Source organism: Urocitellus parryii, unplaced genomic scaffold (assembly GCF_045843805.1).
Source record: "Urocitellus parryii isolate mUroPar1 unplaced genomic scaffold, mUroPar1.hap1 Scaffold_43, whole genome shotgun sequence".
Lineage (NCBI taxonomy): Eukaryota > Metazoa > Chordata > Mammalia > Rodentia > Sciuridae > Urocitellus > Urocitellus parryii.
This window is the reverse complement of record NW_027553833.1, coordinates 585,740-656,405: the sequence shown is the minus strand read 5'-3', so window position 1 is coordinate 656,405 and position 70,666 is coordinate 585,740. Positions and strand designations below refer to the sequence as shown.

At 53.8% G+C, this 70,666-nt stretch overlaps 1 pseudogene; it reads right to left on the bottom strand.

Moving 5' to 3' along the window:
* Positions 1-12,358: 12,358 nt before the first annotated feature.
* LOC144252457 (paired box protein Pax-8-like) lies at positions 12,359-54,640 on the bottom strand (annotated as a pseudogene).
* Positions 54,641-70,666: the final 16,026 nt, after the last annotated feature.

Below are 70,666 nucleotides of genomic sequence, written 5' to 3'. Positions count from 1 at the left end.
GGCTCCTAGCCGTCAGTATAGACAGATTCTCTCTTACTGGAGAAGCTTGATAGAAAAGCCACAGTCCTGCCTTTCCCCCAGGATTCTGGCTCAGTCTCCTGCTCAGGGGAGTGGGTACATGCCTTCAAAGCTACTTAGGTCACTGAGGCATAGTAGCAGTTAACAGCCCCCCTAGAGCCCAGTGTCACTTTTACTAAGGTGGAAACGTGGCATCAGGTGGCCCTGACTTGTCCAGGCCTGGTATTCTCAGGCTGAGGGAGCTGGGTGGCTTTTTGACCTCATTGAATATGTGTCTTCATTTCTGACACCGGAATAAAAGGTGGAAGTCAGTCTGCACGTATGGTGCTTTGCTCTGATGCTTTTTTGCTTGTGTAGAACCTGCACCTTCCCTTTCACCTGGGCAAGGGAAGCCTTCAGGACGGGGTGACTGGCTGCTGGCCTCACCGGGTCCATTGGACCAGGTCTGGGAGGAGAGGGGCAGGCAGGGTGGGGATGCAGTTGTAACATACGGCCACTGGGGGGTGGGCTTGCATCTTCCTAGCTCCAGGCTGCTCAGGGGCCCAGCCACAGCTGTGGTCAGCAGGGGCAGGAAGTTAGTCTGTGGCCCCTGGGCCATCTTCATAACCAGAACCTTCCACTCCCCGAGCTCACAGGGGCCAATAGGTGGGCTCTCCCAAGCAAAGGGTTGGGATGGGGATGGCTTTCTGCAGCAGGAGAGAGGAAGTTTCTGCAGCCTGGGGCCCTCCAGGGAGGCTCCTGGTTACCCAGGAGAGTGAAAGCGGAGTGACCCCCAGTCCCAGTCCCAGGAGTGGAGCACACCCAGGCCACGCAAGTCCCCGTCCAACCCTGGCTCCACACTACCCTCCTCCTTTCCCTTTCTACTGTGGGGGTCCTCCCTTTGCAGAAGAGCCTCATCCGAGGTTCGCGGTGATGAGCCCAGGCTGGTCAGGGGGTTGAACTGGGCTCCAGTTCTTCCTGTCCCCTCTATGGAATCTCAGCCTCTGGGGCCTGGGACTGCTGTGACCAGGCTAACACCCCTGATCCTGCTCCTGGCGGCTTGATGGCTGCTCAGCTCGTGGGCTGCAGAAGCTGTGGTTCACCAGCACCAAAGAAGAGTCAAGATGGCTGTGGCCCGAGGCCTGGGCCACTCCTCGGGGCTCAGAGTCCCCAGCAGAAGGAAAGAGGGGGCTGTGCAGGGACTCAAGGGGCGGGTTGGAGGGTCAGGGTGAGAAGCTAAGGGAAGCAGGGTCAGCAGGGGCACTAGTCCAACAGGCAAGGATGTCCAGTGTGGCCAAGGAAGGCGGGGGGAGCTGCTCAGGGGCCCAGATGAGTGACGGCTTGTGGCTTAGGAGCTTTGCTTTAAGATGAAATCAAGCAAAGCCATGGGTGGGGTCTGATGGGGTCAGGACTATGTGAAACTCTCAAGCAAATCTAAAAGTGTTTCAAGTTTTTCAAAAATTAAAAAGGTAAAAGTGGAGACAACGGTCTGGGGTCAAGGACAATCTGGCTGCACCTCAGCTGGCCGTTCCTTGTCCTCGCCCTCCCACCTTACCCGAGTGCATGTTCACAAAAATGTCAGGGTTTCCTGCATGGGCACTCTCTCCCTACCACTGCCAAGACTTCGGTTTTTTTGGGTTCCTGTGTACACCCCTGCCTGGTCGCCTCCTCTTCCCTTCTCCCCAGGAGGAAGACCTCTTCCTGTCTGCATGCCGTGCCTGGCCACCCCATGAGGCAGCACTGGCCCCTGCCCTGCCTGTGTGACCCCTTGTCCTCAGGGCTCCACGGGGCTCCTTGGCCTGCTGTGCTGTCTGCCACTCCTCATCTCGCCCCAGAAACACCAAGTGTCACCAACACAAGGAAAAACACCAAGAATCTGAGTCAGAGTCGGCTGCTTCCTGCTCTTCTCATTTGTGATGACCTAATGCCCCAGGTGCTGATCCTCGCCAGCCATCCTCTCTCACTGGTTCCTGTTCCCAGTGACTGTCACTCACATCTACAGACCAGCTTCCACCCCACCCCTCTCTGCCATGCCACCCCAGGGAACACTGATGACCTTCAAATTCGATGTCTTCTGAGCCTTCCTCCCTCCTCACCTCCTAGTAACCCTCATCCCTATCAGCCACAAGGCCTGCCCAACCCTGCCTGAGGCCTGGATGACCTGGCTTGGGTGATGGAGCCCTGGAGTTGGCTGCCTGGGGCTGCGTCCTGCTGAGCGTGATCTGTGTGACTGTGGGCCAGTTTCCTGGCCTCTGGTTTGCTTTTCTATAAAATGGGGACAATGCCACCATCTACCTCACTGGAGCCTGGAGGGACTGAGTGAGGTCACGCATGTAAACACCTGGGAACAATGCCTGGCCCAGGAGGAGAGCCTGGCAGGTTAGCTATTACCACCCTGCCCGGCCAGACTCCCCTGGGCACCCACCCGTCCTTCTCTGGGCTCCAGCCTAGTCCTGCCCTAGGACACACCACTCTGTTCTAAGCTGAGCCTCTGCCCTGGGCTTTCCCCCAGGAGGTTGCCAGGAGTGGCTCTTGCTCAGAAAGTCGGACGTCCATCAGCTCCTATGACTGGACCATGCATATGCCCCGGGGAGGTTGAATCCAGGATGCACATAGAACCAGCACCCTATTTCTCTCTCCTTCTTCAGGGGCTGCATCTCTCAGGCCTTGAGGGCAGAAGCAACCCTCATTGGTAGCAAGATGGTCTCAGTGGCTCCCAACATCCCTCCTCTTGGTGCAAATCTAGCAGATAGAAATGACCTACACCCTGGACATTTCAACTTCAAGTCCAGAAATAGAGCCTCCTTGAGGTGCTGCCTGCTGTGCACAATGAGCCAGTGCTAAAACCAAGGTCCCCTGGGGGGGGATGGTGGAACAGGGACTGGCACCAGCCATGGAGAAGTTCTGATGGCCAGAGGACAGGTTGGGAGGAATGGATGATGGAGAGGAAACCCAACTGCTATCCACTTGCCACTTCCTCCAGGAAGCCTACCTTGACCTCCTCCTCCAGGTATTCCCCTCCCCTCTCTCCTCTCTCTATTTTGTTCTCTGCTTCCAGAAGAGCCTAACCTTCAGGACCTGGGGATTGGTGTCCCTGGCTTCCTCCAGGCTGCTTTAGGGCCTGGCATCAGAGTTGGAGGATGCATATCTCCCATCTTCACCCTCTCCGGGCCTCTAGGACCCCTGCTCTCTCTTCCTTCTGGGCTTCTCTGCATGTTCTTTTTCTGCCTTTCCCACCATCCTTTTCTTCCTCCATCCCCTACACCTAGTGTTTCCACACAAGAGGTCTTGCCCGGCCACTTTAGGCTTCTGGGACAACTCATGGAGGAGTGGTGTCCAAGTCAGAGCCCTCAGCCCTGATCTCTGTCCTGGAGTTTGGACCTCGAGCTCTGTGTGCAAGTCTTGGGTCTCGGTGAATCCTTCCAGCAGGTGTGAGTAGGCACAGGTGTAGCTCATTACCCCTAGGACTGGACTTGGTGTCTTCTCCCCAGACCCTTTCTCTGCTTGTTAGGTAGGAGTTCAGGGACACCAAGATGGCGGGGACAGGGCCTAAGAAAGAAGCCACTGGGGGACAAGACGAAGAGACAAGGAGTCCTGTCCCTGTTTACAATAATTCCCATTACCATGACAACTTCTGCCCCCAAGGAGATCACCAGGACAGCTCCCCGCCACTGGAGCACTTATCACCATGACAACTTCCACCCCAGGTTCAAATTTTAAAATGACCAATGTGGGTAAAGTGGACAGTATTCTAATTAGGTTTTCTAAAATAACCAATGGAGAGAAAATTGGAAAATATTTTAATCAGGTATTGTAAGATGACCAGTGGGAGACGATGGGGTAAGGTCTTCAATCCGGTCCACATAGGAGGAGCATGCCTCGTGGTTTAAGATATAAGACCCTAATTTCCAGAGACTGGGTTCTTGAGCCTCCTTCTTGCTTACCCCCTCTGGCCTACCCTATAGAGTGCCACCTTCACCTTCAGTACGTCTGTACTTTATCTGTTCCTTCTGTGTGTCTTGCTCAGTGCTTTGTTCAGTACAACAAGGACCTGGACTTCATCTGGCATCCCAACAGTGACATCCTGACTCTTCCGTCCCTTCGTCTGGTTCTGTGATGGCTCAACCTTTACTTTGAAAGACAACTCACCAGGACCCACAGGGAGATCGGACCCAGATGGGCTTTTGCCTCTCCTTTGCTATCGGCATAGAGACTGTGGCTTCTGCTTTCTTTGTCTCTGTGACAGAGTTGGTAAGGGGCACATGGACAGGGAAGGGAAGACTCCCTCATTGAGGGTCTGCAGAATAGTCTTGCCATGTCTCCCACCTCCCATATGCAGGGACTGGCCTCACCCTGAGCCAGACCAGATTTGTCACCTTGACCTCAGCTACTAGTATTTCCTCTGAGATTCTAGTCATGGCCAGGTGCCAAATCTGTGGTCCAAAACCCACTGGAAAGCCAGGCACAGTGGTACACATCTGTAATCCCAGCAACTCAGGAGGCTGAAACTTAGGATTGTGAGTTCAAGGCCAGCCTCAGCAACTTAGTGAGATCTTGTCTCAAACAAGCCAACCCACTGGACCAAGGAGTCCCCGTGTGGAAGGCAGGGTTGGAGGATACAAAGTCCTTCTTTGCTCAGGACATTCTGGATTTTAATGCTCTCACTTGGACAAACCTGGAGAGTGACCACAGGGATCTCCCTGCTGAACACTGCACAGGATGGTCCTGGTGAATAGCCAGTTTGGGGATTTGAGGGATCAGGTGCACCTAGTCCCCTACACCAGGGTCAAGGTGGATTTTTTCACTTAGAACTGAGCACTAACAAAAGTTATGCTCCTGAGGCCTGTAACAAGTCTTCTGCACCAGAGCCTGTCTGTGGCCATGGTGGCCTTTCCCTTCAACTGCTGAGATATCAAGGCCACTCTTCAGCTTGACTTAGCTGGCGCTTGCGACCCTCCAACCAGCCCTGTTTCCTGTGGCCCTAAAACCTTCTTTTAAAATCGAATCTTACGGATTTATTGGATGCATTTCCCCTGAGCTGTGTGAACTCCCTGGAGCAAGGTGGGGAGTACATTACTATTTAAAATAAAATCAACAAAATGTCCGTGTGTCTGTGTCTTGGGTTGGACATTCCTTAAGGGCAGGGACCATGGCTGTTTATATAGCACCTGGCACAGTGTCAAACTGAGGCCTAAAGAATGAATTCTGATGAAGAGGGGAAGAAGCCAGGGGACCCTCCACATAGTCCTCCACACCCTCTCTTTCCAGGGTTTCTTTTTCAGACTGGCCATCTCCCGGATCAGAACCCAGGGCTGTGCTGCTGGCCCTGCTGGCCCGCTCTCACCGTAGAACCCCTGTCCTCACCGGCAGTCCAATGCTCTCACAGGGCTGCCCTTCCTGTCCCAGGCACAGCCACACCCTCACCTGGTCAGAGCTTCACCCCTGCCTGGTGACCCTCACCCACCCAGGCCTGGGAGCTGACCAGAGCTGGGCAGCTGTGCATGGAGCCAAGAAGAGCCACTGGCGGACATCGAGGGGCTGTCCCCACTAGTGCCTTGGCCCTGCGGGGGCCTCCAGCCAGGCAGGGACCTGGCAGAGGGAGGGAGAGGATAAGCCACTTCAAAACTCCAGATGCAGCAGTTAAAAAGAGGACAGAGGCAATGATCCTTCAAATTGCCACATCTGTATAATCTGCCTTTTATTTTCTGCTTCATGAAGTTTTATTTCCTATTATTTATTTACCTCCCCACCCTCCCCTCCCCCACCCCCGCTCCTCCTTAGCAGGCAACATGCTCAGATGGGCCCTGAGCCTTGGCCGGGGTCTGGGCACCCCCCACACCCCTCCCCAGGCTGGCTGCTCGAGATGGCACCTGCTCCCCTTCTCTGGCTCCCTCTCTCCCTCCCTGGGGGCATTCGGAGCAGCAAACCCCTGCCATCTTTGTATCCCAGCCCCTAAATCCCCCTCCCTCCACTTTCCAAGTAGAACCCTGAGGAAATGCACCTGGGGAGGGGACCATGAGGTGAGGGCTGTCCCCAGGGCCTGTGTCACTGCCACCATCCCCAGGGTCCTAGAACTCAGGGCCCGGTGCTTTCCAGGGCATGCCCACCTCCGCCCTTGCCCTTCTCTCTCCCTCTTCCCTTTGGTCTGTGAACTTCTGGTCAGGGACTGGGTGAGCCTCACCCTGGGTGGAGCAGGGTCTTTCAGAAGAGAAGCAGGGGCACCAGCCCCACATGCAGCCAGGGGCACCTTAGGTGTGTGTTTGGGCTCTGAGCACCCCTGCCCCTTCCCTACCCAGGAGTAGGAGAAGGAAGCAGCTCCCCAAGGTGCAGGCCACGGTGCCCGGCTTCCTGCCCAGCGAGCCACCGGCCAAGGCTGGAAGGTGTACGTGGGATGGGCCAGGAGGTGTCTGGGAGGGCACTGACATTTTGGGGTCTTCCTTGGGACACAAACACACAGGACAGGGTGGCAGCCCTTTCTAGGAAGAGGTGGGACGGTCAGGCCTGAGGCCTACCTGCGGCCGTGCTCCTCACTCACGGCCGCTGTGGCAGAGGTGGGGATGCCAGGGCAAGGCCTGGCAGGGCGTGCGGAGTGTGCATGTGCTCAGAGGCCTAGAGGTCTGGCCCTCACTTTCCCACACTGCCCATGGCTCTGGACAGGTCTGGGTCCTAAGTGCTGAGGTGTTCTTTTTGGGGTGGGGGGTCCTGAGGCCTTCATCTTGTTTTCCCCCAGGGGCCCACCGGAAGTAGGTGGCCTGGCCAGGGTCGGTGGCCCAAGGAAGCCATGTGAAGGCATGCGTCTGCCAGCTCACGTGAGGATGCAGCTCAGTCCTCAGCCCCCGGCTCTGCCCCTCTCTGGAATCTCTGAGAAGCCTGGCCACGGATTTCCAACCTGAGTCAGAGCCCAGTGTCCATCTGAGTGGGTGAGGTGGCTTCTGGCCACACGCCAAACAGAAACTGGATTCCAAATATGGAACTGTGGAGTTTGCCTGATGGAAAATTACCTGGGGAATTGGGGAGAAAGAGGGTTTCATACCTGGAGTGGTCAGAGGAGACCCTCAGGGCTTTTCACTGACCCCATTAAAGGGATGTCATTTTGGGACAAGCCATGCATTTTATAGCTGAGGAAACTGAGAAGGACCCTCCTGGGTCACCAGCAGGAGGGACAGAAGGTGGTCACACCCTGCACTCCAGGCCCGGGCTCCTTCAGTCACAGCACTTGCTGTGACTAAAGGCCCTGGGGAGACGAAGGGATGACGGGGCCTTATCATGGTGACATAACCCACAGGCTCCAGGGCCACCCACGGTCCAGTCCCTGGGATGACAGGCAGACACTGTCCCCTTCCTCTCTCTCCGCCTTTCTCCTTCTGTGGGAAATGAGCTTCCATTTTGACCAAGCTCGTCTACTTCATGGAGATTTTCTTTCCTGCTGTGTGAGCCTTTGGGATGTTCTCAGCCCCCAGGGGACATAGGTCCCCATGGAGCTGTGCAGGGGTGAAAAGGCGGGTGGAGATGAAGATGCCCTGGTGTGGGAAGACAGCCCAGTGGCCTATGCTTCTGGCAGGACCTGGCACTGACAGTTGGGTAGTTGGGTTTGTCACCAGCGCCTCGCCTCCCCCAGGAGCAAGTGACACCACAGACAGAGAGAGAAGGCTGGGTCTGTAAATTCAAGGACTATTCCTGGAGTTTGGGCAGCAGGTGGGTGTCAGTGTGTATGCACAGGTGGTTGTGCACACCTGTGTGAGCTCTGACTCCTGAAAGTGGGGGGAGGGTGCCCTGGCTGGAGGGGTGGGTGCCCTGGTTAGAGGTGGGTGCCCTGGCTGTGGGGGAGGGGTTCTCTGGGTGGGGGCGGGAAGGGTGCCTTGGCTGGAGGGGTGGGTGCCCTGGTTGGGGGAGGGTTCTCTGGGTGGGGGCAGGGAGGATGCCTTGGTTGAGGGGAGGGTGCCCTGGTTGGAGGGGAGGATTCTCTGGGTGGGGGTGGGGAGGGCACCCTGGCTGGGGAGAAGGCAGGAGGAGGGACTCGGGTGGGAGACGACCACCGGGGGAGGAGGGGAAGTGGGGGCCTGGGGGGGAAGGAGGCGTGAGGAGGGGGCGGTGCTGGCTTCATGCTGTTACTAGTTTGATTTAAGTGGGGGCCTGGGGGGGAAGGAGGCGTGAGGAGGGGGCGGTGCTGGCTTCATGCTGTTACTAGTTTGATTTATCCCTAATGAGTTCTCAGCACATGGCTGCTCCCGGCTCACTCCAGGGGCCAGCGAGGCCTCCCGCGGGCCTCAGCCGCCCGACTCTGCAGCAACAGCCGCCACTCGCTCAGAAAAGAGCCAATTTCCACACTGCACAGTCCGCTTCACTCAGGGGAAATCACATTTCCCTGGGAGAGCTGCAGGCTGCGCTTCGCCCCCAGCCTGGCCCGCTGCCACCCTCCCGCGCTGCACCCTCACCCAGACCTCAGGGCAGCCTCCCACAGCCTGGGCTGCTCTCTAGTGGGGCAGGGGGCTGTCCAGGGGAAAGGCTGCCCTGAAGGGAGGGGAGACCTGCCCAGCTGCCTCCTGGGCCTCCCCAGGGAGGCCCTGCACCCGGCAGAGCTGGAGTGAACAGCGAGGCACGGGGGCGAGGCTGATGATGTGGTGTGTGCGCACATGCGCGAGGCGGGAACCCTGGACACAGGGGTCTGCTGTCCACAAAGTTCTGACCCTGAAGGGGCAAAGGAAGAGAAGACAGCACGGAAAAGACAGGAGGCCAAAGAAAGGGAAAGGGGAGAGGAAGGTTTCCTGCCATTCCCCAACCTCCACGCTCTTCCCAAACATTTGATTCCTCCTTCAGGCATGGGAGGCCTGGAGTCATAAAGTTCTGTCACACGGGAGGGAAGCAGTAATGGCTTCCAACTCAGCAATAGAGGGATGGGAGAGGAGCTCGGACTGAAGTCGAGAGCCAGAGCAGGCGGTCTGTGGGACAAGGGGTCGTCTCTCTGGAACCCCTTCTCTGATGTCAGAATGCTTTCCAGGGGGCCATCAGCCCCCCACAGGTGGGAGTGCTTTCAGGCCCTAGAGATGGGGGCCTGTTCACATCCAGGTCCCTGAGACCTCAAACAGGATGCAGATCAGGCCCTTGGCAGGGGTTGGGCTATGGTCTTAGCTCCTCTGCTGACTGGCTGACCGGGACAAAGTCACCTCTGTCTCCCCGAGAGCAAAAAAAATGAGGCCAGTGATCAGAATCAAAGACACTAGCACATGTGACTCAGCTTCATGTGCAGGAAGAACGGAGGCCTCCAGGGAGGTCTACTGTCACTACTGAGGCTGGGAGAGGGTGGGCCTGCTCAGCAGTAAGGAAGGAGGGACCCAGGAGGGAGCCACAGTGACCAATGCTGCCCCTGCCCCTGACTCACAACGATGCTGAGACACGAACCCACCAATGGTGGACAGGAGGTCCCCATGGCCCTTCCTGCACCCAGCCCCCAAGGACCTGCCTTGAACACCTTAGCAAGGGCCTGGACCTCTGGTCTGGTGTCCTCCCTCAGGGCGTGTGGTCTGTGGCTGTCACTGCTCTTGCCTGGCACAGGGTGGGAACAACCCATGGCAAGGATTTTGGAAGACTGAGGGAAAGTGGGATGGGAAAGCCTTAGGTCTTGCCTGGAGGCTGGCCTTGGAAGTGGGGACTCCCAGAGTGTCCCTTCTGCCCAACCCAAGGGCTTCAGGCAGGGGTCAAAGGGCTACAGCAGCTCTGTCCTCCAGCAAGCCTGCCCTTCATATGGACTTTGTGCCAGCTCCTGGGCTCACCTGTCCAGGCTAGGAGGCAGGGAGGCCCAGAGGGGAGGAGGGAGGAATGCCAGACCAGGGGGGGCAGCCTGGGAAAGTGGGCACTGGAAGGGACTGTTCTAGGCGCCTGGGATGGGGGACAAGATGCCTTGGGAAGGTCTCAGGCCCAAGCTCTTCCCAGCTCTCCTGCCAATGCCCTCTCACATGCCCCATGGAAACCAGGGCCCCTGACTATAGTGAACCAGGCTCCTGAATGTGCAGGGTGAGTGTGGCCTTCCAGCCCAGCAGCCTCCTACATCCCCCTGGCCCCCTTCCCAAGTCCTTTCTCATGTGCCACCAGACTTCTCCCCATGCCACTCCCAGTGCCAAGGTATCTCAGGTCGCCTCTCACATGACTATATTTTCTGAAGGGGCCCGTGGTTTGACTGGGGTGGAATATCTGGGTAGACCCTGGCCAGGACCTGTGCCCTTGGGTCACACAGCACAGCCACAAACACCCGCTCTGAGCCAGGCCTCCTGGTGTAACCAGCTCAATTCAGAGAAAGGTCACTGCTGCAGAAGAACTGCTCCAGGCCCTCCACTCTGGGACCTGAAGAGGGTCTGCAGGGACACACGGTAGGTCTCCAGGGCTGGTGCCCAAGGATCGATGGGTAGGCTCCTGGGGACATGACACATCTCAGAGTGACTTGGGTTGGGGGCTGTCTTAGGGCCCTCGGGCACCCAGTGGTTCAGGGTCATGAAGAGCTCAGATATCATGGGCTTCCAGGGCCTCCGGCCACTCTCCGCCTGCTGCTGAGAACCCAGCCTCCTTTCAGATTGCCTCTAAAGACCTGTGGACAGGTGTTCTTCAAGGGAGGGGTCCCCTTCTCATGGCCTATTCTCATGGCATCCCTGGCCTCTACTTGAGGGTCCCCGGGGAGGTGACAGCGCTGCCCCCACCTCTGTCCTCACTGCTGCGGAACCCCTGGGTGGGGCGAGGAGTCCCCCTCCCATCCTCTCCAGCCCAGCTCCCTTCTGCCCAGGCATCGACATTAACCCAAGCACCCTGGCTGCAGCCTGGCCCCGCGTTCCAGCTGGGTCCCACACTGACAAGAGAGCCATGCAGATCCCAGACAGCCCCCAGAGGGCTTTTAGGACAGCCCTTCCTTGGATCTCCCTCCTTTCTCCCAAGTTTCCCAGAGGGGGTTGTCCTCGGGCCCTGCAGCCTCCCTTACCCACTCCTGACCCCGCTACCCTGTCCCTTACCTCTGCCCAGCCAAATCTTTAGACCGGAACCCAAAGAAACCAGACCCTCCATGAGAGTCCTATAACCTCCCTTGGGTGCAAAAGGCTCTGGCACCCGACAGGGGGCCTGTGGTATTGGGTGAAATGTTGGACACAGGGGAAGAGGGCTTGACTGAATCCACACTTTCCACCTGGGGAACTTCACTCTGCCCCAGGCCTGGGGCCCTCACATGCAGTCCCAGCTGCGTGTGCATGACGCCCTGGCCTGGCACAGGGAGCCCAGTCTTCCCCTCCTCCCCCAGCACCACAGAGCCCATGAGAGCTGGTCATGGCTCCCACTCTGTAGCTGTCCCCAGGTCCTTCCTCATTTGCCCCACAGACCCTCAGGCTTCCTCTGGATACCAACAGCAAAGGTCTGTGGGAAGCGCAGGATGGCCCTGCCCCACGCAGGAGCTTGTTTTGGCCTCGTATTTACTCGGAGTGGAAGAACTCAAAGCTTGGGAAAACCGATTTCCCCAGCCGTGGACATCTAGCAGAACAGTGAATCGTCATATTTTAGCTCGAGGGTAAAAGTGTTTTTATAAGGTCAAATATAATATCGATCTTCACCGTAAGTAATTTTCTGTGAATTTTCCTATCTTCCTAAATAAATTCTGTCTTCTAGGAGGAAAAAAAAAGAGCACAGGGAGATGCTAAGTCAGGGCCATGGGGCATCTGATGGCCCCTTCCAACCCCCGCCCCAGAGCACGTGCTGAGGTTCTTGGAGGAAGCACAACCCCACCCCGGAGCCAACCCCAAAGCCTGAGACGAAGAGTAATGGTTTATTGAGTCATGTGGCAATGGTGGGTTTCTTTAAAAAAGAAAGAAGCATCAAGGAGAGAAGCCCAAGGTGCCGGGAGACAATTCAGAGGCCAAGTCTGGGGTGGAAAGAGGGAAGCAGGACCCACCAGAGCTTCATATACAGTATTTACAGTTGGGCCTCGGGGGCTGCCTCGGGTGTCTTCTGGCTGCGGTAGGAAGGCTGCAGTAGCTCAGGTGACTTGGCAAGAGCAGTTGGAAGGGGAAGTGTCCTCCGGTTGGCTTTTCCCACCATTCGGCCTTGTTCTGCCCTGGGCAGGGCCGCACCTTCCCTCCCAGGGCCTAGGCCCTGGGGAATGCGTGTCTTCAGCTGCTTCTGGATGGCTGATGGTGGCTGCCAAAGAGAGGAGCCACCGGAGGAGAGGCTGGAACTTGCATAGCAGCAGGTGGAGTGGGGGTCAGCTGGCCACGCAGTGGGGTGACAGACTAGCAGCCCTCAGCCCGTGCCCGGGAGACAGAGCAGGAAGAGCCAGCAGTGGTGGAGGCCGAGTCCTCCTGCTGCCTGGTCGCTCCCACTGTCCCCATGGCAATTACAGATGGTCAAAGGCTGTGGCAGAAGTGGGCAGCACGCTCGGCCTCGAGGTGGAACTGTAATAATAGGGGGAACCTGGACCATCGAAATAAACAACAACACTGCTGGTCAGAGGGGAGTTGGCGGCTCGGCCTCCCGGCCTCTGCTGACCTTTAAGACAGCAGCAGTTAATCATTCACCCCGACCTACCTGATCATCAAAGATTAACTCCTCTCCAGCCCTGTCTCCTCCTTCTCCAACCTCACCTCGGAGTTGCTGGCCAGAATGAGAGCCTGTCTTGCCCCCTCCCTTCTCTTGACCTTCAACACCTGGGGGCAGGGAGAGGGCAAGAGAGAGCCGTGACCCATGGGAGCACAAGAACCAAGCACCAGACTTGCCCGACAACAGCAGGTCGCAGAATCTGATGCCCAGACTGAGATTCCCACCGGGCCAAGGAGGCCTGGGTTCCAGGCCTGCAGCAGGCTCCAAGCCCCTGCTGGACAGCAGCTTGGGGAGGCTCAGCAGGAGGTTGTCCTGACCCCTGACCCCCTGCATGTCTCCTTGCCCTTGTCCTTCCTGGCTGAGGTGAACCAAGAGGTGGCTTGGAATTGTAGACATCTGCAGAGCCTAGGGCAGAATGCTCAGAGGTTACAGCAGCAGAGGTTCCCAGGAGGTCTGCCAGGGCTCCTCTCCAGTTCAGGTCTGCTCTGATACCCTCAAGGCCACCACTCAGGGAAGCCCTAGTGGGAGCCCTCCAGTTCCCCACTGTGGGCTTGCTTTCTCCCTAGCCCAGGTCCCATGGCTAGACAAGGGTGGACAGTGGCCCTGAAGCCTGCTGAAGCCATTATCTCTCTCTGGACCTCAATTCTGCATGCTGTCCAGTTCTCAAACCAAATAGGCCAAACCTGGAGGAACAAGGCTCCCTGCTAAGGGCTTTGGTACAGAGTCAGGATTATCTGGGACCCACTTAGGTGGATGATGAGGGTCAGGACAGTGTTCTGAAATCAGCTCTCAGGAAGAAGCACAGCAGCGTGGCCTGCAGTGGCCGGATCAGCGTGGCCAGGGGGACAAGACGGTGACCCTGCAGCAGCAGGCCTCTCTTAGACTCTCCTGAATCCGTCCTTCTCCTCCCCTCAAGTCCTGGGCTCTGAATCTTATGCAAAACCATGATTTAGGGCCTTAGGGAGTGGGAGGGAGATCAAAGTCAAGAATTACCTGGCTTCTGCCTTCTCCCGGCAAAGACTGCCCTCCTGCTATGTCCTGTTCCAGGGGACACAGGTCTCCAGGCCTTGTCTAACCTGAGGCCGCCCAGTGCTCAGTCTCCTTGCTGGCCTGGTCCCTCCCACCCGCCCTGCCCAGCAGGGGGCCTGCCAGGCTGGACTTACTCAGCAAGCTGGTGTTGGGGAAGTGCCAGGCCTCACTGTAGGAGGAGTAGGGGGTGTGGCCATAGGTGTTGCCCGAGTATTCACTTCCTGTGGAGGCACAGGTGAGAGGTCTGTGAGGAGGATGGTGGCTCCAAGGTGGAGCTGGGGCTGGGGGAGAGGAGCCTGTGGGGCTGGCAGTGGGTGAGTGGCAGGGGGAGGGGCAGGGCCAAGAGGCCTCTCCAGCATCCCACCGGGAACTGCACAGTCTGGGGTCATTTGGGGCTGTGCCCTGTTCTCCAGGCACCAGAGGGGCTGCCCTAACACACGGAAACACCCTAGCCCTTGAAGGAGCCCCAGGAGACAGACACTATCTATCACTAACCCTATTTTACAGACAAAGAAACGAGGCTGTGGACCCACAGAAGCTCACGCAGCTGCAGGGCCTAGTGGAGGGTGAACACTGTACTGGGCTCGAGGGCCCAGCTTCTACCCCTGCTTCTACTGCTGCCTGGACCTTCTGTACAGGGGCTCTAGAGGGTCCATGGCAGGGGGCCGGAAGAGGAGCCAGCCGTGAAGATCTGAGAACTGGCTATCCTCCCAGGTGGAGGTCTGGGGAGGGTGTATCCCTCTGTAGCATCCAGGGCTGAAGGCGAAGGCCGGAGAAGAGGGAGGAGCCTGGAGGGCATCCAGTTCTTGGGGATGCTGTGTTCTGGAACTTACTCTGAGAATTTGTCACCATTGTAAGCAAACCCCAGGGCATGAATTTATTTACACAGAGTAGACCAGATCATCTCCTTCCGTGAGTAGATCATGGCTTCCCCACAGGACTTATTTCCCAGAGGAATTACTTAAGAAATCTCTGACATAGCAGCAACAATTCTGCTTTCACAATCATCCCATGGGGCACTCGGCCACACAGCCAATTTAAAGACCAGGACACTGAAGCACAGCCGGATTAAGTCATTTGCCTCAAATTACACTGCTGATAAATGGCAAGGCAGGACTTGACCTTAGAACTCTTGACCCTAAATTCCAGAAAGTTTCTTTATCACTTATGAGACAATGTCATTTACAAAGATAGGTTCCCGCCAACCCTGAGATCCAGTGAATGACTCACAGCCTTTTGGAAACTCATCTGCGATTATGAGCTAAGTGCTTTCTGTGGTTCCGCATCTTCTTCCCAGGCTGTTTGAAGTCAAATCCCTGTCTCTTACTTCCTGGCTCTATAAACTTGGAGAAGTCACTTGGCCTCTCTGAGCCTCGTTTCCCTCATTTGTCCAATGGAGCAAATTATTGCCCCCCTACTCATGGGGCTAAACATGGTAATACATAATACATAATTGTGCTTGGAATATAAGAAGCACTCAATAATTGTTAGCTTTTTAATTAGTCTCCCATGAAACAGGTGCTAAATAAAGTTCCACTCAAATCTGTCATACAACCAGCCTTAGAGCTAGGTTGGGGCCAGTGGGGGCTGCTTCCTGGCAGAGAAGTAGGCATAGTGCAGGAGGAGCGGAGGTGGGCACCCGCCCTTGAACTACCCTGTTGACTGCCCCTCTCTTCCATCTCCCTGGCCTCACAGCATGGCCCCAACCTGGCTTTCACCCCACCCTTCTCAAAGCTGAGCGCTGCAGGCTCCAAAGGACGTGGAAGAGACGGAAACCTTATATTTGCCCCTCACAGTGCCACTCATTCATGCATCCGCTCACCTGCACAGGGACTCAGTTACTGAACACACTGGGCACCTGGGCCTCAGCCCCAGGGCAGCCCAGGTGGAGGTGGGGGCTCGGGGAGGAACACTTCTGGGTGTGTCCTATTCCCACCACCAGATATGTCCACCTGCTGGACCAGGGAAGACCGAATGTCCTGTCCTCCTCCCTCGGCATGTGCAGTCCTCCTGCACAGTCCCCTTCTTTCTACTTTAGTGGTCTCTTCCTTTCCCATTCATCATGCCCTATAGCCTATGATCATGGCTCTGCTATTTTCTACCTGCAAAAAATTTGCCAGGGTGGCAGCATGCACCTATAACCCCAGTGATTTGGGAGGCTGAGGCAGGAGGATCAAAAGTTCTAGCCTATCCTTAGCAACTTAGCAAGGCCCTAAGCAACTTAGCAAGTCTCTGTCTCAAATAAAAAGGACTGGGGATGTGGCTCAGTGGTAAAAAGCCCCTGGGCTAAATCCCCAGTACCAAAAACAAACAAAAAACACAACTTCTTCCTACCCCAGAGCCCTTTCTAGCCATCTGCCCGTTTCTCTGCCCCATGGCCTCTGCTTATGCCCTTCTAATCATGCCGATGCGGAGGCCTGCAAGTCCCACAGCCAATGGCTACTTCTGTCTCCAGGCACCTGCCCCTCCAGCTCACCACTCCCTCTGTGCCTTTGGGTTCCATGAGGCCCAAGTCCTGGTCTGCTTCTGGCTTGTCTCTGCTCCCCACTCTCTTTGCTGGCTCGTTCTCTGGTAGAACTCTACAGTATTTTGGAGAAACCTTCTGTGAATTTCCATTCCTATTCTTTCAAGAGAATTCATCTAATTCCTTGGTTCGAAACAAGAGGGTTGTACAGACTGATATTCAGAGGGTACTGAGGATCCTTTTCTGACCTCAGACGTGTGTCATGTGCCTGCTGGCATGTTAAACTGGGCATTTCACACGGTGTCTCAATCCTAATATGGCCTCACAGGACTCTGGAGTCCCACCTTTCACCCACTTCCTATCTTCCTCCCCTCGTTGCCCACATATATGCTTCCCACCATCACCAATGGGGCTTGCCATGGCCAAACTCGGAGGGACCCCCGATTCCTGTCTTCTGATCCCTGTATCATGCCTATGGCCAGTTCCCCAGCAGCTTGGGTCGGCTCTACCACCAAAACATACCACCGGCATCTCCTTTCTCCTCCTTTGCTATCCAAGCCACCGGCATCTCTTGCGAGCACTACTGCAACTCCACCCTGACTGGCCTCTGAGCATCCTCTCTTCATGTCTACAGTCTGTTTTCCCAGAAGGTTTGAGTTGTCCTTTAAAACCTGATCTTGCTGCTGTGACACCTCCTTGTCCTGGAGTGCGCCCAGCTGCTCAGCATCTGGGTGGCCTTCCCTCTGTGTGCTGTCAGGCTAAACCAGTTCCTTCCTACCGTACGGCCTCTGCACAGGATGTTCTTTTGGGGCCAGGGATGGTCAGCCCCAGTTTATCACGTGGCTGACCACTTTGAACACCTTCTCAGAGAGGCCTTCCCTGATCACTCATCTAAAGCAGTGATCTCCTCTCCCTGTGGCTCTGTTACATCATCCCGTGTTCTGGTTTCCGCACACTTAAAACCATCTGGAATTATGCTCGTTCATTCATTGACTTGTTCATCACTCATTTCTCTCCATTATTAGGTCGTGAGCTCCATGAATAGAGGAACACGTCCTGTGGGCTCCTGCATCCCCAGCATCCCCTCCAAGAGAATCTCCATGATATCTGTTAAGTGGAAAAGTGGTGAACAGATGGAGAGACCCAGGGACGGATGGTGTGTGCATGATGAGAATACCCAAGATGAGGAGATGACAGGTGGGAAGACGGAGGCAGGGAGAATGGATGCGTGGACAGATGAAGGTAAAGATGGTGTGGAAAAGGACAGATGGATGGACAACAACATGGATGGGAGGACAGGTGTGAGGGACAGATGGAAAGATGGCTAGATGAAAGAATGGCTATGTGGAAAAATGGACAGATAGACTGGTGGAAGAATAGATGGACGGATGGAAAGGTGGACAGTTGAACAGATGGAGGGATGGATAGGTAGATGAATGAGTGGACAGATGGAAAAATGGATGGAAAGATAAATGGGTGGATAAAAGGCTGAATACAAGAGAACATGGACAGATGGATAGATGGAAGATGGGGGATGGATAAATAGATGGAAAGACATGTGGATGGAAATTAGGATAAAAAGTGGAAGGATGGATAGCTGGATGGGGAGATGGAGAAATAGAGGGATTAAAGAAAGCGTGGATGGACAGATAGAAAAACATATGGATCAAGAGAGGGCTTAAAAATGCAAGGTTGCCTGGACAGACAGGTAGGCAGGATGAAAGGAAGGAAGGTGGGTGAATGGATGGATGGAAAGTTGGCTAGTTTGCTGGATGGACCATCTATCTGGAGGTGTTGGTTCTGCTCTAGAACTGATGTGAGGGTCCTTGAGTTAGTGGGGCTGGAACCAAAAAATAAAAATAAATGAGAGAGGAGAGGACAGGAAAAGACAGAGATACACAGAGAGGGAGAGACAGAAAAGACACAATGGAAAGTGAATGGACCAAGGAATCTGCATCCTGACCCTTCTCCTGTGCTACTTCCTAGAGCTTACGTTTGATTCTGGGGTGGCTGGAGGCAGCGTGTCGAAGCGGAAGGAGCCCTAGATTTGAATCAGAAGATTTGTGAGCAACTCAGCTGCTGAGTATTGTGAAGACCCAGAGCACACTGTTTGCTTTTCTAAGTCTTCTTGTCTATAAAACAGAGGTAACGTCAGCCTCCCAGTCTATGGTGAAGACTCCATGGGAAACAAAGTCCTACATATGAATGTCTGGGCACACACAAGTGCACAGTCAATGACCACTTCCTCCTCTCCACAGGGATTAAGAATGTCATTGACATGCCTTACTTCATGTGCTTATTATGACCTTACATTCATGCAGAAGGTGCCTGATGAGTTTATTGACATTAATTGAAGGAATCCCCCTTCAATTATGACTGGGAGATCACAAGAGCAGTGGTAAGAGAGATGGATGCGTATTTTTTTCTACAAAAATAAAATTCTTTTAAGAGTTAATCCACACAAGGGCATATCTAGGAGCCAGCTGATTTACTTAAATAGTGTCACATTTTCTTAAAATTAATTTGCCCTTCATGTGCAAGACAAGGTCCCTTCCTCTCGAAATCCACTTGTAGTCAGGGTGGTCATGTGTGTGTGTGTGTGTGTGTGTGTGTGTGTGTGTGTGTGTGTGTGTTTCTCCACAGCCTGGCTCTGGATGAGGCCTTACTGGAAATGACCTGGAGCCTTTGATGAGAGGCTCAAGCCGTCCAGCTACCTCCCGGGTCAGACTCTGGGCCCCAGGAACCCCTTGCCCTGGGCCTGCCCTCAAGGAATGATTCATAATTAAGAGGAAAACCTCGTTCTCTTGTGTCTTCCTCCTCCTCGGAGGGGAAGGTGGAGGGGTGGCAGGGGGATGGGGGAGCAGACTGGAGCCTGGGATTTTGATTTAGAGGCCCCATTATCCACACTCTTAAAAAAATAACTGAATCTTTTCCTTTTTTATCTTGACCAATCTCATTTCACGCTCCAGAAGAGGAAGGGAGGGAGGGAGGGAGTCCGGGGCCAGGAGGGAGAGAGGAGTCAGTATTCTGTATTTTCAACGCTGCATTAAGCACATCGCCACGGTAACCAGGCGGCAACAAGTGCCAGCTCAGCAGGTTCCCAGGGAGCACTGGGTCTGCTTCCCTCCTCCTTCTCCTGCCCCTCCTCTGCCCAGGAGAGCCCAGCCCACCTGCCTTGCACAGGGTGCCCAGAGCAGGTGGTCAGCAGAGGGAAGTGGACGTGCCAAGTCTCTGGGTGCAGAGCCAGGGAAGCAGACCCAGGGCTGGCATGGGGTTCACACATGCCCTGAGTTCAGAGTCCCCTCCATGAGCTAAAGTCCCCCGGACCTCTCTGGGCAGTGGAAGTATCTCCGTTCTAGCCCATTCACCCCAGGGTCTGCCTCATAGGCTCCTAGATGACAGAGACTTTCTCAAAGAAATCCCCATTGTCCTCATTTGTTCAGACCTTGACACTACAAGTCACCACTGGATGACAACTGGCAGATAAAGAACCCCAAATGCCTGGCACGCAGATTCCAAGCCAGTTCAACCAAGGATGGAAACCCCTAGCTCATCTCAGGCTCCTTAGACCTAGAACCTGGGAACCAGGATCCTGCTCATGCAGAATGAGTGAGTGGGAGATGAGAAGGCTGTATTTCAATCCCATCACCATCACCATCATCAATGTTCGGATCTCATGAAGGGATGAGATTGCAATTCATCAAATTAAATCACTCCGTGACAAGGGTGCTCCGAGGTCGGGCTCAGTTTTGGCTTAGGGCCTTTGGTCCCCGAAGCACACTCCATTATTATCCATCGAAGTGATGGAAGAGGTCAGGGAGCTTGGACTTGAACATGGGTCTGTCTGAGCCCCGCCCTTTCCATCATGGTGGGGACATGGGCTATTTGGGAAGGAGGCGGCCAAGCTGGGGGCTAGAGAAGGAGCCAGGAGGGCACAGGGGCATCTTCTCCAGGTGTGCACAAGGTGCCCCTTGGGTCCATCACCCTTCAGTGCCCTTTGGCAAGCCTATGTATGGGATACGGTCTGTCTCCTGCCCCTCCTTTGCAATGTCCCTGCACCTCCCCCATGTGGCCCCTCCCCTTACCTGCCACCATGCCTGCGATGGCAGAAGAGGCATAGCTGCCCTGTCCACTGGTGGGGATGTGGGGCGGGTATCCGGGCAGTGTGGGCCCCACCATCTCTCTCCCTGGAAAAACACAGCAGAGTCATCAGTCGGTCAGTGGGGCTCCTGGGCTCGACGTCTGTTCTCCTTGAGTTCAGCAAGGCCCTGATGCCATTCCTGCCTTTGCCCTCCTCCTCTGAGCCCAAGCCCTTGCCTCTGTCAGGACAGAGGCTCTCCAGGCAGCAAGGACTTGAACAGCACTGTTCTGTTCCCTGTTCTCCAATGGCTTCATCGCCATGAGTGTTATTCATATCATGATCCTGGAGGCCAGGGGATAGTCTGCGAGTCTTCCTGATCCCTGTGCCCAGCACAGCCGTCGGCACACCCCGCCTAAGTGTGTGCACAGAGACCAGAGTCTCAGCATCTTCTCCAGCTTCCGCTCAGAGGGTTAAGAGCAGACATTACCCATCAACCACCACCCTTTCCACTGAACCAGAGAGTGGGGTTCTTCTCCTTGACTTGGCCTTCCAGGGGAATATAATCTATCAGAGATGCAAGGGACACAAAACCCACTGCCTAACCCTAACCTAAGAGGAGACATGGCTGAGGGATGATTAGCTTTTACAGGTGACCACCAGCTGCACATCGGTCACCTGCATTTCTGAAAAAAATGAAAACTTTCTCAGCGACACGGATGTTACTGGGACATCTGTGTTATCTGTTACACAGAGAACTTGTGGGACATAACCATGCTGTGGTGACACCAGGGGAACTCTGTGAAGACCCTTCTCCCTGGCTCTGTGTCTCCTCTGAATCAGGAAGTGAAAGCTTTCCATTTAGGAGACGCAGATGACCTGGTGATGTTCTCCCCACCGACCCCCTGCCTGACAGCCAGGGTCCCTCACCTGTTCCCCTCTGCTACCACCCCTAGGTGCTGCACTCCAGGTCAGCATCTGGCTCACCCCCAGGTTCTGTGACAGAGATGGCATAGCCCGGTTTGCCCAGGGGGAACCAGGTGCTGACCGTATCCAAGCACATTTATTACTAATGTCCATTTCACTTTCAAACTGCTGCTGTTGCGTGATGAATTATTTGGCCCTCCGTGGTCTCTGTGGTGTCTACAGGGTCCCAGTGTCAGCAATATGGTTTTTTAGGCTTGTTAATTATTCACTGTGAGTTTGTCCTGTGCACTGGAGACATTTAGCAGCACCCTGGCTTCTGTCTACTAGAGTCCAGTAGCAGTTCCCACCTGTGTGACAACCCAGTGTCTCCTGACACTGCCGTGTGTCACTAGCGGGGAGGAACCGGGGCAAAGACACTCCAGGTTGAGACCTCTGTGTTAGGTTATGACCCAGATGCCTTCTGCCTCCCTCATGGAGGCCAAGTTTTCCTCCCAGGCTCCATGGGCTCCCTGTGAGCCCTGCCCACCACCTTCCCAGGGCCACCTCCTCAGGGCCACTACTTGCCCAGGTTTCCTCCCCTGGGTGCCCTGAGGCCTTCACACAGCAGCCCCTTGGACAGGTGCCTGGTAATGAGGGATGGGAGGTCTGTCCATGGAGCCCAGTAAATTCTCAACTCCTCAGTGACCTCATCTCCCTGACTTCTCACTCCGGAGATTCCCCAAGGACATCTCAACATTCCAACAATACTGAGTAAGTGCTGTGTGCCAGGAAACCTCTAAGCACCTGGGGACACAGCAGACAGCAAGAGTGACCATGTATCAAGGACAGGCAGTAAGTCAAGATGGGGAAGAGGCTGGCATGGGCATTTGGAGCCAGGCCCAAGGAGCCAACGGACAAGACCCTGTGCCCTCAGCCTGGGGATCAGAGGACTGGGGGGGTCCTCATCTCACTTCTGTATCCAATCTTCTGCGTGCCCTTGCCAGGCACGTATGTGCCCTAATCCTATTGATCTACAAGTAAAATGGGATCGAATAAACCTCACGTGCCTTATTACCATTCCCCTGAAGTTGTCAACATACGCCATACCCAGGTTTCCATGCTACAGATGGACTCGGATCAGTGCAGGGAGCACACCTTAGAAATGGCCACATCAGTAGACCTTGCAGAATAAACCCTCTTTGCAATGAGCTGTCAGCTATTTGAAGCTATGGGAGGGTCCTACCTGAACGCCACCCCTCACCTGTTGACTTTCACTGCAGGGTCTGGCCATGTCTGATGCTGGACCAAACAGGGTGGGACCCATTGGGATCCTTGAGGTGGGCTCTATTCACCTTGACCCAGGGTCATCAGGGGAACATGGGAGGGTTGGAGCAGAGTAAGGAGAAGGGAACAGTGGCATATTTAGAAGGAGAAGAGAAACGGGCAGAAGCATACCATGGGGACACCTGAGCTTCCTGGGAAGGACAGTGCCATCTGACCGACCCTCAGACTCAGACCAGTGGGCCCAGGGAGCAGAGGCCAGCCAGGCAGTGGGGACCACGAAGGGAGAGTGGGAAGGTGGAGGGGTGGTGGCATGGGGGAGAGGTGGAAGAGGGTGGTGGTGGCCGACCAGGCCTGACACTTTCTTCCCTCCTCCTTCCCCACAGAGGGGGATGGGGAGTCCTCTAGATCCAGACTGTGGATGGGGGAAAAATCCCTCCAAACCACGTCTTCCTGCCTGTCACATGGGCCTAACTTGGGAGAGCTGATGACTGGGTTCACCTTCTCCTGGATTGGTGGGCAGGGGCGTCCCAGCACAGTGAGCTAAGAAGGACACGGAGGCAGCCTGTGTCTGCCATGACTGGGGACAGGGTGGTGGGGACCAGTCTGGGCTCACAGGACACCTCTCTGCTAGTGCTCTTCTGTCCCTGGCGGCCTCAGGTCCCTGCTCCCCCCTTCCAGACCTCATCCTGGGGCTTTCCCTCCGCTGACCCTGGGCTCTGGAGCTGTGCAGTGCAGTGGGCAGACTCCGGGGCACACATTCCATTAGGCCACAAGTACCCCTCCCCCAGCACGAGTCCCCACACTGCCCCTGCAAATGGAATTCCTTGTCCTCCATCCCCTATGTTCTGATATTTTAATGTTCCTCTCCCTGGAGTCACCTCATTTCCTTTCTGGATCACCTGCCAGAGCAGAACTGGACACATTCCTCCCATGATACCTGGCCCTCCTGGAAAATGCTCTCCCGTGGCCCTCACCCAATTGTGCAGCCCTAGCCTATCCCAGCAACCCAGAACCCTCTTGGCCCCAACTCCTTAAAAAATTGGGGATGTGCAGGCTGGGAGTTAGCTCATGGTAGAGTACATGCCTAGCATGTGTAAGGGCCTGGGTTCCATCCCTAGCACTGGAAAATAATAATATTTCTCCCAGAAAGCCAACAACCTTGCTTCCTTCTTAGAAACCAAACAGCAGATGCCATGAGCTTAAAATATGTTCCAGAACAGCCTAACTCTCTCTCTCTTTTTTAAGACTCTTCATCCTTAATTTGTGTAATTCCATCTCCTCTGCATACAACATATTTCCAATGTGGCCTTATTTTTAAGAAGTTGACATAGGCCCAGGCCCAAGTTGACTGGCTGGGAGGTGGGATTCTCTAAGACATCTCTAGCACCCCAGGATCATTGGTATGTATTCTAGAGAGTGGCAGAGCTGGGCGGGAAGACCTTAGCTGGAGGAATGCAGAGGGTAGAGGTGACTTCAGACTATTTCATTTGCCCCCTTTGATGTCTGCCCTCTGTGTGACCCCTTTTCAATTCCTTATCTTGTTCTGATAGCATGGAGAATTATGGCAACCCAGAAATCTCTTTGGCAGGACTAAATATAATTTTGCACAAAAGGACGGAGGAGGGTAATGAGCTCTTTGATGATAAAACCTAAATCAAGCTTTCTGATCAGCTGAGCTGCAGTCAGCCTTGGAGCAGCAGGGCAAGATTGGCCTTGATGTTACTGGCAGGGCCGGGCTGCGGGATCCGCACTGGGATGTGGACTGGGCTGTCCAAAGAGGACTGGCAGGCATCTCAGGGGCAGTCTATTCCCTAATGCTTCCTCCTTCTTGAAGCTGAGACTCAGAAGGGAAGTCACCCTGGACATCACACTAACAGAGCTACCAGCTTTGGAATGCTGCTCAGTGGAAGCAGGTAAAGGGGTTGCAGGAAATGGCAGGAGGTCCTCGGGACACACAGTAGAGGGGAGCCAGGAAGGTCCATGCAGGTCACAGCTGAGCTGATTATGGAATGGAAACTTCCAGACGGTCCCTCCTCTCCCTGTCTGCAGAATTTCCTAGGAGAGCTCGGTCTGCTTCCTTTCCTTTCTTTCAAATTTCACCTCTTCTAGGTCTGCAGCCCCCCAGACCCTTGAGCTCATGCCCCTCTGGTCCTCCTCTGTCCTATCCTGTCCTCTGAGACCTCCCACCAGGGCTCAGCCTTGTTAGGAATATAGGTCCAACTTTGACCATAGGCCTCAGCTAGACAGTGTGAAGAGCTCCAGGCCAATACCCCGAGGTCAGCACGGTTGCCAGCCATTGCCTGCCTGCCCTTCAACTGCAGGACTGGCTTGGCTCCTTGAACAGCAGCCCTGACTTGCTTCCTGCTCCCAGCCACCTGCCTGGACCCAGTCCCTCCAAGCCTGGACACCCCTTGCCCTTCTTGGGGCCCTTGCCTCTGTGCTGAATCTCCAGCTCTGGGGCCAGCCACTGGTCTCCATGAGTGCTCACACCTGAAGTGCAACAGCATCTGGGCCTGGCTTTGAGGTCACCTGCCAGGACATGACAGTGCTGTATATCTGGCTGCCTGCTGCCTCAGGGACCACCTGCTGTCTATTGCCAGCTGCTTGGTCCTGTGGGTTGGATCAGCTCCCTGTCCCACAGCTGGCTTGAGTGGGCTTGTCCACTAAATGAAAAGCCAAAGATCCAATAAAATGTTGGTTGACTGCACTTGCAGCCTTCCTTAAAAGGGTCCTGGGGAGGCCGGGCATGGTGGTGCACACCAGTAATCCCTGGGAGGCTGAGGCAGGAGGATAGCGAGTTTAAAACCAGCCTCAGCAAAAGTGAGGTGTAAGCAACTCAGTGAGACCCTGTCTCTAAATAAAATATAAATAGGGCTGGGGACATGGCTCAGTGGTCAAGGGCCCCTGAGTTCAATCTCGGGTACCAAAATAATAATAATAATAATAATTTTTAAAAGGGAGGTCTTGGGGAGGGGAGAGAGTGTGGAGGGGGCCTTAGGATCAGGGAGTTGGCCCTGGGCTGTTGTGTGGGCTCTGATGTACCAGCATCCAGCCTCCATCTGCCCTTCCCTCTTTCTCACTAGCCCTGCCATGCCTTTCTGCAGCTCACACAGGAAAGAACTGTTCCCCATCGTCTCTCCCAGTCCCACCTACTTCTCCACTGACCTACCTCCTGCCATTCCACAGGCACCTGAGTTTGCCCAGGGACTGGTCCGTCCACCCCACAGCACATTCGAGCCTCCTCTACTCCTCCTTTCCTTCCACTGTCTGTCTGACACCATTTCACTCAGACCACAGCTTTTCTTCTTTAGTCCTCTGGTCAAGACGAATGACCCATCTCTGCTGAATTCATCCTCTTGACATTGCAAACTCTGGAGTCAACATTTTTTCCCTCACATCAGCCCTTAAACATTGCCTCTCTGCCCACTCTCTGAATGTCCATCTCCACCAACAGGACCTCCTGGCTTACAGGTGGGGATGCACTGGGAAGGGAAAAAATTCTAGGTGCTAGGGAGTAAACACAGGGTGGGTTACGAGAAAGGATCCGTGCACTTGACTCAGAGATCTCTCTGGGCTGGTAGAGGTGCTGGCCCTCTGGGACAGTGGCTTCACATCCAAAGGCTCTCTAGGGGCAAAGCCTACTCAAACAGCACAGCCCTTCACTGAGCTAGCTGGGATACCTGGTGCCCATAAAGAACTTCATTTCAAGACAACCTGTGAGGTCCAGCATATGTGAAAGCACGGTGCAGATGGCCGGTCTGACTCTGGGTTGTCTCTGTACCAGGTGTCCTTGCCCTCTTGCCCTGGTCTCTGCTCTAGCCTCTCAGGGTAGTCAGGATGGGAGCAAGGGCAAGGAGGCATTCTCTCTGTCCCTAAATGCCTGCACACCTTGGAGACAGCTCCAACACAAGGGAGACGGGTCTCTGCTGAGCTAATAGTTGCCTGGTTGGCCTCCTGCCTGGCTGGTCCACATCTGAAGTAGTTCGTTTCTGTGGATGCCCTTCAGACTTCACTGGGAGTCTCTGTCTCTGCCCAAGACAAACCTGGACTTTTACACACAGCACAGGCCCTGGCTGGCTGGGTGGATGCCCTTCTGTCAGGGATATAGAGAACCTGAGGACTGGCCCTGGGATGCAGGTCCAGCCTCGGATGCAGGATACATGCTCCCACCTGTGGATGGGCAAGCTTCTCCTTTTCCGTGCAGGGCAAGGTTTTCTCCAGGTGGCTTGAACCTGCTTCTAGCTCTCAGTGTTTTAAAGCAGGTGAGGTTCCTAACAGGAGGCCCGTCAGGGCCCCCCCTTACTCGGTTGAACGATGCAGGAGCATTCTCTGCTGGCCCTGCCTTGTGCAAATGGGGAGAGCTACATCACAGAGGCCCAGATGGAACTGGCCCCCATTCCTTTTGAGGACTTTGATCCAGAAAGGATCAAAGGTCACTGTCTTTGCTCTATGCGGTTTTCTTCTTCCCCCATTTTTTTTAACTTTAAGACCAAGACCAAATGTCCCCAGTTTCAGCATCTGGCTCCTTGCCTTTGGGTCCCTGTTCTTCCACGGGGTCCTGGGGGGCCTGCACCACTCCCTGGCAACCCCAGAGCGCCTGACCCTTCGTAGCCTGTCCAGACCGCACCGGAACCGCGCCTGGGCGCCGCCACCTCCGCCAAGTCGCGGGACACAAAGCCGCGGTGCTGGCCCAGGTGGGGCAGGGGACCTGGGCCAGCCCGAGGCCCTCCCTCCCCCCGCGTACCTGCACGGGGACCTCCCTGTCGTACCTGAGAGGAGGGCCTGGCCCGTGAACTGCCCATACACGGAGGCAGCATGGGGAAAGGCATTGAAGGGCGGGACCGAGGCGCCCGCGGGGCCCTGGGCGCGGACTTGCTGCAGATCCAAAAAGGCGGAGCTAGATAAAGAGGAAGGGGTGGAGCTAGAACTGGACAGCTCGGGGCTTTCCTGCTTTATGGCGAAGTGTGAATGAGGATCTGCCGGAGGGAGGGAGACAACAAGGAGAGAGGGGTGTGAGATGGCGGGGCGGGCACATGCACAACAGCCATGGATGCGGCCTGCGGCGGGTGGGCGGGCGGCAGGTGGCCGTGGGCCCGCAGGTGCCGCCTGTGCCCGCAGGAGGGCGCCAGGAGACCCAGGAGGTGGGCTGAGGCATGCCCCCTTGTCCCCCTGGAGGCCCAGCCTGCAGCCCACCTCTCCTCTCCCGGCTGGGGCCACAGACGCTCCTCCTGACACCAGCCACATCTGCCTTCCCCTGCCCTCCAGCCGCCCTCGCAGCTGGGCCCGGGTGGCCCAGGCACCTTGGCATCCTACCTGCCACCACGGGGTAGCTCTGGTGAGTCGACAGGTTGCGCCCCAGGGGCGTGTTGGAAGGGGTCAAGGTGGCCTTCCCATCCTCCAGGGTGCTGTTGAGCAAGGGCAGCGGGTAGAGGCCCTGCAGGGGAAAGAGGAATCAGTAGGGCACAGGGAGGCCCTGGCTAAGTTTTCCAGAGCCTGCAGCCTGTCTCTGCACATGAGGGCCCTAATCTCCCCCAGGAAAGGCCCCTTTCCTCCTTGGCTCCTGGTGTCCCTTGTTCCAGGTGGCCTGTTGAAGGAATTCCTATTCTGCAACTCAAAGCCTGCTGTTCTCCAAGTCCCACAGTGTGAGTGCCTCTTCCAGGCCCCAGAGTTCAAGGTTGGCTGGTGGAAGGAGAGTCCAGGTACAGGATGGCTGGTGTCCTTTAAGGAACTGTGTCCTGGCTGGACACTGGTCTCTCCTTGTCCCCTCACATGGTTTGAGCATGGTCAATGCCAGTGGCTGGAACAGGCAGTTCACAGTCCTGCACACCACTATTTATGTATTCACCTTCAAATAGAAAATGCAGGCACAGTGGGTCCCAGTGGCATACAGGAGGCTGAGGCAAGAGGGTGGCTTGAGTTCAAAGCCCGCCTCAGCAAAAGCAAGGCACTAAGCAACTCAGTGAGACCCTGTCTCCAAATAAAATACAAAATGGGGTAGCTCAGTGGTTGAGTGCCCCTGAGTTCAATCCCCAGCAACAGCAACAACAACAAAAAAAAAAGAAAAGAAAAGAAAAGAAAATGAGGCACAGAGAGGTTCAGAAACTCCACACCCTCCCCTGTGGGCTGGAGACGGGATCAGATTCCAGTGCCCTGCTGTGTCACCTGCTGCCCTAAACTGGATGACATCCTGACCACTTCTTACACTAATATTGGGGTTTTGCCTGTCAATCTCATGGAGTCCCCCCCTCCCCAGTCCCTTGACATGAGTGCATGTGACCATGTCTGTTTGGTACATGTAGAGGCTGGACCACGAGGGTAAATGTCCCTGTTTTGTCCTAAACCTAGGACATCAGAGTCTGACTCTGGTCCACAGGACAGGTGCATTCTCTCTCCAAAGCCAAGCCAAAAGCAGCATGCAGATTCTGCTTGAAAGATGCTTGCTGTTCATTTTGGTTGCAAATCTTTATCAGGTGCTCTTGGTTATTTCCACTGAGCAGGGCTTTCCATAAAGCTGCAGCACTTTCTGGTTGCATGCTGGGCACCTTTGGAAGCTGCAGGCAATTCTGGAGGGCACCAGGGCACCATTAGCATGTAGCAGCAATTACTGACTAAGTGGTGCTCTGGTTCCATGCCTTCCGAGGGCTCTAACTCCCAGGCAGGGCGGAGTTGCTCAGAGCCTGGCCTGGCTTAATGAAATTGAATAAAATCCCTAAATTCTAGACAGTGTAAGAAAAATTTGAAAGGCCTTTGGTTGAGTTGATTTGATATCAAAATATTTACTCAAGATATTTCTAGTCTCCAAAAACCAGGCTATTCAATGAAAGAAGAAAAAAGAAACAACTAGAGTCTAACGTTTTTGAATAGCTTAAACATCTCAGAGATGACTGGATTGTTTTCTGGGGTTGAACCTAGATTTGGGGCACAGCTGCACAATGCTTCAGAACTCAGGCAAGCCAAGGCGTTTAGTCTACTTGACTTCCTGCATCCTTGCTCTCACCTGTGTGAGCAGGTGGGAATCAGACCTAGTCCTGAACTCCCCTATTTCAATAGACCTAGGATCTACTTGACTGATGTGAAGAGTGAATGAGATATTATCTACAAACTTATATGCAACATTCATCCCAGAATGCTTGCTGACAACAGATGCTCAATGAGCAGTTATGATAGATATTATTTGGGGGTTTGGGGAAGAGTCAGAAGCTGCCAAATTCTTGGTCTCTGGCATCATAATATCCACGCTCTGTTGGTCCGCTTCTTGGTGGGCTTGTGAACTAGCAGAAGGAGAGCTCTACGGGTTTCTGATGATGCTCCCTAGTAAAACAGCAACCAGGACAGAGGCCACCAGAAGTTCCCGTTAAACTTTTCCCCCCGATTGTTTTTCCAGACAAGAAGCTGGTGTCTTTGCCCCATGCTAAGGTCAAGTGTGAGAATCAGTGCTTTGCTCTTGGATCCCCCAGCCAGAGGGCCTCTCTGTGCTCATGTGTGAGAACACAGTGTTACTCTGGAAGCACAGTCAGTACCAAAGGCTGGGGAGGCAGGGGCTCAGACCTAAGAAGCCCTGGGCACAGGCTGGGTTCTCCGTGCCTCTCACCACCCAGCCAGGTGCCTGAGAGAAGGAGTGATTCACAGTCTGCACCTGGATTTCCTCCTCTGTAGGCTGCCTGGTGGTGGCAGTTTGAAGGTTTTCAGATGCTTTTGCTTGGTCTTCATTCAAACCAGGATGTATATGGAAGCATCTTTTCCAAGCAGGTAAAGTGGCACCATCTGAATAAACCCGGGGCTGATAGGCCTGAGCCTGGCAGCCATCTATTTCCTCAAGCCTTTGCCTGCTCTCTGGGTCTGGGCTATCTCCACACACAGGACTGGGTGGTCCCTGAGGTCCCCTCTAGCTCTGAGAGCCTCTCATTCCTGGATCTCCCGAATATGTATGCCAGCAGGGTCCAGGGGCTGTCTGTAGCCAGGCAGAGTCCTTTGGGTGTGAGGTTGGAGCCAGGAAATGGCTCTGGGGACCCAGCAGGTGCCCAGGTGTTATCAGGGGGTTTCTTTGCTCTCTGGGGCAGCTGGAGCTGCACTCTGGTTTCTGCAGGCTTGCTCCCACAGAGAGGCCATCCGATAGGCCACTATGGATGCCCTGTCCCCTCCTGGAGCTGTGCCGACCCTTGGATGAGCACCCAGGCCCTCTCCCAGGTCTGCCGATGGCCAGCTCTCTCTGCACCCCTCATCGTTGTCACAGCCAAGGCTGATAAAATCGCTGACGCAGATCGACTGCCCAGCTGTGGGGCTGGCTGGGGGCCAGCAGTCCAGCCAGCCACTGGCGACTGTTCAGTTGATCATTGGCGGCACCCCCTACTGTCCTACTTAGATCTTAAAGGTGTACATACACACACATAGTCTCGCCTCCGTTCTGGATCAGCGTGGGCCCCCCAGAGATGCTCCTCAGCGGGCTGACTTGGGGGCCAGACTCAATGCTCCCCAGACAATATGAACCCAGGGCTCAGTGGTTGCCAGCGAGGCAGAGGCTCTGCTGGCCTCGGGAAGGGACCTCTCACATCTCGCTCAGCTTTTCCCAGAGGCCAACCTGTCCTGGGTGCTGGGAAGAAAGACTCCCAGCAGCTGGTGACCTACTGTCCCGATTTCCCCAGGTGCCTCTGTGCCCTCTTGGGACAGCCTTGAGTGGCTATTCCAAGAGGCACACAGAGTTCGGTGCTGGGGACGAGAGCCACGGCTGACAGCCACGGCCGAGAGCCTGTGCCACCCTCCAGACACCACTGTGCCTCGCTGCGCCCACTAGGTCCTTTCCATGCACCTGAGAAGTCCCCAGGAGCCACGTGTGGGTCGCAGGACCAGAGACAGGGGACGGAGCACGTCTGAGGGGCAGGGGTGGATTTGCAGAGCGGCGTTGAGCTGAGTCATAGCGGCCAAGTGGTATTTTTCCAGGAGGAGAAGTAGGAGGAAAGGCATTCTCCGAGGAGGGCACATGGTGTGCCAGGGCAGAGGGGTGTGGACGAGGGTGGCATGCTTGGGGACATGAGTAATGCAGGCTCATGGGGTGTGCAAGGGGAGGTGGGGCCAGAAGGGTGCTCAGGTCATAGTGGGAAGGCCACTTGACAGTGACAACGTCCGGCCCTGATAGCACAGAGATGGCACCCCTGGCTATGCCACCCACCCTTAAAGGGACAGGCTCCAAGGTGAGGGCAGGCAAGAGGCCAGGAGTGGAGCTGCCGGAGCACCCAGGGAAATCGAGGCTAGAGGCTGCGTGGAGCAGGTGCCCCAGCCCCCAGCCCCAGAGCTCTGCGGACTCAGCCTGGCTCACCTGCTCGCCTTTGGTGTGGCCGGGGGAGGCATAGGCCTCGGGGTAGTGCTGCCGCTCGAACGGGCACTCTAGCGGCTCCAGGTGGTGCTGGCTGAAGGCGTCCGTGTGCAGGTGCTTCCGGGGCCCGCTGCTGCTGCTCTGGGAGTCAATGCTGAGCCGGCAGCTATCCTGGTCACCTGCGTGGCCAGGCAGGGAGAAGGCTTTCAGGGGACCCATCCACCCATCCCGGGGGCCAAGAGCCGGGCTCCAGGTCTGGGCCTGCGACCCTGCAAGGGTCAGACCCCAAGTGTCCCCGCCCATCCCCCAGGACTCACTGTCATCCATTTTCCTCTTGCTGTCGCTGCCAGGCTGGGCGATTCCCAGGAGCCCGTTGATGGAGTAGGTGGAGCCCAGGGAGTCTGACTACGGGGACTCAGGGGGCGTGCCGGTGGAGCTGGGGACTGCAGTGGGCGAGAGGGAGAGTGTCAAGCTGAGGGAGTGTCCCCAGCCCCTGCAGCCATCCTGGAGGGACCAGCTGGCCACGTGGTGACCCGAGCCCTGAGCCCTGGTGGCAGCTGGAGTCACCCATGCCTGTCCTTTCCACCTCTCTGTGTCCACGGGACCTTCCATGGGGACCAAGACAGGCTTGTCAACTCGACAGCTCCGTCCACGCAGGGGCTGGGGCAGGTGGGTGGCGTGGGTGCTGGGATGCATCTGGGGGCTCCTGGGGGACGCGGTGGGGATCTGTGTGCCAGGGGTTTTGTGAGCTTCCAAGCCCCCAGAACTCACTCAGTGTGTGTCCTGGACTCAGGGACTTGGTGGCCACGCAGCTGTCCATGGGGAGGTTAAACGGTTGCTGCACTTTGGTCCGGATGATTCTGCGAGGAAGAACAAAACGTCACTAGAGAAAGAGGAGGAAACAGGCCCCAGCGCTGCCCAGGTGGGTGGCCTTTCTGACACTCCACTGGTCACCTCAGAGGGGTTTCCGCCTCAGCTAGTCCACATCCATTATGGTGAGGATGCGAGGTGTCCCTAAAGCTCAGGTGTGAGACAATGCCAGAAGGTTCAGAAGAGAAATGGCTGGGGTGACAGCTTCAGCCCAGCCAGTGAACTGACCCCTGCTGGGGTGAGCTGATGGCAGCTGAGGTGGTAGGTGTGGCTGGGCAGGTGGGCATGGGGCTGGCCCTGGGTTACATACTTGTATCTGGCGAGTGGAGTCTCTCTCTGCTTCCTGATCCCCATGTGAGCCTCTTCCCTCCACCACACTCTCCTGCTATGATGTTTAGCCTCACTCCAGCCTGAGGAATGGAGCCTGCTGTCTATGGACTGAGACCTCTGAAACCGTGGGCCCTCAATAATTCTTCCTCCTCTATAGAGGTGATGCTCGGGTCATTTAGTCACAGCAATGAGAAAGCTAACTAGAACAACATCCAAATCCCCGATCTCTGTCTTCACACCGGCCCTGCCTGTGTCCTCATGTCATGTTGGAAACATCGGTCACTCAAGGTCAAGTGCAGAAGGGGCATCTGCCTGCCCCTCCCAATCAAGCTCGTCCCCAAGTTCTGTGGATTTGACCTTGATAACCTCTCCAGCCTTGATCCTTCCTTGATAACCTCAGCGCATGCCAACAGTGTTCTTTCCCACCACGGGCACTCATGGCCCACCCCATCCACTCTTGACCCTTTCCAATCGACTCACCCTATTGGGGCAAGGTGAGATTTTTGAAATGCAAGTCAGCATCCTGCTTAAAATCTGACAAGGGCTCCGAAGTCAAAAGCAAAGAGTATATAACTTGGCACCAACCCCTCAGCATGCCTCAGGTTCCCTTCCCTCTGTCTATTGGCTCTCCTTTAGCTTTTTGTATAAGACTGTGTTAGCCACAGGGCATTTGAATGTCTCAGACATTTCCTTTGCTCCTTTTTGACTAGTCAGCTCTTCTTCCTTGCCTCTTACTCAGGGGAAGCCTTTCATAACCCCATAAAGTCACCCTGTGCTGGTCCACATGCCCCCATGTTCCTGTCCTTAGCAGGACTTGGAACTGCATTTTTATAGTGTCTGTGTGGGTACTGGGTTTGCATCTATGCTCCCATTAGACTGTAAGCTGTACAGGGGAGGAATTTTGTGTCCCCGGGGCTGCAGGTGACTGGTAACTGAGTGAGTGATGAATAATGGATGAAGAGTAAGCGCTTGATGGGCTGTAGCTATCTGCAGGGCTGAACAGATGACCAGGTGCTTGAATGGGGCCAGGAGAGTGGTCAGGAGATGACCAGTTCAGGAACATTCTTTGGTCCAATGAAAGAGGATGTGGTATCTGAGGAAGGAAGGTGCAGATGGGGGTCCCTGTGGAGTGGGGCAGGGGGAGGTTGCCTCCAGTGTGGAGAGAGGAGGTGGGGGAACAACTGTGGGAACGGAGAGGTCCTGCCAACTCTGCAGCCCAAGGCCCGAGTCCCTCTGGGTTGGGCCCCTGCTTGGTTCCTTCATGATCCCAAAGCCAGGCCCCCACCCAAGGCCAGAGGCTGCAGTCTCTCACCTGTTGATGGAGCTGACACTGGGCACGGTGTCATTGTCACAGATGCCCTCGGCCAGGAGCCGGTCCCTGATCTCCCAGGCAAACATGGTGGGGTTCTGCCGCTTGTAATCCCCGATCTTCTCCACCACCTTGGGGGTGGCCACCTTGGGCTTGGAGCCCCATATCACTCCAGGCCGGATGCTTCCAGTCTCGTAGTACCTACTCCAATAGAGAACCCCAAAGAATTACCCAATAAGCAGGGGGTCTTTGGGGGGGGATGTCTCCAGAGCCTCCCCGCCTCTGTCTGTCTGAAGCTTCTGGGGAGGGCCATGGGAGTGAGGTGCCCAAGGCTGCCTCCGGCACCTGGCGTGCCCAGAACTGTCCACATCCCTTTCTTGAGGAGGCTCATGCTGCCTCCAAACCAGAGCCCTCTGCTGGACGCCCCGGCTCCTCTCCTTGCCTTACCTCTGTCCAGGCTCTGCCTGCCCCCATCAGGGCCAGGGTCATGAGGTATCCCCTGTAAGGAGGGGCATCTTGGCTGGGCCCAGTGGGAACCGTGGGGCACAGTGGCGGTTTCTCTGGGCTGAAGGCTGACTGATCTTCTCCTTGACCATCCTGCTTCCACTGCCGGTGTGAGGCTGGTCCTCTGGACTCTGGAGGCCAGCCTTGGGGATCCCTGGCCAGGCTCAGTCCCTCAAGCTGAGCCTGCTGGCATCCAGCCTCTGCCCCGCTCTCTGCTGTGGCAGATGGGTGGCCTGGGTCAGGACATCCTCCCCTCCCTGCTGTAGACACCCTCTTCTGCCATCGGGGCCAAACTCTTCCAAATTCTGTTGGTCACTAGTGACCAGAGCTCCCCTCCTGTCTGGGACTCCACAGCCATCTCGGAAATCCCCTCTCCTGGACCCCAACCTGACAGCCCAGGGCAGGGAGTCGGGGTTTGCAGGGTTCACTTACAGCCAGGCCCTTTGCCTCCTGGCACCCGGGGTCCCCCTGAATCCACGTGCGGGGTGGAGGAGGGGGACGGGTGCATGGAACTACCTCAAAACCCAGAGTCCTCCAGGGCGAGGCATTTCTGCTGGAAGCCTGTGCTGCCCCTGCCCCCCTGAAGTAGTTCCCCACCTGGTTGCAGGGGGAAGGTGGGGGCCTAGACCCAGTCCCCTAAATCAGTCTGAGCTGGAGCACAGACACTTAATTTTATTGTTATGTTTAAGTTTCTTCCAGGGCAGCTGGGGCTGAGGGCCACCATGTTGGGTGCTTATAGAGCAACAGTGCCCAGGGGTCCTGAGTGTCACCTCATAAGAATCCCAGCCTCTAGGCCTGACTCCCAGAGAGGCTACTCAGGGAGGCCGAGTTGGGCCTGGAGACTGAGCAAGCCACTCCCTTGCTTCTGTCGCAGGGGCACAAACCCAGACGTCCCCCTTGCAGTGGTTAGACCCCAGGAGCCTTCTCTACTGTGGGGCCTTCCTAGGGGCCCCATTTCCCTAGGTGTCACCAGAGAAGGAACTGGGGGGTGAGTCTCCTGTATGAAGAGCAAAGACGGCTGCAGAAACAAGACATGGGTAAAGGATAAAAAGGAGCCGGGCGCAGTGGTGCACCCTGTCATCCCAGCAGCTCAGGAGGCCGAGGCAGGAGGATGGCGAGGTCAAGGCGAGCCTCAGCAGTGGTGAGGCGCTAGGCAACTCAGTGAGACTCTGTCTCCAAATAAAATAGAAAATAGGGCTGGGGATGGGGCTCAGTGGTCAAGTGCCCTGAGTTCAGTCCTGTTAACCCCCTTTCCCCCCAAAAGAGAGAAGCCAAAGGAAGGAGAAACAGGCAGAGAAGGAAGCGAGGACAGGAAACAGCAGGAGGCCATAGCGGGCAGAGGCGCCACCACACCCTGTCCGGGTCCCAGGACTGAAGCTGGACGTGGGAGGCCAGCTCTGCAGAGCGTGGGGGCGCACTGAACTGCGAGCTTACCTGCCGAGGATCTTGCTCACGCAGCCGTGGCTGACGCGGAGCTGGCGAGAGATGTCGCAGGGCCTCACGCCCTGGTGGGCCAGGTCCACGATGCGCTGGCGCATCACTTCGGGCAGGGGTCTGCCGTTCACAAAGGCCCCTCCCAGCTGGTTCAGCCCACCATGGCCTGGAAACACAACACCCCGGGGAGAGTGGTCAGGATCAGGCGGGGAGGTGGGGAAGCATAGGCCGCAGGTGTGCGACCATGACTGAGCCCCGATGACTGAGCCCCGCCGTGACTGAGCTCCAACTTGGAGTCCCACCTCCTGGACGGGGCACCAGTGGTCCTTATGCTCAGACCCGACGCCCACTGCTGGTTCCAGAGGGGAGCAGCATGCCCTGGGGGCCCTTGGGGCCTGTCCTGTCTCCTTCTGACCAAGCCCTTCACTCCAGACACCAAGCCCCTTCCTTCCTCTGAAGGCAGGTAAGGAGAAATACTCAGGGTGTCCTTGTGTCCTCGGTGTCCTAGGGGGACCCTCTCCTCCCTGGGTCTCCTTTCCTTTTCTATGAAATGAGGGCTCAGGAGGAGATCCATAGTCTCCCCATTTCTCTTTAAACCACAGAAATGGTGTTGAAACCCGGTCACAAACAAACACCAAAGAATGAACACAGAGCTTCTCTGGTTGAGCTGGGGGGAGTGGACCCCAGCCCTGACGGCGGGTGTCCTGCCTGAGAGAGCCTCAGGGTTTCTCCTCTAACAGGTCAGAGCACTAAAATGGTGGGCAGAGGCCTGGCTGGGGACCCCATGGGCTCCAGGACGGCCCCGTCAGGCCGCAGACTCTCAGCTGCTTTCCTGCTCTGGCCTCGGTCCTCCTCCATTCTGAGCCCATTCTCTCAGCAGACCTGAGCTGACTGAGTGCCCACTCTGTGCCAGCCGCGGTGGGAGGCTCATGGTCACTGAGGTAAATATGGCAGACCCCAGCCCGCTCTCGCCTCATGGCTTTATTATAGTAGAATCCCAAAGTAGCAAACAGTCCCTTGGAACCAGAGGAGGGGACCTGGCCCCTGTCAGGGAATCACAGAAGGGTTTCTGGAAAGTCGAAGCTGAGGCCAAAGGTAAAGAGGTGCCCGCCGAGTGGCAGAAGAAGGAGAAAACTATTCCGGGCAGTGGAACAGCGTATGCAAAGGCTTTGAGGCCAGAGAGCACCATCGGTCAGACTCCCTGACATATTCCACTCCATGAAACCACCCAGTGGGGCTAATTTTAGGACTCAGATCTCCACTTATTCAACCAGGGGACTGGGATCAGGAGAATTTTAGCGACTTGATTTACATGACTCATTTGAGACTCAAGACTATACCAGAAAGAGCCAGGATCCACCCGAAGTCTGAGGCTCAGACTGGAGCTGCTCCCAGGCTACCCAATGGCTCAGTGGCCAGAGCTGGCCGGTGAGGTGTGGGACTGGCCTGCAGTCCTTTCTGAAGGTGCTGTGGCCTGGGTAGGGAAGGTCTTTTCACACCAGAGCATGATTTGGTGGATGACCTGGAGGTGGTCAGAACCCCGGGGTGGGAGTCAGAGAGAGCCGGCAGGCAAGAAGGAGCCATGACCAGGCCCCTGTGGGAGCCAGTGGAGTCTATTTATGACTGCGGGCGGGAAGGGTCTTAGCTGGGCACCGAGTGCCTTTCATTGCCCAGTGATAGCATGTTTTGAGCTGCCTGTCCATGTCCTCAGGGGCTCCAGCGGCCTTCAGCAGAACAGCTTTCTTAAAACAAAGGGTTGTGAGCCTCAGCGAGGCCCAGACAGTGGGAAGAGCGGCCCTCACGCTGGCCCCTCGGGCCACGCATCTCCCCCACTTGCCATTGTACTGCCCTTTGGATCTTTTGGGCCCCGAGGCTAAACCAAAGGGGTGCTGGACAATTTCCCAAACAGACACGACCTGCTAGGTCCAGCTTTGCCCCCATTTTCCAGAACTACCGATGCCCATACGAGGAGGAGGCTTGGGTGTTTGTGCCAAGGCCAAGAACCACGATTCCTGCCTCCACCTGACCCGTTCCAATCTCATCCTTTGAGAAGGTGGGTTTGGGGTTGGTTTGCCACCCCAGTGTTTCTGTCTATTGAACAGTTAACGTGACTTCTCGTCGTGTCTGCTGCTGTCCTGGGACAAGTGCCACAAGAAGACGAGGATGGACGTGGAGAAGTGTTGGGTGGCTGAAAATCCTGATAGAAATGAGAATGTTTTTCTGATTTTGTTTTTTGTTCACATGGCCGAGGGCTCTGACCCAGGCAAGGCCCCAGGTCTTTCCAACGTAAGTGTGTGTCAGAATCACTAAGGAGGTTGGCAAAAATGGCTGGACTCAAGGCTGTTTCTGAATTAGTAGGTCTATGACGGAACCAAGAATCTGTGTTTCTAAGAAGTTTCCAGAAGGTGTGACTGTTACTAGTCTGAGACCACACGGAGGTCCCTGGTTTAGGCCAGGTAATGGCTGGTGAAGACAATTTTAAGAGAATGACTCTGCTTGTTCCCCTTTCCTCCAACCCCTTCTCCTAACAAGTATTCTTTATGTACTTTGGTTTTCTTTTTCTTTCTTTTTTTTTTTTTTTTTGTACTAGGGATTGAGCCCGGGGTCACTTAACCACTGAGCCACATCCCCAGCCCTTTTTGGTTTTTGATTTTAAAACAGGGTCTCTCTAAGTTGCTTAGGGCCTTGATGAATTGCTGAGGCTGGCCTTGAACTTGCCAGCCTCCTGCCTCAGCCGCTGGAGCCGTTGATTACTGGTGTGTGCCACCAAGCTGGGCTTGTACTTTGGATTTCATTTCTTTTAAACTCAATGACCCATCCACCAAGTGCCAATCATGACTGAGATACCAAGTGCTGAGGCTCAAACCTTGATGCTGTCCCTTGGGTCCTTAAACCCTTTCAGTGGATACAATCAGATAAATTGGGAATTGCCATGTCAGAGGGAGAAGTCCCCAAGAGAGGTCAGTCCAGCTGTGAAGTGATCGGAGGGCAGTTGCAGGGAGGAGAGACTAGGAGGTGACCCAGGAAGGCATTTCCACAGGAAGCAGGAGCAAATCCCATGTGTAAAGTCTTGGTGACTTGGAGAAGTTGAGAGGCATGGACAGGCAGGAAGGTGAGCTGGAGAGGGCTGGCAGCTGCGGATGAAGTGGCTCCTATGGTTTGAGGTTTTGAACCGAGTCCCTGCAATGGAAGGACTTTCATCTTTCCTGTGTCCGGTGTGGGGGAGTGGACTTTTCTAGGTGAGTCACCACCAAACACCCAGAGGTGGGTGCAGGCTTCCTTCCTGCCCTGGGGAGTGGCCTGGTGCCCACTGCGCTGACCCCCTGTCTATGCTGCTCTGCAGACGGGTGGGCCTGAGGCCAGAAGCCAGCAGTGAATAGGAGCCCCTGGCTGGGCGCGAGGCGGGTGCAGGGAAGGTGTGAGCCAGTAAGAGATCTGAGGTTTAAGCAAAGACCCTTTACCTTCTAGAGGGGCGTGGGTGGGGAGGGGTGGGTGTGGAGAAGGAAGACCTGTGGCCCTGGCCGGATGCTGCAGACAGGGGGCCAGAGCTTTCTCAGGTCCAAGGGGACTTAACCTTAGCTCTACGTGGGGCTTGCTCTCTCCTTTGGGAAGGTGATGTTAAGAGAGGTGTAGGGCCATCTTTATAATTTTTTCACCACTTAGAAGACTCTAAAGAGCAGGGACAGGAGAAGAAAAAGGAGGCTGATGTCCCGAGAGTCTCATTACATGCACTGATATCAAACCTTCAAGATGCAGGAAGACTTCTCCCATGCCCTGGAGTTCTTTGCTCACGTTCCCGTCACAGATCAACTGCGTGAACAGAAGCTTTATCTAGTGTGGATTCCTGTGCATTCCTCAAGGGCAGGGCCTGTCTTTGTCTCCCTAACACCTGGTGCACAGTTTAATCAACGCCTGCACACACATGAGACAAAAACGTGCTCTGCATTGTCGGGGTGGTGGCAGTGATTCGGGGATCTCCTGTGGTGACCCCCAAGTCCCAGACTCCAGCACCACCCCTGGTCTCCATCTCAGCCTGGCCTGTGTTCCAACGTTCCCCGAATGCTCACCTGCAGGTCTGTGGTCTCTACGCCCTCCAAGTTTCTCCCTTTCCAGAGTCAAGTCCATGCCTTCTGCTTCAATGTGCTCCCAAAGAAAGTGTCCCAGAACCGTGAAACCCCAGGGCCCCACCTGCAGAGCAGATTAGCCCATCACCCATGAGGTCATGGGTCACCTAGACACAGATCCTCAGATTGGGACGAAAAGAGCAGAAATGCAGGAAAGCAGCACCCTGTGTCTGCTGCACCCCAGTGTGCTGGGTGGCCCTGGGGATCTCTGTGCTTCCCTTTGTCCTCCTCACGGGACTGGAGAAGAGAAGGTCTGAGGAAAGCTCAGACCTCAGAATCTCATTGATTCCTCCTCCTCCAACCTGTTCTAGAACCTGAGATTCCATAAAGTGTCCCCCAGGGTGTTTTGGTTTGTGTTTGTCTTTGTTTTGAGACAGGATCTCACTAAGTTGCCCAGGATGGCCTTGAACTTCCGATGCTTCTGCCTCAGCCTCTGGGAGCTGGGATTACAGATATGCCCCATGGGGCCAGGCTTTCTTTTATATTGTCTATCTCCTTTCTACTCAGTCCTTCCTCTGCAGCTACAAATGCAATTAAGTTACTCCGTGTTGCCTCCCCAGCCCTTGCCTTGGAAAAAAATTATTTTCTTGACCATGATACTCTTTATATATATATAACTTGTACATGAGACTGAACCCAGGGGTGCTTAACCACTAGCCCCTGCCCCAGCCCATTTTGGGTATTTTATTTAGAGACAGGGTCTTGCTAAGTGGCTTACGGCCTCGCTAATTGCTGAGGTTGGCCTTGAACTTGGAGATCCTCCTGCCTCAGTCTCAGGCGTGCACCACATCTGACTTTCCTGTTTTCAACCCCATTTTAAGAAGCAGGCAAATGTGCTGCTCCCGTTCCCTTCTTTCCTCCCACTGGCCTTGCTGCCTCCTGCTGGGCATGTGCATCCGCACTTGGCCATGGAGGTAGTGCATGGCCAGGTGGGGGCTGCCCGAGGCCATGTTCTCTCTTTCCAAGGGGCTTCCACACAAGGCTGTCCACTGGCTCCTTGGACCTTCAGTCTGGGCTTTTCAATCTTTTTTCCAGCTTTTGCTCCACCATGTCTGTTGCGCCCCCAGGTTTCTCTCAAATCTCGGGGCTGCTCCACTCCGAGGCTCTCCTTGGCGGTTCACTCTCACTCTTCTACTACCACCCGTCTTCCGAGGCATTGTGGGTGTCCCAGGTGTCTCTAGGTCTTCCTGCCACTTGCACATTCAGCTTCCTGTTGGAAATATCCACTTAGGCAATAGAGAGGCTGCTTCTCTTGTGTTGGCTGGTGACCGCAGTGCCCTGCAAGCGTTGAGCTTGTCACCTTCTGTGGCACCCTCTGGATTTGGCTTCTGCATGTCCTGGGAACTATTGGAGGATCCCCTACTGCAGGGCCCTTGCACATGCTGCTGCCTTGGCTTGGACCTCTTGTCTTATCTGTTGACTCTTGTGCATCTTGTGGAGCTCAGCTCTAGGTCACTTCTTCCAGGGGCTCTGCTTCATCCTGCAGAGCAGGTCAGGGTCTTGTTTAGATGTGCTCACAATATCCTTTACCTTTCTCCCACAGCCTCCATCAACATGCAGGATCAATAGGACTGTTTTTTGAGAAATTTGGTTGAAAACAATAGGAGGGGAGTTTTATAGTCAAGGGAACTTGGGGGAGGAGAACAGTGGCTGGTGAGGCTTCATGTGCTAGTTTAATTCTCTTGGTAGGTCCACAAGGAGGAGGAGAGGGCTTTAATACAGGGGATTGGTTTTCTGGGTGTTGGAGAAAAATAAGAGTATTAAGGAGGAACTGAGGTGATCTGAGATGCAAGGAGGAGAGAGGAAGGAGGGGGAGGAGGGATGGAGGCAGGGGAGGAGGGAGGAAGGAGGGAGAGGAGGGATAGAGGCAGGGGGAGGAGGGATGGAGGCAGAGGGAGGAAGGAGGGAGGCAGAGGGAGGAGGGAGGAAGGAAGGGGAGGAGGGAGGAGGGAGGCAGGGGAGGAGGGAGGGAGGCAGGGGAGGAGGGAGGGAGGCAGGGGGAGGAGGGATGGAGGCAGGAGGAGGAGGGATGGAGGTGGGGGAGGAGGGAGGAAGGAAGGGGAGGAGGGAGGGAGGCAGGGGGAGGAGGGATGGAGGGAGGCAGGGGGAGGAGGAAGGAAGGAGGGAGAGGAGGGATGAAGGCAGAGGGAGGAGGGAGGGAGGCAGAGGGAGGAGGGAGGGAGGCAGAGGGAGGAGGGAGGGAGGAAGGGGAGGAGGGAGGAGGGAGGCAGGGGAGGAGAGAGGGAGGCAGGGGGAGGAGGGATGGAGGCAGGAGCAGGAGGGATGGAGGCGGGGGAGGAGGGAGGAAGGAGAGGGAGGAGGGAGGGAGGCAGGGGGAGGAGGAAGGGAGGGGGGAGGAGGAAGGAAGGAGGAGGAGGAGGGAGGGAGGCAGGGGAGGAGGAAGGGAGGAGGGGGAGGAGGGAGGAAGGAAGGGGAGGAGGGAGGAAAGAGGGGGAAGAGGGAGGGAAGAGGGGTAGGAGGGAGGAAGGAGGGGGAGGAGGGAGGGAGGCAGGGGAAGGAGGGGGGAAAGAGGGGGAAGAGGGAGGGAGGCAGGGGAGGAGGGAAGAAGGAGGGGAGGGAGGGAGGGGGAGAAGGGAGGAAGGAGGGGGAGAAGGGAGGGAGGGAGGCAGGGATGGATGCAGGGAGGCAGAGAGGGAGGCAGGGGGAAGAGGGAGGGAGGCAGGGAGGCAGGCAGATCCACAGTCAGTCAGTGAAGCCCACACGCTCTTGGCCTCCAGCAGCTTGGCTTCCTCTGACGTGTGCTCTTCGAAGTGAAGGAGGTCTAGATCCCACAGCCCAGGAGGAGAGAGGCTGGCCTGCTGCTGAGGAGCCGGGGTGCGTGCGGGGCTTCCTGTGACTTCCACGCAGCCCTGGACGTCAACACTGGAGGTGTGCACACTTGCTGAGCCAAGTGTGCACACTTGGATGTGGTGGTGTGTTCTGTGGGAGCATGTTCTGCTGAGATAAGAAGCCTTCTCTCCATTTGACACCAGCGGGGAAACTGTCATTAATGGAGGTCTTTACATTCTGAGCCAAGAAGACCTGTCCTTCTAACTCTGGCGATAAAGGCTCTATGGAGGAGAGCGGGGGGACAGACTCTGTCCTCATGGTTTCCAGCAGAGTTGGGGCGATGTCAACATGCATTCAGGGGAAGATCCATGAGGGCCAGGCTAAGCTGGGGGGCACAGTGGATAAGAGTGCAAACTGCTCCTCCTGAGAACCAGAGAGCCCACTGAGGGGAGTTTTTGACAGCTCTGAGTGGCAATGCTGCCCCTTCAAGTCTGCCACTGTCCAGTTGGTATAAAAGAAACTGGCTTCCAGTTTTCGTTGCCAGGGAGCTCAACACTATGGTCAAGGTCAAGGACATGATCAGTCCAGCCCTGGAATTTTCGGACTCTTCAGGTACAATGTATTAGCATTGAACCCATTAAAGCTAATTTGTTTGCCCTAATCTCCATTTATTTTTCCCTAGTTGATATTAGATTTACCTTTCTATTGCTCCAGCATGATTTTCTCTTTGTCTTCCTAATGGTCTACCCCCCTCTCTCTTCCTCTATTAATCTGGTTGGCTTCACTGGGTGGTTTCAAGGCCTTTCTCTCCGCCTCCCACAGCCCTGGGATTAACCCTGTCACCTCCCTCCCAGGAAGGACCCCAGGGTGTGTGTTTCCAGAGATGTAGCTGCTGCAAAAGTCACCAGCCCTCTAAGCTCCCCACGAGAAGCAGTGCTGGACCTGCGGCCTGGCCTGCTCTGGAGGAAGCCATTTTGCAAGCCTTAGGCATACAGGAGCCAAAGAGCTGGAGGTACATGTGGCACCCAGAGGCTTCTCAGAGTCCAGGAGGGGTCCTTGGGCAGGCTGGCCTTTGGGGTCTCCCAAGGATTTCTGCCGGCTCTCTTAAATCCTTAATGGTGGGCCAAACAACAGATGGGCCATGTTTTCTTTGTGGCTAAGCCTGGGTACTTTCTCCCAAGCTGGAGACACACTCGCTCCCCTTCCTGAGGAGGCCCACCCATGGCCCTCTGCCTGTGTCTCTTATTCAGGTCTGATCTGGACAGGCCACGCCTTACTGCCCGGTGCAGCTCAACAAACAGGGCGCAGAACACCACTTCTCCTGCTTCCCACTGGAAGGGCCAGCAGAGCTCAGGAACTTCCCCTTGGGTCAGTTGACCCAGCCTTTTGGAGTGATGTCACCAAAACTGTAGTTTTAAAAAGTTCCTCTGATGAGCGTCCAGTTTATATCCACTCAGTAGATGTCAATAGTTAGGCACTGAAATTATTAACTGATGAATTAACCATGAGCTTGCTGGCAGATGTTCCTTGGAGATTTACTGGAGGTCATTCTCTGACTTCTTCTCACTGAGCTTCCTGGAGGCCTGCAGACTCCTGGCATTGCCCCTCGGCTGCAGGGACCCTCTGGTTGCACAGCCAGGCCTGGGCGCTGTGCTCAGAGCGAGCAGGGACACCTGCTGGACACACACTTTCACACCAGCATCCATGCACATCACTGTGCTGTGTGCCCCTGACCTGGTGGCCTGTGGTTGGGACGCTGCACCCACCCTGATAAAATGCCAGTAGGTGTGTGAGGTGGCGGGGAGATGGTTTCAGAGTGGAAGATAGTCCTGGCCCTCGAGACACTTGTCTTACAGGCTAATGACCTTGACATTGGGAACCTCGACATGTCCAATCCGTTCCCGTGCTATCTCCTGTTTTCCCAAGCCCTGAGGAGTACCGTCCCGCTGGCTGGGAGTGAGAGTGTGACCCTGTGGGGGTGGTCAGTGGACCATCCAGGTCCCCATGACATGCGCTATCATGAACAACTAGGGTCACATATATGATCCTGTGAACCACTGGCTCAGAGGTCCCATGCTATAAATGTGGTGTAGTGAGCACAGCTTTAAACGTCACCCAGAGGGGGACAAGGAGGGAGGCCAGAGCTGGCTAGAAGAGGGCCTAGTGGGGACAAGGGAACACCAGAGTGGAGAGAAGTGGGGCGGGGAGGGAGGAAAGGGAAGAGGGGATGGGAAGGAAATGCCATCTGTAGCTGGGGTGCCTGTGGTGGCTGAGAGGTGGGAGGAGTGGGGGAGTTGTGACGTCACAGGACGCAGAGACAGAGGACACAGACACTGCCTTTTCAAGAGGGTGGAACTGAATAACGTGAGCTGTGCTCTCCCTCCAGGGCTCTTGGCTTCTGAAGTGTCACTAGTGACCAGCTCAGGGAGGAGGGACAGCGGGCTCAGCCTGAGAGAGACAGCAAGTGCCTGTGTGGGTGACCCGCTGCATGTGTGTGAGAGAGATCTGTTCCCGTGCACCACTAGGTACAGGTCACCCGCCTGCGGGGGGCCGACGCATGAACAGCTTTTTGAGCAATACCCTAAGTCAGATCTGCGACCAAACTGCATCTGTGCTTTCCACGCCTGTTGACAGTCTCCCCAGAACCTGGCACCATAGCAAAGTGGGTCTCCCACTTCAAAGCCACACTCCTGGCTCAGGGGGAACGGGAAGGGACACACACCTGAGGCTGCGCGCTCAGGGAGGAACCCGGGTGCTGAGAATTGGGAGGCCTGGTTTGGCCGGCCCTGTCACCTGTGACCATGCTGGTGGTGCCTTACCTCCAAAGGGCAGTTGATCCCACCCGTCCTAATACTGACAACTCCAGGACTGCCCTCAGGCTTGGGAACAGAGGCCACACCCCCCCCCCAAGAAGGGGTGCGAGACGTGCTCTGTGGGGATATGTCGTGCAGGTGCCCCAAGTAGCAGACTACCACAAGTGGCCCTGGTAGAGAAGTGGCCCTACCGTAAGAAGACAAGGGAAGGCCCCCACAGTGGGCCCCCTGGTCTGCTGTGGCCAGCAGACAATCCAGGAGTGAAGTCAAGAGAAGCACGCAGTCATGTGCACAGTGACCACACAGCACACTTCTCAGAAAGTCCCCAGAGGGAAAAGAAGCTGACCTGTCCATCTCAGGCCACAGGTCCACTTCCTGGCAGAGCCAGGACAGACCTTATGTCTTCTGACCTGGGCCCGTGTCCATTCTGCCACCTCAGGAGGCCTGTGGGGCCATCTTGGCTGGGGCCATCTTGACAGTGGAGGGAGGGATGGCAAGAGGGAGTGGGCTGTGCTCTGAACCAAGGCGACCGCGGGTTCTTTGTCAGTGTGATTGCTCGTCATTTTTACATTCTTAAGCATGGAACCCACACTTGAGGCTCTCACTGGGGTTCTGGGTTTGTGAGGTAGAATCCTCTGCTCTGTGGGGGCAACAGGGAAGGTCCTGGAGAACAGGTACTGGCTTCCTGTCCTCTCTCTGCCAGTCCCAAACCAGGACCCAGAGCAGCTGAGGGCCCAGTGGGGGCTGAGCCAATGACATGCCACACTCAGACTGTTATCATCGATTTGTGTCCCTCCCATTCCTAGCGTAGTTCCCAACCTCAGAATGTGGCCTTGTTGGAAACAGGGTCTTAGCCGATGATGGCATTAGGATGAGGCCATTAGAATGGGCCCTGATCCAGCGTGACCATGCCCTTGTTAAAAGGAGGACATGGACCCAGCGACAGCGAGACAGGGAGGAGACTGCAGTCATGTTCCCGGAGCCGGCGGACACCACAGACCACCCCTGGAAGCTGGGGAGGGGCAAGGAGCCAACTCCCCCCACAGCTCTCAGAAGCCCCTCATGCTGACACCTGGATTGGACACTTCTGGCCTCCAGAGCTATGGGACAATGAATGCTATTGCTTAAAGTCCCCAGTTGGTGGTACTAGGTCACGGCAGCCCTAGCCAACCAATGCAGAGATGGACCCCTTCTCAACCTGCAGGGAAAGCCCAGGGGACATCTTTTCAGGGTGTTTGGCCTTCCACCCCTTCCCCCCAAGTGGCTCCCTAGCAGCCAGGTTAGTGAGAAGGAAAGGCCTGAAGGCTACCTCACATCTCACCCTCCCTCAGGGCACCTGCTTCTCTTGACATCATGACCTCCCCACGGAGCCACTATCCGGTCTCCATTCTTGACCCTTCCATCACGTGGCCAACTTCTTCTTTAATGGAAGAATATCAATGAACCAGCGTAACAAAGCCCCAGGCAGGCAGCCATCACCCTTGCCTGCTGGGCTGGGTTCCCCCAGGCTGCCAGGACACCCAGGCTCTCCTCCTTTTCAGACCTTTCCCACATGGGTCCAGTCTGCAGGGGGGCTCTGCACTGGCCGCATGTCCACAGGACTTGTCAACGTGCTGTCGGGGAAGCGGTTCCTGTTTAGTCCAATTTAGCAAACCTTCATGGGGCCTCGGTTGCAGCAGGGCTGGAAGTCACAACAGCCCACAAGGGAGGTGGCCCTGGGAGCCCCACTCATAGACAAGAGCAGCATCTTGGAGGGGTAAGTAGGCTGTGCATAGCCAGTTACAAGCAAATCTAAGGTTACATCCTGGTTGATATGCACCTGCCCATGACCAGATGGAAGTCTCTGGAAGCAGGAGACATTGTCCAAGGAGAAGGGCTGTGTACTTAGTGAACTTTCATGGGAGTCTCTACAGGGGACAGGCCTCCGGCTAGCCTCCACTGGGCCTCTGATTCTAGATCAGTTTCTCAAAAGTGGATTTTCTAAGTCTGTTCGGTGTCACTAAAACAAAATACTCAGAACTGGGCACCTAATAAGGAAAAGAGGCTTATTTTGACTCAAGGTTTTGGAGACTGAAAAGTGCACAGTCAGGCTGCCCATCTCTGCTGAGGTGCTCATGCTGCATCGACCCACCACATCCCGGGTCTCACTTTGTCAGAGACCACTCTCGAGGGAACTAATCTGGTCCTGGGAGGACCAACCTCTCCCGTGCCAGGGTGCCACCTCTTACAGTTTCTACCAACTCTCAATGCCCTTATGTTCACATGAACCTTGGGTGGACAAACCATATCCAAATCCAGATATTCAAATCACAGAGCCCGCAAAAGCATCCACAGGAGCTTGTGAAGGATGCAGATTTCCAGGGTCTTACATTTACTAACAGGTCTTAGGGGTTTCTGATGCTAGATTAGAGATGAAATTGAAAAAAAAAAAAACCCTTCTCTATAGCCAAGAAAAACAAAGAAGAGAGTGGAGGAAGAGACAGAGGAGGAAAGGCGGTTCCTCCACATGACAGATATTTTTTAAGTACCGAGTATTTGTCTACTATGCGCCGAACATGGTTGGAGTCTTAGCCATACTCTACTCAGTGCTTACAAGAACCTTGCAACCCTTGGTCCTCGCAGGTGCCCTCACCTGAAGTCTAACTAACCACCTTGCCAGGTTGATGCCCATGTCCACCAGGCAAGTGCCCTACAGGGTCAGCTGCACAAATCTGTGTGTGTGCAGCTTCTGTGGTACGCTGCTACCTCACCTGGCTACCCTGCATTGAGGCTTGTGTGCCACCTGGCTCGTGTGCCAGAAAGATGCCCCAGGACCAGGGAGGGGACATAGTGGGGCAGCTCCAGCCCTGATGGCTGCCTTAGCATCTCTAAAGAGCCTTGTTCCTCATTTCCTCAGCCCCCTGCTCTTCATTCATGGTAAAGGAACTAGAAGAGTAATTACAGCAAGATCACAGGAAAGGATCAGGTGCGCTTCACATTGAGAAAACTACAGACAAAACTCAAGTGGGCAAATTAGGTCAACCAGTAAAACAATAAAGCTCGTTATTAGAGAATTAGGTGAAAATTATCAACACAGACATTCACAGTCCTCACTCCAGATTGGATTTTGTGTAAGGTGCTGGGTCTTAACAAGGTGTTTTATCTAGGCTTAGAGGTAGGATGTCACTGGAAAAAGCCGAGTGACAAGCTTGGTTTGTTACAAGTACTGAGTGCCAGGTAATGGCAAGTCAGACGGGATGGCCACTGAAGGTTGAAGGGGGCTGAGGGTGGAGAGGTGGAGCGTGAGCAGCATTTGTGGAAGGAGCAGGGCGTAGGGATGGTGGTCCAGGCTGCTGGCATCCGATGGGCAAAGGCCCAGTGGTGGGAGTGTTTTAAACAAGGACCAGTTGGCTGAAACCTGGGTCTGCACACAGAAATGGTGGGAAATGGGGTCAGGGAGGTGAGATAGTTTTGTCAGATTGGACACCAGCAGTTGGCCCCCAAATGTTTGTTAATGATTGGATTAAGAGAAAGTGCAAACAGGAATCTAAGATGATTTTGGAAAATCACCAGGTGAAGTTTCTCTGGAACAGGGCCAGGAGAAGACAGAAACTGGAACATTTTGATGATGTGAATAATCTAGCTATCACAGATTATTGCCACAGCTGTTCTACTTAATAAAAAACATCATCAAGCCCAGGGGGCACAGCCAGGAGGTAGGTGGCTCTGGCAGAGAGCTAAAAAGAATATGAAAATTCCAACCCCCAAAGCCTTAGGTCAAGCCAGGGTGGAAGTTTCACGTACAAGTCAGTGAAAGGCCTGAGACTTTATAACAGCAGCTTAGAGTCAACGCCAAGGACTGGCTTCTCTTGTAAAGGGCCCCGGCAGCAGGTCTGGACCATGCCCACCTCCCCAGTGCTGTCCTTCCCAAGGGCACACACATCTCTGCTGGGGTCCCACGGGATGGCTCCCAGCCCAGCGCTTCCCTCCACCCTTGCTCAGCATTTTCAATCTGTCTAGACTGAGGTCTTTCTGCTCTCTCTCCAACTGTGGCTAAAAGTCCAGTTTGCTTTTCTCTCTTTTGAATGTCAACGTGAAGGCAGAGACTATGGATCTTGAGCTCTGTAACCCCAAAGCCCAATGCCATGCCTGCCCCATGAAGGGGCCCAGTAGACATTTACTTACTGAACTGAACGGTCACGTAATTACACTCTTTGAAGCAATTCGGAGTTGGAACTCAGGGTTTGCACAGCCAGGGGATGCATAATTGGGTGAGAGGGTGTCATAGGAATAGAGTAAATGAGATGGTAGGGGTCAAGGTGAGAATTTGCCCAGGACACTCTGAGATGGACTGTGCTCCAGCAAAGCACCTGAGTTCCTTAAAAGATCACTGCACACCTGCTCTACCATATGCCTGGAATGAAGGGGGCCTTGGTTAGGAAAAGCAAAGGTGAGTGAAGGTATCCTGGGGATTCCTTCTGAGGGAGAGAGGCAGGTCCAGCTCAGCATTTCACATAATCAGGGGGCTACGATCACTATGTGGCCATCAGACAAATCCAGCCTCAAGCTGACACCGCTATTCCGACACCTGTCAGGACATGGGGCACCTGGAAGGTATGTGTTCTGCACAGAGTGTTACAGAACAGGGAGCTCAACATGGCAAAACTGTAATGTGCTGATCAATCAGATCCCCGATCCTAAGGGGAAAATGGTGTAGTGGCTCCTAAATAGAAAAATGTGCACCTTGAATTTAAAGGTATTTTATCTATAAAAGTACTTGTTCCTGCTAGTGTTTTAGGTTTCATCTATGGGTATCTCTGCTCTCCCTGGGAGAGAATCAGTGGTTTATGGAAGTTCCACTGACCCTGACTGCTCGGATGTGCAAGAGGTCCAGGATGACAGCATATTGGTGTAATAGCTGTGAACACGTTCATGCGGGTGCTGGGGCAATCTGCAGCTGTGGTTGGCTTCCGTGTTTACTCTTCAGTTTTTAGTGTGTGAGCTGGGGCATGCTGCTTGTTAGGCTGTGGGGCCAAAGCTGAGGGTCCCCCTGGCGTGGAGCTCCTGGGAATTCTGGGTGAGGCAGATGTTAGGGAGGACATTCTCATGGCCTGAGCAGAAGAGCCTGCTCGAGACAGCCCTCAGCCACCCGTCCTTGATGTCCATCCTCAGGTCCTCAGGGGACCTGAGAGACCAAATTCTGGAGAGGATGGGTCCTGCTGCTATTGCCACTGTCCACCCGGGAGGAAGAACCAGCACGCACCCCAGAGTAATGGTAGGGGCTGACACTGCCCAATGACTGACTGTCCTCCAACCTCATCTGAAAACCAGAATGCTGAACCCAAAGGTCTGAACAGGGCCTCAGTGACCACTTGTGTCCAAAACATCAACAAGGGACTGGATCTGCAGGGTGGGCATGGCGGGCATGGTGGGCATGGCTGGGATACTGGAGCTCCTTTGCATCATAGGTTGCAAGACCAGGGAGGTCACAGGTCAGTCACCTTGTGTCTAGGGGACTCCCACTTGCCCTACCACACCTACCACCACTTTCTCCTAGCAACTGCGGGTCCAGCTGGGACTCTTCAGTTGCACCTGTGATTTCAGAGCTGAGTGTCTGGGCATCTATAACAGCAGGGGCTTCTAGGGCCTTCGTGGAGAAGGACCTAGGACAGTGTTTGATGTGCACGCACACACATGGTTCAGTATGTTTAATGTGTGTGCAGGAGAGCAGTGTGTACACACACATTGTATGTGCGCATCTGTGCAACAGTGCTGTGTGTGTCATGTATGCAGGATTGGAATGAAGACAACCAGCAAGCCGGCTGCAAATTTTAAGGAGGCGGCCTCTCTCAAGGCCAACCCTGCCCTGCAGGAGCCTGAGACGTGTTGTGTGTGTGCGTGTGTGTGTCTGTGTGTGTGTATGTGTGTGTGTGTGTGTTGGTCCTCCAGTCACCGTCCACAGGTGAGGGAGACTCCTTCTTCTCATTCCCCCCACTGGGTCCTGCTCACTCAGAACAGGCCACAGCCAGGACTCCCTTGGTTTTGGTCAGCCCTCATTCTACCCTTGCCAGGCTCTGGGAGGCACCACAGGGTCACAGAGAGAGACCCAGTCCTGGGAGGGAGTTCCTGCTCTGCCCTAAGGAGGGCCTCTCTGTCCCTCAGTTTCCTCCTCAGTACAATGTGACAACAGTCTCATCCCTGAGTCCCCTCTGGCCTTAACCACCTCTAGGCCAGGTCAGGTGGGAGGTGCTGATGTCGGGCACCAGCTGCTTCCACGCAGCCTCCTTCACCGCAACCTCGGTGCCCACCTTGACCTTCAGAAGGCGGAATGCCTCCAGCACCTGGGGACATTTCAGGGAGGCAAGTTTTCAAACCCCGTTTTTAGAAAAGCAGAGTTGGGTATTTTAAGAGAAGATTCAAGAAGATGTCCGTTTCTTCAACACCAAACACGTGGAGGTCAAGGAGGAGTTAAGGGAGAGTCACTGATGGGTCAGCCAATGAGCAGGACGTCACCTTCCCTGCTCCACGTCAATTTTGCTGACCACTCCTGCAGTCACAGATACCAAGTGTCAATGAGGGAACCCGTGGAGGACAATCTGTGGTGAGAAACAGACAGACAGCAGAAGGCTCCAGACTCCACTCCGCCCCAGAGGAAGGATTCCAGAAAGGAAGGGGCTGGGGCACCACTGAGGGGAGAGAGACACAGGTAGAGGGACACAGGGCTCCATTAAGACAGCCAGAGAGACGAGGAGACAGCTGAGGCTGCCTGCTGCCCGCCTCCCCTGACTCAGGCAATGGCAAGGCCCTACTGAGGTGGATGGCGCCAGGCGTCCATCCTCTGGAGGAGCGCTGTATGTTTCTGGGAATGGGCTGGTTTGGTTTTGTATTCCTTTAATAAGTCTAGTTGTGACTTCTCATATGACCATTAAGTATGAAGGAAAAAGCATGAATTTCGCAATTAATGCAACTACTTCTAAAGAATAGATCTGTTTGCTCTAAATGCAATGATTCAACTGTGGAACGTAAATTGTTAATGTTTAATGAGAAACCCCCTGTAGGAAAAACAGTCGAGGAAGTTTTTGAGAAATTAAATTAAAATCTAAAGAAGAAGAATTAATGTTAAGAAGACAGATTAGTGCTTAGTAATGGGTAACTTGATCTTGTTCCTGTGCACAATGGTTTGTGCTCTTGCTCTTGTTTGATTAAAATTAGTAGCCTCTCTTTCAAAGTTAACCGCTTACCATAACAGTGGCACCAATTCTAGTCAAGAAAGAATAGTCAAGGTGTAGGCCAGTAGTCTGGGACATTTCTAACTATTATTAAAAACTAAGTGGAAACAACTCAAAGCAAAGTGAACTGAAAGTAAAAAATGCTTGCTTATGCATAAGCCAAGATACATTCTTCTATTCTAATTGTAGCTATGTAATACTTTGTTTCTTTGAATAATGATTTCTGTTTTGTAACCACAAAGTACTGTGAGCCTGCCAAAATGAAAAGTATATATGATTAACTTCACAAGTAAAGATTGGATTCAGCACCTTCATCTTGGTGTCTGCGTTGTCTCTCCACCCCCTTTCAACGACTCCTCACCATCTGTTCGTCTCCTGAGACCCCCTGTGGGAGCTGGACTCCTACAGCTGCCATCTGGTCTGACCACAGGGAACTTTCCAGAAGGGGAGGAAACTCAACAACGCCCCTCAGGTTAGAACCAGCAGTCCAGCTTCTGCGCTCAGTCCTACTGCTCCCTGAGGCTGTCCCGCAACACAGCAACCAGGTGATGGACTCCCACAGCTGGAAGGTACCAGCTTAAAGGGTCTCAGTCACTGTGGATTCGGCAGAACCTTGGGTGGTTCCAGGCACAAAAAGCACATCTAAGACATGTGTGCTGGATGATGCATGTTAAGGAGGGCTGGTTTCGAGGCATAGGAGGCACATCAACTGTTTGTCCAGCAGTTCAAGCCAAGAGAGACCCAGACCTTGAGGAGCAGCCTCTTCCACCAGGGGAGGCCTGGCCTTGGCGCCAGGAGGCCCCGAGGTTCCTTGGGACCCTGATAGAGCCAAATGTCTTCAAAGTCCAGCTCTGAGACTCAGTTCCACTGCTCTCTTGCCCTCTACCACAAGCCCTGTCTTTCTCCCCAGCTTTCTACCTGCCCCCAGTGGGGACACCCCTCAGCAACAGGAAATTCAAAACAGGACCAAAAAGTCAAGAGCCAGAAGGAAAACTGACCTTTCAGGAAAGGTTTCTCTGTGCAGTAAGTTTTACAGTAAAAGAAGGTCCATGCAGCGAGGGAGTGGGACGGCTGGGCGTTGGGCAGCTCCAGGCAAATGCAGCTCCCTACCACCCGGGCACTCAGAAACCTCTGCCCAGCCTCTGCCCCCAGGAGGCCAGTGGTCACAAGCAGAGCACACAGGGCTGGCTCTAGAGTGTTCCCTTCCATTTGAGGGGGATGGGTGGAAGCTTGGAGAATATCCCCAGTCCCATTGCACATGCACACTGCAAAGAGCCATGAGCTTCAGGAGGCATTAAAAGCAACAAGCAGAGCCAGGAGCTTTGCCACAAAAGGGTGGGTATCCTGGCTAACCACTGTCCTTCGGATCTCCTCAGATACATCCTGAGCCCCACCAGGAAGACTGGTAAGAGACTTCCGTGGAGCAGAAAGGAGCAAGACGTCAAAGGAGCCCTCAGCTCCACCCAAGTAAACAATAAGGGACACCTCCAAAGGGTCAGCAGAGGCGCTCCCACCTCCCGGCGGCCCCCAGCTCCAGGTTCAGGCACTTACCTGCAGGTTGTTGTTGTAGACCATGGCCAGGAAGATGGACATGAAGATGTGGCTGTTGATGATGATGCAGGTCATGAAGTACGAAGAGAACAACCAATGCAAGGTGTAGGGAGGCATCCTAGGAGGATTCGGTCATGTTTCCCAGTGCCCATCCTGCTTCTGTGGCCTTTCAGGCTGGCCTCAGGCGACATCCCCCCTCCCACAGGCCCTGGAAAACCTGCCCACTCTCCCTCTCCCCTGTGGGCTGCGAAGGGTCCTCAGAGCCATCCCTGTCCCTAATGCTGAAGCTCGCTCCAAACCTGCCCTTCTGACATTCTCGGTGCCTTAGGAAGGCGCCAGCATTCAACATGGACAGGACCTGAGCCATGTCGCTGTCCAACTCTCTCCCTCGCATGCAGTTATGGAGACCTAGGAGGAGAGCCACCTGCCCTGAGCGATGGAGGGAACCGGAAGCATGGTCACGCTGCATGGCGGGAGGCGCAGATAGATTCCCCCGACGTCAGCAAGAATGAAAGGGGCACCCACAGTGAACGCCTGGCCAGGAGGAGATGCAACACTTAAACCACTTCCATGGAAACTGGATTTCCTACAGGAGGGATTGGAGGGCTGGAAGAAAAGACCCACGAGAACACAGCAGGACAGGGACTTCCCTGGCTTATGTTTTCACCAGGGCCAGCCCCAGAAGGAGCGAGAGCCACACTGAGGGTCCTGCCCATCACTCCATGACAGATGCCTTCCCCTTCCCCACGCACTTCAGGGACTTGTGCAGGGAGAGCCCCGCCCACACTCTGGAAGGGCTTTCTGCTCAGAGCAGCATGGCTCCATCACTTCAGCCCCAGGAACCAGGCAGATCCATAACAAACAGGACGCCAGAAAGAAACACAGGATTTCCTCCCCTGCAGCATCCACACAGGCGGAGAACTGGCACGTGAAGGGTACGGCGATGCCAACTGCTGTTCACCTGCCTCTCCTGTTTCCTGCGGCCAAACGACGACAAGCATGCTTGGGAGAACCCACCATGGCTCCCCCCCCCCCAAAGACAGAGCAGGCCCTTAAATCAAGACTCAGAGAAGATTCCAGAGTAGAAAGTGGGTTCCAATACTTAAGAGCAGAATATCTAGAAATACCTCTCGTAGCTTTCCATTTTAAAAGAACCCGTCTAAATATAGGCTACCATTACTGTCAAATTTTATATCCTTCAATGCTTGTACAATAAATATGATTAAACAGCAAGTCCACCTTTTCCCTCTCTGAGCGATGCTCTGTCAGGAGACAGCTGCTTCGTCTGTCTGTCTGTCTGCTGGTTGGTTTGTAGGCACATACTGTCCTTCTGGATGGTTCAGCAGGAATCTTCTAGGTCTTGATGGTTGGCAAGGTCAAGGTCAGAGAGAGAAAGATGGGCAGAATTACAGCCCCAAGGATTCTATCCCTTATCCCTGGAAGTGTATAATCTATTTCTTTTCAGACAAATGAGGAGTTTACAGATGTAATTCAGGTTCCTAATCAAGTGACTTTAAAAATAGGGAGGTCACCCTAGATGACCTGTGTTGGCCCCATGGAATCCCAAGGGCTCTTAATGTCAGAAGAAGACAGAAGAGGAGGTGAACCGCTCCAAGCCCACCAAGGACCCTGGGCAGGTTGGAAAGCTGTTACCTCCACCTGCAGGGGCAGCCCCAGGCCTCCAGGAAGGAGCAGGGCTCAGCCCGTGCATTTATGGGAGCCTGTGAGACCCCACTCAGAGGATTTGGCCTCGCCTCACAGACCTCTGGAAATACAGGCTGTGTGAGAAAGTACTTCAGTCTCCTCAGTGTGTTAAGGTGGAAACCTGGCAGAACGCTGGCCTGCGCCTCAGAGCTCACATCATTCTCCAGTCACAAGGCTGGCCCGCAGTGCCCACTGTGTGGCCTCCGCTCCTTGGGCGGTGTTGACAGGAAGCCAAACTGAGACCAAAGGGACAGAATAGAATGCCTAGAAGTAAGCCCTGGTGTATGTGATCAAATGACTCTTGATAAGGGACACAAGACCATTGAGTGAGGAAAAGAACAGTCTTTTCAGCACATCATTTTGGGGAAAACTGGACATACACATGCAAAAGAATGAAGTTGAACTCTTACCTAATACAACACCTACAAAAGAAAACATAGGGCAGTAGATTCAGGACACCCGAGTTGACAATGATTTTTTTTTTTTGATAAGATGCCAAAAGCACAGGCAACTAGAAAAAATAGAAATATTGGACTTCATGAAAACTGAAGTTTTGTTCATAAAAATATAACATCAATCCACTAAAAAAAACAGTCCATTGGATGTGAAAAGTAATGGCCAACCACATATTTTTTGCACCACCACACCAGGTGTGAAGTGTAATTCTTAGCAGTAGACTGTGTATAAAACAGGATGCTGACTTTAAAAACCCCAATGTTTTTAGTATGCCTGCTGTTTTCTTAAGCAAGGCATTATCTTTTGATGTTTTCCATAATATATTATTTAAAGATCCCTCTACAACAAATACAAACTTCTTTTATGAGGGGTAGAACCACAGAGACCCGAGGAAAATTATAACAGTGTATCGGAAGTAACCTATAAAATTACTAAAATTTGAGTATGCACCCTATCTCCCCTCTTTTGCCCTGGGGAAGAGGTTTTGTTTCATTTGCCTTTGATGCTCCCAACACTAATTAGTTAAATGTAATCTGTGAATGGTGACAACCTTCACACACACACACACACACACCCCTACCTTCCCCTCAAAGCTTGCTTAATCTCAGGCTACACATAAACAAGTAGCTAAATGACAGACTCTGGGAGGCCAAGGCCAGGTCTGTGCTGTATCCCGGAATGTTGAACAGTACCTGACACCTAGTAGGACCTCAACATCTCTCTGTCCAGTGTATATAGGACCAGAAATACCTGACTCCCTGTAGAGCAGTGTGTTCAGTTGGATGCACCATTTATAAGTGAGATTTCCAATCCATGAAACTACAGAAGGCCTGAGGGCTGACAGCTCAGGAATACATCCTATGAGAAAGGGTGAGGGTACAGATGTTTGTAGCTCACAGATGTGATGGTTTGTTGGTGTCCCTCAAAAGTTCCAGTGTGAGACAGTGCAAGTGAGGAGAGCCTTAACCTAATTAGTGCATTGAACCCCTGGTGGGGACTAACTGGGTGGTAACTGTAGGCAGTAGGGTGTGGCTGGAGGAGGTGGGTCTCTGGGGACTGCCCCTGGGGTTGCTACTCTGTCCTGGTGAGGGGAGCACTCTCTCAGCTTCCCGGGTGACCTGTCCTGAGCTGCTTCCCTACTCCGTGCCATTCTGCAGTGATTTTTTTAAAATAATAATAATAATTGTTGTTATTTTGTGTGTGTGCAGTGATGTTCTCAACTGTGAAGAGGTGTTTGAAAATCCACTCAAATACACCCCCCCCACAGCAAGGAGAATGGCAGGCGCCTTTTCAGGGGTTAAGTGATTTTCAAAAGGGTGTCCCCGGAGTTTTTATTGAGAACCCGATGTTTCCTGATGCATGTTGTTGTGGGAGATAGGCTTCCATTCTCCTGTGACCAGGGATTTGTATTCAGCTTGGCAGAGAATGGGATGGTTGCCTGTAAGGAATGTGAAGTAGCACGTGTTCTGAATGCTCAATGGACAGTTAGATCAGAACCTAGGACACGTGAGTGTGTAAAAGAGTACGTGTAAGAGGTTGTGGTTGCATGTTGCCTAATGCAGGTTATTGAGTTGAAGTTGCATTTGTTAATTCTAAAATATGGAAGGAAGTATGGTGTTTGGTCCACTTGAGGATTCACTCAATAGAGTATCAGATTTTGTTTCTTTTTTGGGGCACTGTGGAAATGTGAATGAGAACAAGTTGGTGACATCTTTCAGGTGGAAGAATTGTCCTTGGCCATCAAGTTGGCCAAGAAGCCATTTTGTGAAGCCCCTGTTGTCTCAAGGCTTTTGACGATGAATTCATGTATGGAGACGGTAATTCTTCATGGACCTTTGCATTTGGTGAGTCATGGAACGTATCTGAGTAGATAATCATTTACCAACATGTCCACAATAATCTCACATATTATGCATAACAGGTCATGGCTGGGTAAATATTACCATTTCTTTTTTGCATTTAAGAAAAGTAATAATGACATTATATTTTCTCCTTTTTTTGCCTTGAAGTATGTCAGTGTCTTAACCAAGCATGATTGTTGGGAGGTAGGCTAGCAAGAACTTGAACTCAGGGATTTTACTGTCATGTAAATCTATTGTTTTTCATTGATTTCTATTAATATATCCAGGTTGGCATCCATTACCTTTTAAGCATTTCACTTTCCCAATTGTGGGCACCCTGTCAGCCCTCAACCTTCTGTAAGCACAGACAACTCTATAAGGAACCTGAGGATAAATTTCCCTGTGCATGTCCCCTTGTGAAACTGCTTAAGCACCACCTGGTTTACACACAGGTGGAATTTCTAGGTCAAAGTGTGCATGTTTACTTCTTTGACTAAGCACTGCCAGGTGGCTCTTCTGAATAGCTCTACCTGTGGCCAAGATTGTATTATCTAGCTTTCTAACTTTTGCATGTGGAGTAGATACATAGTGGGAGCACACTGTTTTTGTTGGTATTTTTCTTGGTATCTATTCTGATGCTTTTCACTGGGGGATTTTCTCCTGTGAAAATGGGCTTCCTCTGGATGCCTCTGCCCGTTCCTCTACTTGACCTTATTTTCTTCTTCTTTTAAAATTTTTTTTTTCAAAGTGACTTTTTAATTTTAGTTTTATTAAAGACATTGTCCCTTGCTTGCATAGTCTATACCTGAAGCACTAATCCTTGCTCCAAGGCCCAGCTTGCTCTCAGCTGCCCCGGGAGGGGAACGGTCTTTGGTGATAGCCAAGAGACACCCATACAGGGGGCACAAGTGCTCTAGCCCTCTGGTGTCTTGTCAGCAGTGCTTCCCATGCTCACAGAGGGTTTCAGACATTATAAAATTGAATGAGTTCATTCAGAAATTAGAAGTTCTATTGAAAGATATTTGCATGAGCCAAATAAAACCTATTTCTAGGCATCCTGGTGAAGACAAGGTTTTATCTTTATGTCTATGTTTTTTTCTATGTTTTGTTGTTGTTGTTAGGATGAAATTCATATGTTGCCAGACCATTCTATCAGATGTGTAACTAGATGCCATTTAAATTACCCACTTTTAAATGGTAGACATTTTTTTAATGAACACTGCCTGTCTGCACCTTTTTTAAAAACAGGACTGGGCTGAGAAGCCCAAATACCAATGGTTAGCTGGAACATATTTTTCATTTGACCTGTCAGTATTCCCTGAGGTCATCTGTGCAATCAGCTTCGTTACTCCTGCTCCCTCACTGGATTTCATAGAAACCATATGCTATGTATGAATCAGGGACACCAATCCCTGATTAGATGCTACCCTACTTTCCAGAAAACACTGGGCACACCATGAGTTGCACAATGATGGGACCAGGGTCCAAAAGCTGCTGAGAGGGAAGGACTGGTTGTGAATGCATTTTTGAAGCCTCCAAGCTGGAACTCTATTGGCACCAAGCAGGGCAGATGCTGGTGGGGGTATTTGGGTAGTTGTTGCTGAACACCTGCACACCTGAGATGGGTAGGCATGGAGGAGAAATCAGCAGCCCATAGGGCTTTTGAAAGTGGTCTTATGTGAAAAGAGGCTCAGGTATGGGCACAGAAAATGACATCATTGCCTTGACAATGGATCAAACAGAACATGGAACCCTGGTATCCAGGCACCCACTTCACTGACCAAGCCATCCGAGCTCACTTGGTTGGAGACACTCGAGTGAGAAGGATGTTCCCCTGTCCTTGCAAACAATGCCGAGCCTCAGGCTCCCAGGAATCTCAGGGGGGCCAACTAGCCCTTTTGTGGTTACACTGGGTGAGGCTTCATCTTAGACGCCAGATCCTCTGGCAATTGTCGCAGAGGAGCTCAAGAGTAACAGTGAGTAGCACAGGGCAGGTGAGCCCAGCAGGCCCTCTAGTCTGATCCCTGATGAATGGCAAAAGACTTCTATTCTTACTCTGTGTGTGTTTGTGTGTGTGTGTGTGTGTGTGTGTGTGTTTGTGTGCGTGTGTGTGTTTGTACTGATGGGAACTGTCCCATTGTGCTTTGACTCTAGTGTATTGGCACAAGTCATTTTTCTGTTTGTCACCATTTCCATTTTGAACCTACCATTCTTCGTTCCAACCCAGGGTGAAAATGATCAGAACACGGAGGAGCCCTTCAGGGTACAGAGCCTTGAACCTTACAGGAAGGATCAGCTTAGGAATGAGCTTCTGCCTGTCATTGGTGGGAGGAACCTACATTTCAGCAGCAACATGGGGTTAATCTCCTGGGATTCCATCCCCACCCAGCAGGTGCTGGATCTCTTGTTCCCAAGGTAAGCACCAGACCACCAAGCCCAAGTGTGCAGCCCCCTCATGCCTGGGTCTTGGGGCTGCCATGTACCTCTCAGGGACCCAAAGGTTTGTGATAACTAATGAGATAGAGGACCACACTCATAGTGGAATGTCAGCCCCGAATGGGACGAGTCCTGGAGGTGCCTGCCACAGCCTTGCAAGGGGAGTGAACTTTCCCTCTCAGGCAGAGAAACCATCCTGACTCCAGCTGATCCACAGAGGTCCGTGGAGCAGTCCCCACACACTGGGCACCACAGCTCAATGGTGTGCACTGAGCTCATTCCCAGGTGGACTCAGCAAGGCCAGGTAGCCTTTCTGGTTGATGTTGGCTTTGTGAAGAACATAGATCTGTGCCAGAGGCGTCTCAAAACTCAGGCCTTGGGAAAAGCACTTTTGGGTTAATAAAGACATGTTAGTATACATAGTGGGACAGAGCGTCCTAGCTGGGACATAGCTGGACAGGGGCTTTGGACATGGCAGCTCCCACCCCCAGAGATATGTGGGAATCAGCAGTTTGGGCTCATTCACTGATGAACATGGAGAAAGCACCCACTGTGTGAAGACACGTTTCCAGTCACGTTTCATAATTCAGTGAAAAATGGGGTGCAAATGACTGCCATTGTGTCCCTTTTCATGGGGGTCAGCCTAAAACCGCAGGTGCCATGAGTACATATCCTACATGTGACTGCATCCCTGACTCCATGAGGCATAACTGCACGTTGTCCTCTTCAGTGACTATGGTGTACCCCTGGACCAACTTCAACATGGAATGGGCTTGGGGTCAAGAGGGTGGGCTCCTGTTTCCAGAATAGGGACCTGCAAGGTGATTTGACTTGGGAAGGCTGAGGAAAGACTGCTCTCCCAAATTCAGTTTTCTGCCTGCAGTGTAAGGTGTGGGGCTTCAACAGTAGGAGGGATAAGGCGGGGAGTTGTAGGTGGAGTCATGGTCCTCTGGGAAGCCCCTGGGACAAGGGATCCCCCCACACTACACCTCCCTGTCCTCCCCCAGGGCAAAAGAGATGTGGTCTGCACTCATGGAAAAAGAGAGGTCCACCGCTACTTAGGGGGACTCAGTGAGAACTCACAGAGAATGAGGTAGCATTGCAGCCCACGCCAGGGGAGGAGGTGTCTCTTGAGCCCCGAGAAGAGTGGGCAGGAGGACAGACACTCCCAGAAGGTGCATTCCAGGTTGGAGAGCACGTCGCCAAGGGGAAGAAGAGTGTCAGGCCTGCCCAGAGGAGGGGAGAGCTGGTCATACCATGGATCTAACGCTCCTTGGTTGAAGGTTCTTTGCCTGTAGAGATCTGTCCTGTCCCTGCCTGTACAGCCACTGTGTCTTGTCTGAGGTGGACTGGTGTGTTCAGAACCAGGGACGGTTCAGAAGTGTAGGGTCAGAGGTTCTCTCTGGAGGCCGTGGTGAAGGCAAGGCCAGGGTTTTTCTGACTCCACACCTGCCTCCCCACAGTGCCTCACCTTCCTTCCTGGGGACCTGGGTGAACTTCTACTCCAAGGCTTCCCATCAGCCTCCAGGCTCTCTGAGTCTGCAGCAGCTGCTGCCATATATGGGGCTCTTGCTGGTTGGCTTGTACCTGGAGCATCAAGCACACCACCTCCTGGCCCCAACTGAAGATGGCATATCAAGCCAGGCAGAGCCTGAGAGCCAGGCGGACCGGGGTGAGTACCTAAGGGTATATGAGGAAAGGTCCAACTCTTGTCCCACTGTGGGGAGTCTGTATGCCTGGTGTTGGGCTGGAAATTAGGATAAACCTTTGTCCATTCAGGAAGTGACCCCAGTCTGCAAAGAGGTCCTGTGTGGGCTAAGGGCCTGAGTTCTTCCTGGCAGCAGGGGTATTGTCTGTCTGTGCGAAGCTCAGGGCAAGGCAGTCATGTTGGCATCTTTTCTCCTCTAGCTACAAGCTCAGTTCCTGTCACAGCTCCTCAGCCAACCCCAGAGCCAGAGCCTTCTCCCTGGGAAGGGGCAGAGCCAGAGTCCAGGACATCAGGGGTCTCCACTGGGTACTCCCCACGGCCCCAGTACAACAGGCGGGTGAGAGGCAGGTGCCTCATTCACGTCTACCTGGAAAATGAAAGGACGACACAGTATAAGAGCATCCTGGTGAGTCTTCGAGCAGGGGAGTCTCCTGGGAGCCCACACTGGGGAAGAGCGAGTCCACAGCAAACACCTTGGACTAGGCCTGTCTTCTTGAACTGGAGCTTACGGAAGGTCAGGAAGGAGAGCATAAAAAGAGGAAGAGAGAGGCGGGAGGGCTGAAGCATGCCAGGTCTGGGTGCAAGTGGGCCTGCGTGTTTTGGGGTGTGCAGGTCAGAAGTGCAGGATTGAGTGCTGGGTTCAGAGGAGGTCAGAGAAATATCGAGGGTATAGGCCATCCTCTACTGATTTTGGTATTGAGGAGGAGTATATTGAACCGTGGAGGTTGAAGCAGAGGAGTTGGCAGTCATTTTCTTGTGTGTGGGAGGGGATATATTGCTGGTTGTTGAAGGGAGCTATTGTAGAATGATTAGGGTGGGTAGGTGTGGGTCACAGACAACTGGGGGCCTTGGAGGGGCCCATTAGTGTCCTAGTTTGCATGTATGTGAATAGAGATTTAGTGGGTCTCTCTGCAGAATTTTCCTGGGTGTGGAGTATCCATCATAAGACTCTGGTGTCTGCCTCCAGGGGAGACATGTTGAACCACTGCACCTGCTGGGTCCAAACCTCCTGACACCCAGCAAGCACTGACACTCTCGAGCCCAGCAACTTCCATGCCTATCATTAAAGAGTCCTAGTGTGTGTTGTGCCCTGGCTGTCATGACCAAAGCACCTAGGGTTTGTGCCTGGTCCACACAAAAATGCAGCTGCATCCCAGACCAGAGCAGGGATATGGAAGTCCACTGGACCATTCCTCCCATCTTGATGGGACTAGAGTGTGTCTGTACAAAGCCTTTTGGTCCTTATTCCCTTGTCCCTGTAGGGCATAGCAGGTTGAAGCAAACTCTTGTACCAAGATTGGACTAGAGGCTCATAGGAAGACCCCACATGATCACATGAAGGCCTCAGGTAGCAGGGTAACAAGATGGTGCCCTTGTGTTGAGAGCTCTCTTGTCTCTGATTGTCCTTGAGCACGGTCCTCTTGGTAGCTACTCCCAAATTACCTCTCTGATGAGCTTTCTCCAACCCTGCTCAGGTGACCTGCCAGGACAGCACTCCAGTCATCATCCGCAGGGCCTTAGATGCACACTTGCTCCAGCAGGAGGATCCAGAAAACTATGAGCTTCTGCAAATTGTCTCGAACCATCAGAGTAAGTGGAACCATCAGAGGGTAGGGAGCAGTGAGTCACAGTGGGCTCACGATAACTGGGAGCGAAAACACAGTGTGCATTGACCCAATGCCCAGGAAGAGTATGGTGGGACTTGTGCACAAAACAAAGTGTAATGATGGGGCATAAATCTGCAGGTTCTTCATGTTCCCCATGGGCTGTGGACCTGCCTATCATGTTTTCTTTCCTTGGCCTGAGGAGGCATTGCAAAGCTATTATCCACGTGGGGCCAAGAAGAGAGGCTTCTTTGTCTTGTGTCAAAGAAGACAGACAACCACAGGGTGCCTACTTTGGCAGCCTTTCATGACCTAGACGAGTACATGAGAAAAGCAGTTCAATGAAGAATCATTTCTGGCTTCCAATCTTTCTGTTCATTGCAAACTGAGTCCACTTAGGACCAGAGGCCATTTCTAGAGAGAAGTATGTGGTAGAATAGAAACCTTCACAGCTTGTAAACTTTTCTTGGAGAGAGAGAGAGAGAGAGAGAGAGAGAGAGAGAGAGAGAAAAGAAGAAGAAGGAGGAGGAGGAGGAGAGAGAGAGAGAGAGAAAAGAAGAAGGAGGAGGAGGAGGAGGAGGAGGAGGATGAGAGGAGGAGGAGGAGGAGGAGGAGGATTAGGAGGAGGAGGATGAGGAGGAGGAGAAGGAGGAGTAGAAAAATGAAAATAAGTTGAAGGAGGAGACCATGAATAAGAAGGTCAAGATGACTATAAGAAGCATGAGGAGAAGATGAAGAAGAACAAGAACAAGAAGGAGAAGCACAAGCCGAACAAGAAGTATAACAATAAATTGATTAAAAATGTGAATGAGAATTATACTCATGAGGAGGAAATGCAGAAGTGGGGAACTCAAGAGAAATATATTGCTCTGGATGGCACAGCCCTGCTGTGGACATCCTCCACCCAAGCTCAACACACCTCCTAACCACACCCCTCAAATTAGTGTAGCCCTGTATGAGTGGATGAATCCACTGGCAAGGTGGAGGCACCCACCATCAAGTGCTTTTCCCCAAACCCACCTGTGATCATTGCTGCAGTGGGGAGAAAACCTTGAACACATGAGTCTTTGGGGACCAATCCAGATACAAAGTCTAGCTGTTTCTCTTTGGTGGGTCCAACGTGAACTAAGAGGTTCTGGGGTACAAGGGGCTATTTCCTTGAAAGGTGTTCCTGTAGTGGACCTCCTGTGCATAGAGGGTCCTCAGGGAGGAATCAGTGGGGAGTCTTTGGTGGAACAGTAGCTGGATTCGGGGGCTCTCAGGTCTGTGTGTGAGACCAGAGCTGGCAGAGGCTCTCAGTTGTGGGGGATGTGGGGTAGTGTATTCCTTGAGTGTCACCTACCACGCCTCTGCCCCTGCCTCTCCAGAGCTGAGGATCCCTGCTGATGGGAAAGTCTATTACGCCCTGGATGGAGGAGTGGATTATAACTTTCTTCTTCGGGAAAAAGCTGCCAGCAAGTCGTTGAAGGTCAAGCCAAAGGAGGTAAACAGCCACCTTCTTCACTCTTTACTCCTGGTGCCACTCCACATCCTCCAAGGGGACAAGAACCTCAGATTCTGGATGGATGTTGTAGAACGCCCACAGAACCAACTGCCAGGCTTGGTGGGGTGCAGTTGCTGGGCTTTGCTGATGTTGTCATTCCCCACAGTTCTTGGAGCCTTCTGTGGCAGTGGCATCCAGGACCCCAGCAGCTGTGAGCAGCAGCTCTGCAGTGGCTACAGGATCATTGCCCCAGGCCACCCAAAGCAATGAGTGCTGCATGAGAAAAGTCACCAGTAGCAGCTCCTCACTGCTTCACTCCAGCGAGCAGGTGGAAGACAGCCACTTTGTTCCCGTCCTCCTAGAGGGACAGAGCCTCAGGGAGACAAAGTGCATCCTGGTAAGCCCGACAGCAGGGCTGCCTCCTGAGTGTCCACACAGTGGAAGGCAGGAGACACAGCCAACCCCAGGGCTGTGGTGGGAAATAAAGAAGAGAGAGGTCCGTCTTAAGGGCTTGACCTGAGGAGGGAGAGCATCAGCATGCCCAGCTCCAGTGGTGAGTGGGCCTGTGTATTGTGGGTTTTGCAGGCCAGAAGTGCAGACGGAAGTGCTGTGGACAGATGAAGGCAGAGATATGTCCAGGGTGCAGGCTGCAGTGCCTAGAACTTGGTATTCTCAATGAGTGAAGTTGGAGCAGAGGAGGTGGCAGTGACTTGTCACATGTGTAGGAGGGGATGTGTTCCTGGTGGCAGGGAAGAGAACCTCCTTAGCATGACTAGGTGTAGGAATTTGGGGTCGGGATCACCTGGGGGGTTATGCCAAAGCTTCGGAATGTTAGCCTTTGCATGTATGTAAATACGGGGCTAAAGGGGTTCTTGGCAGAATTTCTATGGATGTGCAGTAGACACGCTAATGCTGCAGGTGTCCAGCTGCAGAGGAGACATGTTCAGTGACTGCCAGTGCTGAGTCAAGTACATCATTACAACCAGACAAGCACCGAGCTTCCAGAGGCCAGGGCCTCTCAAGGCTATCATGAAGCACTCAAGTGCACACTCTTGTATCTGAGTCTGTTTTGTGTCGTGGCAGTCAGGACCAAAATTTTCAGTGCATCTGCCTCTTCTACCCACAAAGGCAGCCTGCATCCCAGAGCACATTTGGTGCGCAGATCCCTGGCCCATTGCTCTCATCTCACTGAGATGAGAGTGTGTCTGTGCATAGGCAGTTTGGTCCTTTGACCTGAGTGGAATGTGGCTCCCCAGGGGGAGGGGAGATGGCAGGTACAGGCAGATATTTGTACCAGGATTGTTCTACTAACACATTGCAAGAACCCAGGGGGTATATGGAGGACACACTCAGGTAGCAGGATAACAAGATTGTGCCCTTGTATATGTAGCTGAGATTTCTCCTGAATGTTTGACCACAGGCTTCTGGGTATCTCCTCTAAAAGCCATTCTCTGATGACATTTGTCCCACCCTGATCCAGGTGACCTGTCAGGAGACGGTGACAAGCCTCATCTGCAGGGCCTTGGACCAAAATTTATTGCAGCATGAGGATGTGGACAACTTTGAGCTGCTGAGTATGATGTCTGAGGATGAGAGTAAGTAGGACAATCAGACAGTGGGGAGACATGATCCACAGTGGGCTCAGGATAACTCACAGCCAAGAGAAAGTGGGCCTTGGCCCCAAAATACCAAAGTGTGATGGGCCTGGCGGAGACACTCAGGGGTTGTGGGTGTTTTGTGGTATAATCCTTGAGTGCCACCTAACAATTCTCTCCACTTCACTCTGCAGAAATCAAGGTCTCTGACCACTCACTCGTGTGTCTGTCCATGAATCCGGGAATAAAATATTTCATCGTGAGGAAACGCCCCCAGGTCAAGGGAAAGGAGGTAAACACCTACCTTATTCAAGCTGTACTTGTGCTGCCATTCCACTCCCACCTGAGGAAATAAGAAGCCTCAGCACCTGGACATATGTGCTAGAAGCCCATAGAGCCAACTGACAGGCTGGGGTGGCTTTCTGTTTCTGGGTTTGCTGATGTTCCATCCCCCACAGTTCTCAGAATCAACCTGCAAGTCCTCCAGGCCGCTTTCCCACAAGCAGGTGGGAGACACCTGCTTAATTCGTGTCCACTTAGAAACACAAAGTCCAAAGATGGCCAAGAGTGTTCTGGTAAGCCTGGGAGCAGGGGTGTCCCCTGGTGCTTACACCTGGGTGGGGAGCAGACACTGGTCCAATACCATGAACTACTCATGCCCTCTTGAATTTGGAGCTTCTGGATGATCAGGAGGATAGATAGGAATCAAGAAGGGAGAGGTCAGTGTGAAGGGCTGGAGCTGAGATGAGGGAGAGCAGCAGCTTGTCCACTGCCATGTCTGAGGGAGTCTGTGTGTCAGGTGGCAGCATGCAGTCCAGAAGGGCAGAGGCAGGTATGGGTGACAGATGAGAATAGGACAGGACCTAGGTTGCAGGTTCCCCTGTATGGGATGCTGACGTCTATGGAGGAGGACAGCAGTGTGGGGTTCTCCATGTTCCTTGAACAAGGAGCTGAGAGAGTCTCTGCAGAGTCGATATGGATGTGGAGCAAGCACACTGAATGTCCAGGTAACCCAATGACCAAACTTGCCAGATAAGGTGATCTCCTACATCCCAGCCAGCACTGAGCCTCTGGAGGCCAGGAGCTCTCGTGGCTATCTTTCAGCACTCCTGTGTGTGGTCATGTTCCTGGGTCTGTTTTTGGCCCTGGCAATCCAGACCAAAGCCTCTAGGTTTTGTGCCTAGGCCATTCCCAATGCCGACTGCATCCTCGGGCAGACCTGGGGTCTTGGAGGCTATTGTCCCATTCCTCCCAACTTGTGGGATGAGATTGCATCTGTATGCAGGTAGTGGGGTCCTTTCACTCCGAGAGGAGTGCAGCTCCACAAAGAGCAATGGCAAGCCCAGGAAGTCCTATGTACAAGGATTGGGCTAGTAGCCTATGGGAAGAGCCCACACGATGAGCAGGAGGTCAGCCTCAGGTAGTAGGGACATGGATGTTGCCCTTGTATTTAGAGTGGAGGTGCCTCCGGAATGCCCCTGCCCACTGTCCTTGAGTAGTCACTTCAAGGCCCATTTCCTGAAGGCCTGTCTCCCATGCTGCTCCAGGTGACGTGCCACGATAGGGCTCCTGTCGTCATCCGCAGCGCCCTCGACCTACACTTGCTTACTGAGGAGAAACCGGAGGATTATGAGCTGGGCCAAATCATCTCTCGCCATCAGAGTAAGTGAGACAATCAGATGGCAGAGAGCAAGGGTCAGGATGTGGACTGAGGTCAACTCTTAGCACCAAAGAGTAGTCTCTGACCCCCAAGAACACTCCAACAGGTGTGTTGGTTCGTGCACAAAGCCAACTGCACTTCTGCTGGTGGAAGGTCTTGAGGTCCAATAGTATACCCCAGTGGATATTGCGGCTACCCACCAGGTGCCCTCCCCTGGACATGAACAGGCATACAAAACTGACATCATTGAGGAGTAGGAGGAAAGCCTCTTTCCAGGAGCAGTATGCTTTCATGGTCTGTGATAGGAGTGGTTTCAAAGGAAAATGGGAATGCATGGGCTAGAGATGGAACTGGCATTTTGTGGACTGAAGCAGTACTATTGAAAGCCTTCTGTGTGACCAGAAATCCACTGCCTGGGCAGAGCATTGCCAGGATTCTAGCAAGCAGTAACAGGAAGAAATTGGGAAGAAAACACAGCCCGGGAGACAGCCTGAATCATTTGTTTTTGCATAAATTCCATGGTCTTCCGCACCTGAGTCCACTTGCCAAGGAGTGATCACAATAGCCAGGTTGTGAGATCCCTAACTAAAGTCAGATGAGGGCTTCCTGAGCACATAGCCACAAAGCTCATCTGATAATAATGCCAGTGCTTTTTCTTTGGTTGGTTGGTTGGTTTTTGTGAGCCAAACACCACAGCAGCCATTATCCCAGCCTATGTACCCTGAAGACCACCATCCCTATGAGTTCTAGGATCACTTGTCTCCTATCTTAACCTACTGTTAGGTTAGTAGAGTCTATGGAAGAGGAAGTCTGTCTGGGGCCTTGATAGCCTAAGAAATTCATAGCAGAGATCCCCACATCCAACCCAGAAGTGATGGAGAACAGGCTCTAGGTTAGAGGAGGGCGACAGGAAACAGGTGTTCAGAGGAAGGAGAAGCAGGCTGTTGTATTCCCCAACTTGGGGTCATGGCACCACTGGGCCATACACCATGTTGGAGGGAAGCAGTCCCTTTGCTGTTCTTTGGAACCATTGTTCTCAGTAGGGCAGCATTTGGAATGTGGCCTCCATTCTCAGAAGCCTGGTTCACATGGAGGCGGGCTCCACCAACGCAAAAGCATGGCTCTAATGTGGTATCCGTGCTGGTCAGCCTGTCCTCATTGTGGCCATACTTGAGGAAAATAACTCAGAGGAGGAATCCTAGGCCTTTTCTCTGAGTTTCATAGCTTTCTCTTTGGTTGTGCACTGAGGCTGTCCTTAAAGCTCTAGTGTGTGGCAGTGGAGAGCTCCTCAGCCCTTGCCACACAGGCATAGACTGGGAGAGAGAGAACGAGGCTGGCAGAGAGGGAGAGAGAGAAAGATGGAGAGGAGAAGGAGGACCTCTACTTGGAGAATGAGGATTCAGTGGAGCCAACAGGAACAAGGTACTGTTGCCCAGGGCGCAACCCTGTTTAGGTCTTCCTCCAACCATGCTCAACCTTTCTTCCAGGCCCTCCCACCTCCCAGTAGTGTATTCATCTTGAATGAGAATTTCATGTTAACATTAGAGCACTCACCATCCAATGCTTCCCTCCAAACCCACCTATGAAGATGGCTCATGTGGGGACTGAATCTTT